The 60,198-nt window shown below is 40.9% G+C and overlaps 1 protein-coding gene across 3 annotated transcripts; it reads left to right on the top strand.

The window, feature by feature from the left end:
• The first annotated feature begins 4,099 nt into the window (after positions 1 to 4,099).
• COQ2 (coenzyme Q2, polyprenyltransferase) lies at positions 4,100 to 27,702 on the top strand. 3 transcript variants are annotated; one of them, XM_045473501.1, is made up of 7 exons: positions 4,100 to 4,389; positions 9,152 to 9,318; positions 18,748 to 18,869; positions 20,136 to 20,221; positions 22,012 to 22,145; positions 24,103 to 24,291; positions 26,425 to 27,098. In XM_045473501.1, exons 1-7 carry the CDS (start codon positions 4,143 to 4,145, stop codon positions 26,587 to 26,589), a joined length of 1,110 nt encoding a protein of 369 aa, XP_045329457.1. In that variant the 5' UTR covers positions 4,100 to 4,142; the 3' UTR covers positions 26,590 to 27,098. The 3 variants fall into 3 exon arrangements, with proteins under 3 accessions (XP_045329457.1, XP_045329459.1, XP_045329458.1); XM_045473503.1 differs by lacking the exon at positions 26,425 to 27,098 and adding an exon at positions 27,313 to 27,702 and having other exon boundaries at positions 4,107 to 4,389; XM_045473502.1 differs by having other exon boundaries at positions 4,107 to 4,389; positions 18,826 to 18,869.
• Positions 27,703 to 60,198: the final 32,496 nt, after the last annotated feature.

The following is a 60,198-nucleotide window of genomic DNA, read 5'->3' on the forward strand; positions in this document are numbered from 1 at the left end:
ACAGTGCCCTGGGCCTATATAACACAGCACTGCCACCTAGTATCAAATGCTGTCTGTTGTCCCCTCTAGTCTGTTCTCCTTGACAATAGCGCTTTCCCCCTTGACATACCCTGTGCTATGCACAGTGCTTTCATAAAACAAGAATTCAATAGACACCTTGCTAAATTTTGTTAAATACCTAACTTTAAGGGGTTTACAATCAAAATAAGAACATAAAATTAGTATAATACAAAGGAAAATTACTTAAATTCTGTAAAACAGAATAAGCAAAGTTCTCCCGGTGTTTAAGGAGGGAACAATTGCATATAACTGAAGGACTAGGTCTATAACTCTGAAAGCCAGAGTGATAGTAATGGAAAGTCACTGCTCTCTCACATGAGTTTCAGTGGTAGAGAGTGTGGTCAAACAAAATAGAAAACTCAGAAACTCAACTTTCCCCTTCATCTCTTCCCCCTGACCCCAATCCAGTTCTAGGGCTGTTTCTCCAACAAACACAAAACCTGCTCTGCTCACAAGTCTAATGATTGCTCTAGAGCAATGAGCCAACCAAGCGAGCTGGAAGCCTAGCTCCAGATGAGGACACTCACTGATGATGACAATTGTGGGACCACATCTGCAGTGAGCACTTTTTTGAATTGAGCTGCAGGAAAAAGGCTGTCTGGAGGCTTCAGTTTTCTTTGTATCTCCCCTGGGTTCTTTTCATCAAAGACAGGATAATGTGTATCATTTTCACTCCAAATTTAAATCTCCTAAAAATGATGAAAAGGAAAGGAAAAGGTGGGATTTTCTCCCCCAAATCTACATATATACTGAGAGGCTTCTAAGACGTATAACTAAGGATCACATTGTATTGGTATATTCCGCTTCAGGGACAATCTAAGTCCTCGATATGCCTACAGAAACCCATCTTTCCAAAGGCCAAAGCAATGTCTTTGTTGGGCTTGAGTTTAAGAATTCAGATGAAAAATGCACTGAAACTGTTAAAGGAGAAACTGTGACACATTAAAATATTTAAGAGTTTATTTGAGCCTTTACTGGTTTGAATCGGGCAGCTCCAAATGCAAGTGGTTAGGAAAGCTCCCTGGACAGGAGCCAGGGCAAAGTCTTACATGGGAAAAGTGTAGAAGCAAAGAAATTATTTGATTGGCTATAGCTTAAAGCCTAATTGGCTATCTGTGATTGGTTGTTCTTAGTATTTTGATTTCATAATCCTATGGCATTTTATAGGCTTAAATTTTGGCTGTCACAGCATTGGAGCTACATCCATTTAATGGCTTCCTTGCTTAATTAATCTAGCAAGACGTGTATAAGAATGGCTGAATGGCCAGGAGTTCCCCTCCAGTAATGCTGGCCCTGTCTTCCAACTACCCGAGACATCCCACAACGATGCAGATCCCCCAAAAGCACCCTTATCCCAGGACTAATGCAGCCTCAGAAGTTTTTCACTGTCCTCCAATAACCTCCAAGACCTTCTTTCCTTCTGTAGCAAATCTGATCCAGCAAAATATTGTTAACTTTCATAACTGGGTGAGAATAGGTAGGAAACGTCCATGCCACATGGCTGGATCAGCAAGGGCTGTCACTTTAGAGCTTTCCTCATCCCCAGAGGCAGGTTTACAAGTTATTAATTGAAGTGCTTTATCTGTTTTATCTAATTGAAGTGCTTAATCTATTTATTTTGGCTTCAAAAGACTGGCAGTCTCTGGGTTACTGTGCGTCAATATGCTCCGGTTACCTGTTCTTAAAAGTGAGCTTATCTGGGGCGCCTGGGTGGCGCAGTCGGTTAAGCGTCCGACTTCAGCCAGGTCACAATCTTGCGGTCCGTGAGTTCGAGCCCCGCGTCAGGCTCTGGGCTGATGGCTCAGAGCCTGGAGCCTGTTTCCGATTCTGTGTCTCCCTCTCTCTCTGCCCCTCCCCCGTTCATGCTCTGTCTCTCTCTGTCCCAAAAATAAATAAACGTTGGAAAAAAAAAAAAAAGTGAGCTTATCTGTTTCTAACTTCTGAGAGCAAGCTGCAAAGCAAGAGCAGGTACAAGTTAGGCTTCAAAATGCCACTGTGCTCTCTCTAAATAAGTATTTATAGATTATATTGAATAATATATATATATGTATATATGTATATATATGTATGTGTATATATATGTGTGTGTGTGTGTGTGTGTGTATATATATATATATATATATATATATATATATATATATATATATATATAAAACTATGGTATAATAAATATACTTGGTCTTTCTCTCTAGTTCCTGGCACAAAGTTCCTAAACTCTTAGAACTTCCTCAGTGATAGGAGTGTCTTTTGTCATTCATAAGGAGCCCCTTTTGAGCACACCTGAGGTTAACAAGGGGACTTTTGGAAAGTCCTGAAGGCTGGGGGCTGGTTGCCAGAGGAACCAACCCACGTGTTATTAAAGGATTGGGACTTTTAGCCCAACATCCAACATCCAGGGAAGGAAGAGGGACTAGAGACTGAGTTCAGTCACCAATGGCCAAGGATTTCATCAATCATGCCTGTGTAATGAAGTGTCCACAGTAAAACCCAAAACCACAAGGTTCAGAGAGCTTTAGGGTTGGCGAACACATGAAGAGAGTTTAGGGAGAGTAGGAAATGGAAGCTCTGGGCCCTTTCCCACATATGTTGCCCTAAGCATCTCTTCTATCTGGTTGTTCCTGAGTTACACACTTTTATAATAAACCAGTAATACAGCAAGTAATATATTTTCCTATGTTCTGTGAACCACTCTAGCAAATTAATCAAACAGAAGAAGGGGTCTTCAGAACCTCCAATCTACAGCCAATAGGTCAGAAGCACAGGTCATAACCTGGACTTGCATTTAGCATCCGAAGTGGGGCAAGGAACTGTCTTGTGGGGCCAAGCCCTTAACCTGTGGGATCTGATGGTATCTTTAGATAGCAGGTGCCAGAATTGAGTTAAATGATAGGATTCCACATTTTGTCACAGAAGTACTTGATATGTGGAAAACCCACACATCTGGTTTCAGAAGTGATGTAGTGTTGTAGCCGAGTACTGAGAGTAGAGGTAACACGTACAGGAGGAAGTGTGTTTTTTCCTTTACAATTATATAGTAAAACTTCCTGATGCCTTGATCCCTCTGTCGGCAATCAGTGAACAAGTTGTGAGCTAGTTTTGTAGAATTATCAAGGACTGTCCCCTCCCCACCACCACTGGAACCTCACGATATCACAGAATCACTGTTCTGGTTTTAAGGAAAGGGGTTTAAAGACTAAAGCAATTGAGGGTGCCTGGGTGGCTCAGTCGGTTGAGCCTCCGACTTCAGCTCTGGTCATGATTTCACGGTCTGTGAGTTAGAGCTCCGGATCGGGCTCCGTACTGACAGCTGAGCCTGGAGCCTGCTTCGGATTCTGTGTCTCCCTCTCTCTGCCCCTCCCCTGGTTGTGCTCTCTCTCTCTCTCTCTCAAAAACAAATAAACATTAAAAAAAAAAAAAAAAGACTAACGCAATTCTCTAGAATACTACAATGCAGATGAGTGACTTACCCATGGTCACTAAGTGGTTAAATGGGATAATACGTGCATAGTGCCGGTAACAGTGCCTGGCAGACAGCGCTATCCACGAATTGGCTGTAATTAAGAGCACGACCAGATGTTCTAGCTGCAGCCTCTTACCATCCCACAAGGCTCACTGCCTCTTGATTACAGAAAAGTCCTCTGAATTGACTGTCACATTTAAGATTTTCACTTGTGTAATGAATGCCCCTTAACTCTGAGTGCGGTTTTAATTTACATTCTTACATTTGGCGTTTGGAGCCCTTTTAGCTTTAAAAAGAAAACACCTGCCCAAAATCAATGTTTTGGTAAGTTTTCCGAGGCTTTCTTTTTTTCCTGGTACAACTGTTCCCAATAAATGAACACCATCCTTGTTCATTTATTGAGAAAGCGGATAATGGGAATTCCCCTTAACTAAGAAACCGCCCCGGGTTAAAGCGACCACGACAATCCCTACCTCACCATAACTAGAAAGGCTCAGACCGCAACGCCACCCAGTCCGGCAGGCGTGGACCGTCATCCACTGACGTCACTGCGCAAGCCTGCCGCGACCTGACGCCAGAGAACAACCTCAGGCCTGTATGGAGCCACGCCCTCCCGAGCGCCATGCTGGGTGTTCGCGGCGCGGGGTTCGCGCGGGGCCTGCGGGTAATGACGCAGGCGTGGCTGCGGGATTCCGGCGCGCTAGCCCTCGCGCGCGCGGCCGGCACACCCCGCGCCAGGCACTGGCAGCCTTCTGCCGGGCCGGGACCGCGCAGGCGTGGGCTCAGCCTGTCGGCCGCCGCGGTCGTGAACTCGGCGCCCCGCCCCCTGCAGCCCTACTTGCGCCTCATGCGTTTGGACAAGCCTATTGGTGAGTGCGAGCGGACGCACCGCGGGGATGCGGGAGTAACGGAGAAGCGGGAGTAGCGGAGAAGCTGCCAGGCGGTCGATAGTCTCGGAACGCCCTGAGGGGAGGTCCCTGAAGTGGCTCGCGGGCCTTCACATCCCCCTGAATCCTGAGTGCTCGGGACGGGCAAAAAGTTGGCCCTTGTGTAAACAGTGAATCGAGCGGAAGTTCCGTTCTTGTGTCCCTTTTTGTGCACAGATTTACAATATCGAAACACGTCCACATTCATTATGTTTGATCCTTCCTGTAATTCTTTAAGGCTCCCAAAGCAAAAACCTGGAACTGTCATTACAACTGAGGGAAGCAGAGCCAGACCAGGTGAACCTAGTTTTGATGCTGAGTTCTAGCTTTGCCCTCCACCACCCGTAACACAAAAGATTTAATTCAAGTGAGTGCAGCAGGTACAGTACTTATGGACCGCCTATCAGCTAACTGTCGCCTCCGAAGATTTCCGTGACCTTCCTATTTAAAATAACATCTGCCACCTCATTCTTTACACTTGTACCCTCCATTTTCCTTCACAATACTCACCACTAACTAACCTGATGCATTTATTGGTTGATTGAGTCTCCAATACAGTCTAAGCGCCACAAAAATGGGACATTTCTGTCTAGTGCCTCCTACATAGCTTGGCAATAGTATCAAACCAATTCCGACCGTATCACCTAGCCTCAGGGACGGAAAGAGCTATACACACTCACCGCTTTCAAGGAACTCCTAGTCTTGGTGGAAAAAGACAAATTATTGGGTGAGCTGGGAAAGAAGGAGATCAAACGTTAGTGGTACAGATGGCCAAGTGCTGTAGGAAAAGGAGTAATTAGTGTGGATCTCCATTGTTAGAAAGTGTCAAGAGCAAATTGTATCTCAGAGGACAGGTAGATTTTGCAGAGCAGATATCTTCATAGTTGGGGGAAATGTTTTTGCAAAGACTCAAGTGTGGAGAGTTGGAACATCAAGAATATGAGTTGATCTAGAATGGCAGGTGGGTGTAGAAAATACTGGGAGGCGAGGCTGGATAAGAGCTGAGCCAAAGAAGCATGGACAGTGGTGTGGGAGGGGCAGAGCTTAAACTCCAGGTCATCTAAGATGATAGCATTTGCCATTGCAATGCAGGGAAATACATTCAGATGCCTGGATGCATTCACTCCACCTAGGCCTAGCCAAGACCCAAATGTAGGTCTTGCTTGTGGTATTCTAGGTTGATGCACTACTTATTTGGGATCAGAGCACTAAGAGTTATAACGATTAGCTATTAAAGTATAAAAGCAAATTAAATAATAGGGACAGTCCTGCCATCATGACCCCTTGCATTTTGGGTCCAGATACAAGTTGATAGGCATACATTTCCAAGCCTAGGTCTAATCTAAAGCATAACTATAATTCTGTTTTGGTGTCTGACGGAGCTGCAGTGTAGGCTTACAGACATCCAGGACAGATCAACAGCTGCCATTATTCCCATAGCCATAAACCTCTGGCTTTTTGCATTAGTGGCTGACCATCCCACCACATAAGAGGCTAGCTACATAGTTGTTCCAACTCTGGAATCAGACCTCTTCTTTTCTCATCTATAAAATGAAGATACTGATAATACGGACTTTATAAGGTTGTCATGAAAATTATTTTATATATATGTGTGTTGAGTCCTTAGAACAATGACTTACATAATAAGTGCTCAAGAAAATGTTTGGCATTAATACCTGAGAAGAGGGAATTGGAGAAGACTGGGGTAATAGTTATGTATGTGAAGAAGATACCAGCTTGCACGCTCTAGTTCTAAATAAAGTGATAATTGTAGGGTTTTTTAAGACAATTTACTAATAGTACTGTGTTGCAATTCATTCAACAAACATTTTTTGAGCCCTACTGTATGCCAGGAACAATAAATTGACAGAATTTATAAGTTTGGTATTTCTTCATTTAAATTCTTCTTTTGTGGGGTAAGTTGTATGTTCATTGTTTTACTTTGCTATAGTTGATTTGTTTTTATAAACCAAAGTGGGTTTCATTGTTTTTCAGAATGGATTGCAGCTTCTTTCAAATGTGTCACAAACTATAGTATTCCAGAAAGTTTCAGCAGGTGGCACTCTTTACACTAAATTGATGGTGTAATTTTTGTTTTACTGCCTTTATGGGTAATTACGTTGTCTTGAAGATAATATGTAATTTAGTAAAGTTCTTGGAGTCCGTTTACACAGGCTTTTTGGTCTGCCCATTCTGCCCACACCTCTCAGAACTTGCTCATTTTATTTCATCTCCCAGAGAATTTTTCCTTTTCCTACAATAGGCCTTTCTTTCTGTTTGCGTCCTCGTCACCTCTGCATCCTTCTTCATGGAGGAGAGAATAAGGACAGTGTAATAGGGAAGAAAGGAAAGAGCTGTTGCTGAGAATCAGGAGCACAAAGGAGCAATAGGAACTTAAGTGTTTGTAGAGATTTAGGTATACTGAGTTATCACTCAGCATTGACCTTGGACAGACTAGAACCAGACCAAAGTCTACAAACCTAACTTTACATGTCAACTCTGCCACTTTTTGCCTTTGTGACCTCGGACAAATTACTTTTTCTGTGCTTCAGCTTTTGTATTTGTTAAGTGGGTATATTGAAAATAGTGCCTATCTCATAAGTTTGTCGTGAGAATCAAGTGTTCCATGACAGCACATAGTAACAGCTGTGTATTTGCTGTTACTATTTTTATATTCATCATCACTAGTATTGTTTCCTCCTAACAACTCTGAGTGGTAGATATTCTTTCCCCTCATTTGTACTCGAGGAAGACTGAACCTTAAAGTTTAGTATACTTTAGTGTCCAGCATCACTCCACTTATTAGTGGCAGACATCAAACCGAATGTCTGACCTTCCCCTTGATTATAGAAACCCCCCTCATCCATAGGGATGCCCTACCGGTTCCTATAGGTAAGTGCCTATAGTACCTATAATATAGACTGATGGCAAAGGAAGTCTTGTTCTTGACACGAAATGCTATAGGTGATTACACATCTTTTCTCTCCAGAATTCTTTTTTAAATAGACTCATTCTAATTGCACCAGGAAAATAATGCCTTTCAAGTGGTATTCTTTTGTTTCAGAGTAACCCTGCCCCTCTGAGCTGTCCTGGTAGGTCCAGGAAAAAGGAAGTAGTTCAACCCGTTGTTTCACTTGTTTCACGTAACCTCTCTGTGTATTCGTTTCCTCATCTGTAAAATAGAAACAGTAATAGAGTTTACTCTGTAAGGGTATGGTTGAGGATTAAATGAGTTTGCATGAATAAAGCATTTAAAACAGTGGCTAACATTTCCTGAACCTGCAGTAAATGTGAGCGATTGTTGCTGTTGTTTTATAAGGGACACACCCAATATGAGTCAGTCCCAGACACCCTGAACCCGAATTTGAGTCTGGACTCAAATTTCTTGTTTTCAGCCTCTCCTTATCTTTTCTTCTGTGTCCTCCCTGATCCCTCCCCCAGTGACTTGGGTGGCACTGTTTTATGCCTTTACAGGACCCTGTATTTGCCCTGTTGTTGGATTGATCTATTTTGTTGTTGTTATTTGTTTAGTTGTATTTCTTCCTTTTCATTTATAAGCTGTGTGAAGGCAGGAAGGCTCTCTCTTTTAGTCACTGTTGTATTCTTAGTTCCCATATGTGCTTTATAGATTCCTGTAAATGAATAAAGGTTAAACTTATGAAGCATAAATATGATTATAGGCACTTTGTCATTTGGCCATTTTTGTATAGGATCTCACCTTTATTTAGCCACATCCTCTTTTTCTCTTACGTGGCTGAATTGGGAAGGAAAGCTCAGGATTTATCTTAATAGGCACCATAGCCAAACATTTGTCGAAAGACTTTCTTTTGAAAGTAGAATATCAGAGTTCACATGTGAAGTCTCCCATCTGTATGGTCTATTTGGTTTTAGCTTAATTTCATCTAGCTTTTGGGCTGTGTGCCAAGAACGAATCCCATTTGTGCATGTAGCTGCAAAATATTTAAAAAACAGTAGGTTAGTGATCTCTCTCCCTCAAGCCTATTTTATTTTACTGTGCTAACAACAGTAAAGAAAGTTTTACTAACTTTTTTTAGAGGTAATGCATGCATATGACACAAAATTCAGAAAGTGCAAAGACGTAGAATCAAAACTAAGTCTTCCTCCCCTGTTTCCCAGCCACCCAGTTCCCATCCCCAGGGACCAATATTATTATCAGTTTCTAATGTATCCTCCCTGACACGGTCTATGAACATACTGACATTCAAATACATGTATTTGGTGAGTGGGGGTGAGCGCACACAGGGTAAAAATTTTTTGGTTGTCCTCCATATGGGTTGGACCACTTGGTGACCTCATGAGAAATGCGTATCAGACACTTCGAGGTGTGTTGTCAGACTTTGGGTTTTGCCCATCTGACAGGTGAAAAATGTTATCTCAATGTAATTTTGATGTGTATTTCTCAAAGGTGATCTTTCATATAAAGAAGAATCATTTGTAGTTCTTTGTCTGTGAACTTTATCTTTTTTGTCTGTTTTTCCATTGGACTAGTGATCTCTTTCCAGTTTCTAGGAACCCTACATATTGGGCCGAAGATTCCTTTGTGATATGAGTTGTAAATTTATTTTCACGGTTTTGTCATGTGTTTTTGACTTTGTGTTCTCTACTTCTCTGGGATGTAGTGTTTAAACTAAAGACAGATAACTAACTTGAATATGCATCTTTTTTGTCTTTTATCTTTGCTTAGGAACCTGGCTGTTGTACCTGCCATGTACTTGGAGCATTGGTTTAGCAGCTGAACCAGGCTGTTTTCCAGATTGGTACATGTTGTCCCTCTTTGGCACTGGAGCTGTTCTGATGCGTGGAGCAGGCTGTACTATTAATGACATGTGGGACCGGGACTATGATAAAAAGGTAGTTTCTTGGGGCGCCTGGGTGGCTCAGTCGGTTGAGCAGCCGACTTCGGCTCAGGTCATGATCTGACGGTCCGTGAGTTCGAGCCCTGCATCGGGCTTCGGGCTCTGTGCTGACAGCTCAGTGCCTGGAGCCTGTTTCGGATTCTGTGTCTCCCTCTCTCTGACCCTTCCCCGTTCATGCTCTGTCTCTCTCTGTCTCAAAAATAAATTAACGTTAAAAAAAAAAAAGGTAGTTTCTTCCTGGAAAGGAATAGGGAGGCTCCTCTCAATTCTGCAGAGTAACATGGTGGCATCACTTTCCACAAAAAGCAAAGGTTTTTTTAGTGTACTTTAGTGTACCAACATAATAAGTGCCATTTTTCAGTTGGATGGCGGGTGTCGCAAAGTGCAACGTACTTCCTTTCTCGACAGGAGCAGCCATGCAGGCAGGGTGTGTACTTCATTTTTACAAAATGAGTTAGAATTTAGAAGGCCAAGGTACGGATGTGAGGAGCGAAGGAAAAGTTCATCCTGAACCTTCGGAGATCCAAAACAACCATCATTCTTTCCTGTTAGATATATATTAGAGTCATGGGCACCTGGGTAGCTCAGTAGGTTAAGCTTCCGACTTCGGCTCAGGTCGTGAGCTCACAGTTCGTGAGTTCGAGCCCCACTTCGGGCTCTGCACTGACAGTTCAGAGCCTGGAGCCTGCTTGCGATTCTCTCTCTCCCTCTCTCTCTGCCCCTCCTTCACTCATTCTCTCTCTCTCTCTCTCTCTCTAAAAATAAATAAACATTAAAAAACAAAGTTACTTGGGGCACCTGGGTGGCTCAGTCGGTTAAGTGTCGGACTCTTTGATTTCGGCTCAGGTCATGATCTCACGATAGTGAGATCAAGCCCCACTTCAGGCTGTGTACTGACAGCATGGAGCCTGCTTGGGATTTTCTCTCTCCCTCTCTCTCTGCCCCTCCCCTGCATTTTCTCTCTCTCACTCAAAATAAATAAACTTAAAAAAAATTATTATTCAAGAATGGCAAAATTAAAAGTAAACCACAGAAGAAATATGTGGGATACAAGAGGCAGTGGTAATCAACTACACAGGTGCCTGAGTCACTCAGTTGGTTAAGCCACCGACTTCGGCTCAGGTCATGATCTTACCACTGTTATGCCCAGAATTCGTGATCCCCAAAGACCACCAGGGAGCCGAGTCCGATGCAAAAGCAAAAGAGCCTTTATTCGAGCTAGCTCGAGCTCAGTCCCCTACCTGCACCAACGCAGCGGTGAGATACCAGGGAGAGAGAGCGAGTTTCAAAAGCACAAAGGTTTTATAGGGGTCTAGGGGCAGCCGATTGGCTGGGGAAGGGGCATGGCCTTGGCCGATTGGCTGGGGAAGGGTCAGAGTCCTGTTACGCAGGTCGCTGGGTGTTTTTTGATCAGGAAGTTTGAATGGGTGAGTGGGAGGTTACTCAAGGGGAGGAGGCGTGGTCTAGGTGAAGGACACAGAACAAGATGGAGTCAGCTGGCGTAGGCCCGCCCTTTCACCACCTGAGTTTGAGCCTCATATTTGGCTCTGTGCTGACAGCTCCGAGCCTGGAGCCTGCTTCAAAGTCTGTGTCTCCCTCTCTCTGCCCCTTCCCCTGCTCACGCTCTCTCTCTCTGTCTCTGTCTCTCTCTCAAAAATAAATAAACATTTAAAAATGTTTTTTAGGATATATATTAGAGTTGTAACTATTCTTCTATAAATCAAATATTTATTTACTTAAAAAATTTTTAATGTGGGGCGCCTGGGTGGCGCAGTCGGTTAGGCGTCCGACTTCAGCCAGGTCGCGATCTCGCGGTCAGTGAGTTTGAGCCCCGCGTCAGGCTCTGGGCTGATGGCTCAGAGCCTGGAGCCTGTTTCCAATTCTGTGTCTCCCTCTCTCTCTGCCCCCTCCCCCGTTCATGCTCTGTCTCTCTCTGTCCCAAAAATAAATAAACGTTTAAAAAAAAAAAAAAAATTTTTTTAATGTAATTTATTGTCAAGTTAGCTAACATACAGTGTGTACAGTGTGCTCTTGGTTTTGTGAATAGATTCCTGTGATTTATTGCTTACCTACAACACCCAGTGCTCATCCCAATGAGTGCCCTCCTCAATGCCCATCACCCATTTTCTCCTTTCTTCACCCCCACCCCATCAACTCTCAGTTCTCTGTATTTAGAGCCCTTATGGTTTGCCCCCCTCTCTGTTTGAAACTATGTTTTCCCCTTCCTTTCCCCTGTGGTCTTCTGTTAAATTTCTCAAGTTCCACATATGAATGAAGTCATATGATTTTTGTCTTTCTCTGACTGACATATTTCACTTAGCATAATACCCTCCAGTTCTACCCATGTTGTTGCAAATGGCAGGATCAAATCTTAATTTAAACAAGCCAAGGAAGCCCCTGTTAGCATTTGCTATGATTATTTCTTTTAAAAAATGCAATTTTATTATTATTTTTTTCTCCTTAGAAAAATAGTAGTTGTTTGTTTAATCTGAAAAATTCAGACAGTACCAAAATAGAAAGTATAGAAAGTACAAGTGTTCCTTATTTCCTCTCCCAAACGCCCAGAGAAACTTCATGTAACCATTTGATGCACTGTATTTCTCTCAATTATTTTCTATGCATACTCTAATGCATGTGTATAATTATTTCTTTCTTCCTCAACAGACTGTTATTTTCTCAAGGGAAGCATCCATCTCGTTTGCCTTTTATCTTAGCAATTGTGCATAACAAGTTCAAGATCATTCATTAAATCTTTGAATAAATAATCAAGTAAACTTTCGATTTATTTTTTTTTTAAAGCACTTTATTTATTTATTTTTTTTTTGAAATTTATTGTCAAATTGGTTTCCATACAACACCCAGTGCTCATCCCAAAAGGTGCCCTCCTCAGTAAACTTTCGATTTAGAAGAAAGCCATGGTGGGGGCCCCTGGGTCATTCAATCAGTTCAGCATCCTAGTCTTGATTTCAGCTCAGGTCATGATCTCTCAATTCATGAGATCAAGCCCTGCCTCCGGCTCTGCGCTGACAACACAGAGCCTGCTTGGGATTCTCTCTCCCTCTCTCTCTCTGCCCTTTCCATGCACGTGCGTATACTCTCTTGAATAAATAAACATTAAAAAAAATAATAAAGCCATAGTGAATATATAAAGTGAATACTCTTCTATACATTTATGTAAAGTGAATAATCGTCCCTAGTTTGCCTTTCATACTGGTCTGAATTTTCCTTCAGCAGGGCACACCTGTAACGATTTTTGTTCATAAGAACGGTATCATAATGTATTTTTTAATTCAAAAAAATGTTTATTGAATACTTGCTGTGCGTGAGACGCAGTGACAGGTTTTAGGGTTGCATGGATGAGAGACAGTATTTCTGACCTCACAATTTCATGGTTACACTACAGCAGCACTATCGTGAGAGTGGTGTCCACAAGGGAACTTACAGAAGACCACCTACCTCAGCCTAAGAAGCAGAGACAACTTCTTTCCAGGGGCGTGAACTTTGAACTGTGTCAGAACAAGATGGCAAAAAAGGGTGGGCTGTAGGGCGAAGGTCACTCTGTGCAGAAGGAACAGTAGATACGGAGGCATGGCTGTGAGATGAAGTATAAAGCTTAACAACTGGAGCATTGTGGTTGGTGTGTGGCTGGAATATAGGATAGTGGCAAGTGGCAGGAACTGCCTGATAAACACATTTCTGTCCCGCTGGCCCCATTGGGATAGGTTAGTCCATGCCAGGAGAAGCATGCTTGGTTGATTTGGGGTTCCTACACCTGGTTAGTTTTTCCTTCTGCATAACCATAGGATTGCAGCTTCTGGGATGTATCGCTTCAAAATAGTTCTTGAACGTGTTTAGACCAGCTGATGTCAAAGTCCTGGCTGTAGTATTTTACTGTAATGTAAAGTTTTGCAAATGTGAGTTACTCTTGGGGGAAACTGGATAAAGGGCATATGCAATCTCTATATTTTTAAAAACTAGAGATTTGGGGGGGGGGTTCTTTTGTTTGTTTTTTAGATAGAGAGAAAGAGCAGGGGAGGGATAGAAAGAGAGGGAGTGAGAGACTCTCAAGCAGGCTCCATGCCCAGTGCAGAGCCCGATGTGGGGCTGGATCTCATGACCACGAGATCCTGACCTGAGCCGAAATCAAGAGTCAGATGCTTAACCAACTGAGTCACCTAGGCACCCCAAAATGCAGAAATGTTTTTAAAAACCGAATATAAATCTACAGTTATCTCAAAAGAAAAAGGTTAATTAAAAAAATATTCAAACCAACCAGCTTTTAATTAACAAAATAGAACGATTTTAGTTTCCCTTTAAGTGATTTTTTTCTCCTTAGGTAAAAGGTTATTGATTAGGTATATCTCCCCCTTGACATTTTTCTCTGATTAGAAGATTCCAGTTTCTATTTAGTTTTTTAAAAATTTTAATGTTTATTTTTGAGAGAGAGAGACAGAGACAGAGTGTGAGCAGGGGAGAGGCAGAGAGAGAGGGAGACATAGAATCCGAAACAGGCTCCAGGCTCCCTGCTGTCGGCACAGAACCTGACCTGGGGCTTGAACTCAGGAACCGTGACATCAGGACCTGAACCGAAATTGGATATTAAGCCGCCTAGGCGCCCTGAGTCCAGATTCTATATAGACATATAACAAAGTTCTTAAATGAGTATTTTATAACTATTAAAGAGATTTTGCTAGCATGACTTAAAATGTTATTGGGGGGTGCCTGGGTGGCTCAGTCGGCTCAGATCATGATCTCAGAGTTTGTGGGTTTGAGCCCTGCATCGGGCTGTGTGCTGACAGCTTAGAGCCTGGAGCCTGCTTCGGATTCTGTGTCTCCCTCTCTCTCTGCTCCTCCCCCGCTCATGCTCTCTCTCTCTCCTTCAAAAATAAATTAAAAAAAAAAGACATTAAAATGTTATCTGCATCTCTCTTTTGTAATCCAAGTTCTTTTCTAAAAAATTGTTGTTTAATTTATTTAAACTGGAGGGAAAAAAATCAGTTCACCCATTTCTCCCATTCCACTAGCCCTTCGGCCTCTGGCAACCACCAACATGTTCTCTTTTTCTATGAGCTTGAGTTTTTGTTTTGTTTGTTTTAGATTCCACATGTAAGGGAGATCATACGGTATTTGTCTTTCTGTAGGACTTATTTCACTGAGCATAAAGACCTTGAGATGCAAAATGGTAAGATTTTTTTAATGGCTGAATTGTATTCCATTTTGTGTATATGTGTGTGTGTACCACATTTCTTTTTATCCGTTCATCCATTAACAGACACTTAGGTTGTTTCCATATTTTGACCATTGTAAATAATGCTTCAGTGAACATGGGAGTGTATGTATCTTTTTGAATTAATGTATTTGTTTTCCCTGGATAAATACCCAGAGGTGGAATTCTGGATTAGAGGGTGGTTCTATTTTTAATCTTTTGAGGAGCCTCCATATTGTTTTCCACAGGGGCTGTGTCAATTTACACTCCTGCCAACAGTGCACAGGAGTTCTCTTTTCTCCACATCCTCGTCGATAGGTGTTATTTCTTGTCTCTTTGTCTCTTAGCCACTCTAACAGGTGTGAGGTTTTGTTTGCACTTCTCTGGTGATTAATGATGTTGAGCATCTTTTCGTGTGCCTGTTGGCCATCTATGTGTCTTCTTTAGAAAAATGTCTATCCAGATCTTCTGCCCATTTTTTATTTGGGTTTTTTTAGGCTTTTTTTTTTACTATTGAGTTATATATGAGTTCTCTATATATTTTGATATTAACCCCTTATCAGGTACATGATTTGCGAACATTTTCCCCCATTCAGTAGGTTGATTTTCATTTTGTTGTGGTTTCCTTTGCTGTGAAGAAGCTTTTTCGTTTGATGTAGTCCCACTTGTTTCTTTTTGCTTTTGTCGCTTTTGCTTTTGGTCTCAGATCCACAAAATCATTGCCAAGACCTATGTCGGGGGCTTATTGCTCTGTTTTCTTCTAGGAGTTTTATGGTTTCAGGTCTTACGTGCAAGTCGTTAAACCATTTTGAGTTAATTTTGTGTATGCTATAGGATAGGAGTCCAGATTTATTCTTTTTGTATGTAGCTGTCCAGTTTTCCCAGCACCATTTATTGAAGAGACTGTTCTTTCCCCATTTTATAGGGAATATACTACAGTCTTGGCTACTTGATCATAAATCAACTGGCCATATATGTGTGGATTTATTTCTGGGCTCTCTGTTGTATTTCATTGATCTGTTTTTATGCCAAAATCATACTGTTTTAATTATTGTAGCTTTGTAGTCTAGTTTGAAATCAGGAAGTGTGATGCCTCTAGCTTTGTTCTTCTTTCTCAAAATTTCTTTGGCTATTTGGGGTCTTTCATGGTTCCTTACAAATTTTAGGATTGTTCTATTTCTGTGGAAAATGCCATTAGAATTTTGATAGGGATTGCATTGAATCTGTAGATTGTTTTGGGTAGTATGGACATTTTAACAATATGAATTCCTCCAGGGCATGAGCATGGGACATCTTTCCATTTATTTGTGTTTTCTTTAATTTTTCTCATTAATGTTTAGTAGTTTTCAATATACAGGTCTTGCACCCCCTTGGTTAAATCTGTCTCTAGGTATTTTAGTCTTCACTGCAATTGTAAATGAGATTGTTTTCTTAATTTCTCTTTCAGATAGTTCATTATTAGCCTAAAGGAACACAACAGATTTTTGCATTTTTTTTTTTTTAATTTACATCCAAATTAGTTAGCATACAGTGCAACAATGATTTCAGGAGTAGATTCCTTAATGCCCCTTACCCATTTAGCCCATCCCTCCTCCCACAACCCCTCCTGTAACCTTCTGTTTGTTCTCCATATTTAGGAGTCTCTTATGCTTTGTCCCCCTCCCTGTGTTTATATTATTTTTGTTTCCCTTCCCTTAGTTCATCCGTTTTGTCTCTTAAAGTCCTCATATGAGTGAAGTCATATGATATTTGTCTTTCTCTTGACTAATTTCCCTCCAGTTCCATCCACGTAGTTGCAAGTGACAAGATTTCATTCTTTTTGATTGCCGAGTAATACTCCACTGTATATATATACCACATCTTCTTTATCCATTCATCCATCGATGGCCATTTGGGCTCTTTCCATACTTAGGCTGTTGTTGATAGTGCTGCTATAAACATTGAGATGCATGTGTCCCTTCGAAACAGAACACCTGTATCCCTTGGGTAAATACCTAGTAGTGCAATTGCTGGGTCATAGGGTAGTTCTATTTTTACTTTTTGAGGAACCTCCATACTGTTTATCAGAGTGGCTGCACCAGCTTGCATTCCCACAGATTTTTGCATGTTGATGAGTTAAAAAGCTTGGCCATGTTGTCATGCTTATCTCATAGTTTCTTAAAAACTCTATATCAATAAAGATATGTTTGTGGCTTGGGTTTTGTTTAGTACATTAGATAATAAGTAAATTGCTCATATATTAAATGATAAGTTGAATTACTATTCGGATATATGGGTTAATGTGTTTTTTTGACATATATAATCTGCCAACCATGCAATGAACGTTAGGTCCATAAACATTAAAATAATCTCAAGGCACAGGTATTAATGATTTAATTTTATAAGCTGTGAGCAATCTGGTTTCATAAAAACCACATGGAATATGTTTTGATCATCATATTACATCATTTTTAGTCTTTTGATGGAGTGCTTGTTTATTTTCAGCTTTCGAATTTAGCTAGGTTAATTATTTCGAATTTAGCTAGGTTAATTAATTATCACCACTGAAGCAACAGTATAATCTGTGGTTAGTAAGTAGTGTGGTCAGTGGGACTAGACAGACTGTTCTACTAACCATCTGTGACCTTGGAAAGTTACCAAGCTTCTTCTGCCTCAGTTTTCTAAAACAAATGGCAGGAACTTGTGAGTGGCTAGAAGTCAGGGTTGTTGTAAGGATTCAGTGGTGTGATGCATACATAGTTGTCAGAATAGTGTCACATTGTGAGCACTCACGTACTAGCCGGAATAATTGTAACATCCTACAACAAATATAAGACATAAATATATTTCCAACTAAGACTCTAGGGACAAAATCAGAGATAGAAGATCCGATTCTGGCACTCTAACCAAGGTGAGTCATTGTAGCCTTTGACAAACTGTTGTATTGCACAGTGAGGCATGCTTATAAATTGGGTCAGCAAATTTTTTCTGTGAAGGACCAGATAGTAAATATTTTAGGCTTTGTGGGCCATACCATCTTTGTTGCAACCGCTTGATTCTGTTGGAGCACAAAAGCAGCCATATGCAATATGTTAACAATATGTTCGTTTCAATAGAATTTTATTTACGGATGCTGAAATTTGAATTTCGTATTATTTTCACATATCATAATACATTACTCTTTTTTTTTTTAACTTACTTTCAACTGTCTAAAAAAGTAAATCCATTCTTTTTACTCATGGGCCAAACAAAAATAGGCAGTAGGCTGGATTTGGCCCACAGGCCGTAGTTTGCTAACCCTTGATATAAATCAGAATCAAAACAAAAATGTGTTATATTAATAGTAGCTAACATTTATTACATACTTACGTGCTTTAGACACTGCATTTACTGTATGAGGTAGGCGTTCTTAGTACCCCTTTCTCCTCTTCTTCTCCTTCTCTCTTTCTGTTTTTCTTTTAGCAGGAAAGTAAGCCCAAGAGAGGTTAAGTAATTTGCCAAAATTCATACAGCCAGTAGGTGATGGAACACTGGGCTCTTGGATCCCAGATCCTGAGTTCTTCTAACAATGATGACAATTTTGGTTATGTTCTTTTTTTTTTTTTTTTAATGGTTCAGTGTATAATAATCACATTTCATGATCTCTACACAGGAAAAGAATAATGTATATTATTTGTCCACATAATAGCTCTGTCTGTTCATATTCTTACATTGAGTCTGCTCTTTACATTTGGGTACAATTAATATTAGATTATAGACGCATTCTTAAATAGCCTGGCAAAAGCACTCCCAGTTTCAAACCCAGATAATCTGTCTTCTTTCTGTATTTACATTTGATTTCTAATTGCAGTGCTTCCTGTAATCAAAACATTCACTGCAATTTCCTTTTTCCTGAGAATTATCGTTATTATTGTCTCTCCTTGCTCTCTGAAAATTAGGCATATACTTGCTAATAAGCTGGGTAGCTAAATAGCCAGATAAGGAAGTTGCTTTGTTTTGTCTGTTTGGAGATGGAGATGGGAGAAGGAAAGGAAGTGGAATGAGTGGTGGGAATTTTTGGTACTTTTCAAAGCTGTTTTAAATATGAAGTTTTCATTTTTGGCAGTGTTTCCAATGTTGATTTCACTTTTTATTCATATTTTTGCTTTAGTGCTTGCCATGGCCATTCTCTTGATTGCATGTTTAAATGCATGATGGAACCATTACATGAGGCTAAGGTATCTGGTTTTATGTATTAAGGTTGTAAGAACAGCAAATCGTCCAATAGCTGCTGGAGACATCTCAATTTTTCAATCCTTTATTTTCCTCGGGGGACAGCTGACCTTGGCACTGGGTGTTCTTCTGTGTCTGAATTACTACAGGTATAGTGAATGTCTCTTTCAGAATCGTGTATAAAAATCTCTCTTTTGGAAGTGGAGAAAGTAGAAATAAATAAAATAGAAATATCTTTGTCACAGAATTGTTTATTGGTTACCTATTGAGCATCTGTAAGTTAGCAAGTATAAATAAGTCGCCACATGTTGTAAAATCAGGAATGTTTTCAGCCAAAGGAATTGGAAGAGCAGCATTTAATTTATCCTGAGCCACCATTATACTTTCATTGCATGTTCCCTGGGGAACACACGGCACCTTCATAGCTTTTCCAGATACATACATGGATGTGTGTATATACCCTTATGTGTAATTTTATTTATCCTGACAGTATCTCTAAAGTAGATAGAAGTAATTATACTCATTTTGCAAAAAGATTAACTGGGTCTTTCCGAGAGTCATGTTCATTATCAATGACAAAGGAAAAAAAAATGGAAGAATTCATTCCTATGTCTCTTAAATAGAGATAGAATTAAACTTTTGTGCATCAGATGGCTGCTTAGAAAGTACTTAAATGAGAAAAAAAAAAAAAGGACAAAAAATAAGTGTCACTTTATAGAAACTAGACTTAACCGCGTACTTTGCCCTGATAGCATCACGTGAAAATGCTTTTGGAAGGTCTGTCCTGGGAGGGCGGTGTTAGATGAGCTGGTGCCTAAGAACATCTTATGCTGTCATCCTTTTATAGGTGCTTTGTGACCTTGTCCTCTTCTGAGGAGTAGCACCCATCGTGCACATAGGGAGGAGTGTGTTGACTCTGATTCTGTTTGGACATCTCCAGTAGTCTAAAACAACATTTAGAGAGGCACTAGCATAGAGTGGGTGTTAAGTTGGACTGTGGAGCCATCCTGCCTTAGGTTTGAATCCTGGCCCTGCTACTGACTGGCTCTGTGACAGTCGAGAAAGTACTTAATCTCTTTGTGCTTTAGTTTCCTCATCTGCAAAAGCAAGTAGAATAAAACTGCCTCTTAGGTTTGTCGTGAAGATTATAATGAGTTAGCATATGTAAAGCAGTTAGAATAGCACCTAATGTATGAAAGCACTATATGCATTATTATTTTGTTTGGTTGTTTTATAATACTTAAAATACCTTCTAATCATCTTTTATCCTAATCAAGGTCCAGGAAAATAATTTTACGTAACAAAATATATAATTTAAGATCAATCATTTTCCAATTAGTATTATTACTGTTGTCTTATTTAGCAATTTCTAAGAGATGGTGACATTAATCTTTAATGTTTTTTCTTGATTTCAGTATAGCTCTGGGAGCAGCATCCCTACTTCTTGTCATCACCTACCCGCTAATGAAAAGAATTACATACTGGCCTCAGTTAGCCTTGGGTGAGCTTGAAATAACTACAAGTATTTCCTTGGATACCCTCAAACTTCTTTGTGTGTGTGTGTGTGTGTGTGTGTGTGTGTGTGTGTGTGTGATGTGGCAGTGATAAAATGTCCAGTCAGTCATAAAGTTTTCTAAACCAAGAATAGAATTTCATATTTTAAGGGAGGGTAATTAGCCATTTTTATTGGCTAAGAAACCTTATATATTTATTAAGATTATCATCATTATTATTTCCTGAAATGTTTTTTTAAAAATCTGGTATGTCATGAAGAAAAAAATTAACAGATTTGACTATACCCTTCTCTTTAGGTGACTGACCTGGATGCCCTGAGCACTTGGAGGGTTGGGGTGAAAAGCACACTCAGGCAGGAAGGGTTAGTATGTGACAGCTTAGACAGCCCCTGTCTGTGAAGTCTTCCTTAGCCCTCCCAGAGAAAGTTAGCCAGTCTCGCCTCTGGCTCCCACAACACTCCGGAGTGGCACTTCTTCATTTCACCAGCAGTAACTAAACAAGAAGATGCTGGGGGCTTCCTCTGTCTCCCCAGTTATAAATAATAAATGCCTAACAGATAAAGCTTTCTTTGCATGTGGATGGCCCACTACCTACCATAGCACCTGGCACATCACAGGTATTCAATAAATATTTGTTGGTAGAGCAAACAAAAGATGGGTAGGTAAATCAAAATCTATTGCAAAAATACCTTCTACTAGAATAAGCTAGAATATTCCTAAAGGTATTCTAGATGCTATTATGCCCAGAATTCGTGATCCCCAAAGACCACCAGGGAGCCGAGTCCGATGCAAAAGCAAAAGAGCCTTTATTCGAGCTAGCTCGAGCTCAGTCCCCTACCTGCACCGACACAGCGGTGAGATACCAGGGAGAGAGAGTGAGTTTCAAAAGCACAAAGGTTTTATAGGGGTCTAGGGGCAGCCGATTGGCTGGGGAAGGGACATGGCCTCAGCCGATTGGCTGGGGAAGGGTCAGAGTCCCGCCACGCAGGTCGCTGGGCGTGTTTTGATCAGGAAGCTTGAATGGGTGAGCGGGAGGTCACTCAAAGGGAGGAGGCATGGTCTAGGTGAAGGACACAGAACAAGATGCAGCCAGCCGGCGTAGGCCCGCCCTTTCAGATGCTTGAACCATTTTTTTCAGTGAATAACAGAAGAAAGGGGGTTTCTGAGAAAAGACCTGTGGGACCCACTGAGTATGAGGTACCTGAGGGACTTGCAGGTAGAGATGTCGAGCAGACAGTTCCAGGTCCAGTCTGAAGTGTAGAGCCGATCAGAGTGCACATAGAGATTTGAGAGTCGTCCGCATGTCGATGTTCGTTTACAGTCCTCAGAGAGGATGGGCTTACAGAACGAATAAGTGTTCCCGTCTGTACTGTTGTTTCTGTCACTTAATGGGGGAAGGAGAGTGATTAAAGGACAGACCACAAGGTTTTGGCTCAGCTAGGTCTAAGTTGAAACCCCAGCTTCTACCATTCATTGACTGCCAGGCACCGTGCTAGGTAGGGGGAATGTTCTCGTGAAACCTCCTATTAGGGTGATAGTATTTTTTCTATTACCCGTGTTATTTGAATTGTCAATTAACCTCTCTGAACCCGTTTCCTTTTTTGTGCAGAGTAGCTTGTCATCACCACAGAGAGCTGAGAGAATTTCAGGAATCGACCTAGTAGCAAACAGTGCACAGAGCCTGATGCGCAGAAGCACTTGGTACATGCCAATGCCCCCTCCCCCCTTTGGGAGTCTAAAGTGTCTTTGCCCTCTCCCTCTGTCTCACCAATTGTAGGGTTGACTTTTAATTGGGGAGCATTACTTGGATGGTCTGCTATCAAGGGCTCCTGCGACCCATCTGTTTGTCTGCCTCTTTATTTTTCTGGAATTATGTGGACGCTAATTTATGATACTATCTACGCTCACCAGGTAAAAAATATCTTTTTTCTCAACTCTGGGTTAGTTATTATCGCCGTTTAAGAACTTTATGAACCACATTAAAGGGATGTTTTCCGAAAAGAAAATCATTCACACTTCTTTGGCACCAACAAGATATTTTTGTTTCCTGTAAATGTATGTTTACCAAAGAGATCAACTCTTTAATTTACAAGCATTTAAATTGTATATACTGTATTGCCAGGCACAGTTTAAAAAAAAACCTTACAAATACTAATTTAATCCTCATAACAACCTGGGAGAGAAGGTGCTTTTATTATCCTCATTTTGTAGATGAGGAAACATGTGGAGAAGAGCCATATCTGTGTCACACAGTTAGTGGATGGCAGAGCTGAGATTCAGACCCAGACAATCTCTACAGTCTGCACTTTTAACGGCCACGTTCTCCTCCCTTCTGTGGAGGCCTCTACCAGGCAGATCTTTTTCCTAGTCGTGTGGGTAGTAATCACTTTCCCATATTTTTTGTCATTACCACTCTAAGACTGCAGAATAATAATCCATTGATTTAATATGCCATAAATCTTTTTTTTTTTTTTTGCCATAAATCTTTTTAATAATTTGTCCATTTGAGCCATTTAAGTTCTGAGAGTTTTTGCAATTATAAATAATGTTGTTCTAATCGCTAATATCTTTATGTGTTTGGGGATAAATTTTTAGGAGTGTATTACTTAGTTAAGGAATATAAACATATTTATAGCTTTTGATACTGCCTTTCTCATACGGGTAATAAAAAAAACACCACTTTTGCTTTTCTTGATTTATGTTCTTAATTTTCCTTTTACATTACGAACTTTGAAACAGTTTCTTCTCAGTATTTTTCTGAAATGTAACTGTCTTCTCAATTATTTACTTGAAGAATATATGTTGGTTCAATGGAATGTTTTCTGATATTCCAGTCTGGAATTCATCGTGCTTTCTTTCATTTACCCCTCTCCCCCACTGAGTTTGTATTGTCATGAAGAAGATTGCTAGGTCTCTAATCAGCCTGATTTCCTGAAGTGAAACTTGACTGACAGTTCAGAAGAGATGCCTATACTTTTCACAGTAATGTCTGGAACCAATGATGAGGATATCTGTACTCCAGTTAGATTCACTTCTTCAGTAAAACACCACGCACTCATTCACACTTTGGTACTGCGTGTAATGAAAGACAGTTTGCACCTGAAGGTGCTTACAGTATGAAGGGAAAAACATACGTTAATCCTGCATTTGTTGTTACTTGGATTTGGAAGCCCAAAAGATAGCCTATCAGATAGCTATCTGGGTGCAGTGTTGGGCATTACAGCCTCTGACATCATGTGGCTGTAATCACAACAGTATGTGAAAGTTCTTAGAAATAAAATTGCTGGAAGAGATCGGGCAGGTAGATGGGAGTGTATCACCAGAATTGACTTTTACTTAAAGGATTTGATGGGAGAGGTGAGGAATAAACCACACTAGTAGTGAAATGTGAATAGATGTGGTCAGGTGCCAGTGGAGCATTTTTCTGCATCTGCGGCTTCAGGATTGAAACTAAAATGTACAAGAAGTTGTTGAGACTTGAGAACTCAGAGGGAAGAAGGAGCTATGTGAACAGTTAGACTTGAGTTTGACTCTAATGTGGTCCGTGTAGAGTTAAAAGTCATTCATAGGGTGGTGAGCAATACAGTGACATGTAGCAATGTATAGAGCTGGAAGATAGTTTTAGCAGTGACATTTAACCTGGATTTGGCCTGCACATTCATTACTGATCAGCCTGTGTTTCTAAGTTACTGTCAGCTTTCACAGCATATGTCCTTTGAAAGACCGTTTCTTCTGGGGGGGTGGGGGGAGGAAGATAAAGACCCTTTCTTCTGGAATTAGATAATGGTGATAGTTATACAACCAGAATGGTGAATTTTGTGGTATGTCAATAAAAACCACACAGTTTATTATTACTTTCTGATGTTAGGACAAAAGTGATGATGCTCTGATTGGTCTTAAGTCCACGGCGCTGCGGTTCCATGAAAACACCAAGTGGTGGCTTAGTGGCTTCGGTGTGGCGATGCTAGGGGCGCTGAGCCTGGTGGGAGTGAACAGTGCTCAGACCGTGCCCTACTACACTGCTCTGGCTGCTGTAGGAGCCCATCTGGCACACCAGGTTTGACCGTTTTCTTACACTTTCCCTCATTTTTCCTTGGGTTATAAATTGTAAAAACTATTTAAACAGAAACAACCTCTTTGTTTACCAAGCAACGTACTTCTTTAAAACAAACAACTACTTGGCTTATACTATCTTGAACCACCCCCTCCCCTGCCTCAACATATCATCTAAAAAAGCTCACTGTATTAGTTTAGAGAAATAATCTAAAACTAAACCTAGATTTTTTTTTTTCCCCTCTGATTTTTCTGGAATTACTTCTGATTGATGTCTGGGAAAATTTCAGCAATGTCTGAAGGTTGTGGGTTGAGCTGAATTGCTCTGAAAGCAAACTGATCAACATAACTGTACTTTTAATATGTGGGCTGCTGTGATGGTTAGCAAACTAATCATTCATAGGGATGGGTTCCACTGGCATTAGCAGTCAAGGCCAGATAGGACACGAAGTGCTCACATGTCAGACAGAATTCTGCCTACATAGTGGAAAACTGTCATTTCAGCGTGTTCAGCCATCATCCACAAGCTTATATTGGGATCTACATTATTTACTTTTGTAAAATGAATGAACCAAATCTAATTTTAATGAAGTAGGTTGCTTGTAAATGGACTTTTTTTTTTTTTTTCTTAAAATTTTTAAGTTTATTTATTTATTTCGAGAGAGAGAGGGAGAAAGCAGGTTAGGGGCAGAGAGGGGGGAGGAGAGAGAGAATCCCAAGCAGGCTCTGCACTGTCAGCTCAGAGCCCAATGTGGGGCTCGAACTCACGAACTGTGAGATCGTGACCTTAGCTGAAATTAAGAATCAGACGCTTAACCAACTGAGCCACCCAGGCGCCTCTAAATGGACTCTATTTTTGTATCAGTGTTACTGTTACTTTCTTTGAATGGATTCAAAAAGGTGTTAGCCTCTCTGTAGATGATCTGTTTTATACACATCATTGCAAATTACTTATCAGTGTAAACAAGACTTGCATAACATAGTAAGAAGGAAACCAAAACCTAATGTCCACAAAGTAAACCTCATGCTGTATCACCTTCATGGTTTTCCTCACAATGAAATTTTAAACGGTAGGAATTGGTGATTCTCCAGAATTCTCTAGATTTCACCATTTTCCTCCTCAGAATTTCTTAGCATCCCCTTTTGCTCATAACGCAGCACTGTGGGGGTTGTCACCATCAACTGATTGGCCAGGAGAATGGATGTTTAGCCATATTTAAGCACCTGGGATGTTAGTGGACAAAGGCAAAAATTACGAGGGCAATTACAAATACTGTAAGCAATATTTAAACCCATCTTGAAATTCTAAATTGCATTTGTGGTCTTCTATCCAGTCCTTGCCACAATATTTTAAGATGGACATAGACTTCTAGTATTTGGAAAAAAGGAAATCGTGATGATTTGAAGTCTGGAGGCCACATGATAAAGAATATTTGGGGAAATGAGGGATGCTAACGGTTAAGCCTAGGAATGAATAAGACAGGGACATGACACTTTTTTTGATATATTTGCAGGACTGCCATGGAGAAAAAGGAATGTATTTGTTCTAGGTCACTAACAGCAGGTCTAGATTGTCAGATCCCCTTCTCTATGTGGGGATGGGAAGGAGATTTCCACATGCATGGGGGTATTTTCAGTTATAAATAAACTCGGCGGGGTATCCACAGTCATTTAGTGAGTGAGGGCCAGGTATGTTAAATACCTTTCAGTGCTCTAGACAGCCCTGCACAATAGACTTGTCCTTCCCAAATGGGATTTGTTCACCTGCTGGGAACCATTGCTCCAAAGAATAACGCTAGAACTGGAGGGTAGGAATTGTAGGAGGCAGATTTTAGATCTGTGTAAATATTTAGAGCTTTCTAATTAGTTAGAACTAAAAATAATGTGGGTTGCCTTTCAAAGCATTCATGCACCCCTCAAGTGGAAGTTTTTAGGACACAGCTTAGATAATACCTAGCCAGTGAGAGATAACGGTAGATTTTTCTACACTGGAAACAGGTTGGGGTACATTAAAGGCTTCCCGTTGCTTAAAATCCTGTAAGAGAGTGCAATTTTCTTCTCTGTACTGATGTGTTTATTTGTGATGCCAGAAAATTTATATTAAATACTAATGCAGCACTGTGATCTTCTCTTACAGATTTACACTCTAGATATCCACAGACCTGAGGATTGTTGGGATAAATTTACCTCCAACCGAACACTAGGACTAATAGTTTTGTTAGGGATTGTCCTTGGGAATTTGTGGAAAGAAAAGAAGACAGATGAAGCAAAGGAAAGTATGGATAGTAGAATAGAAAATTAGCAAATGAAGTGGATCTAGGAATGTTTAAAACAAATTTTACAAAACACTCTCAGGTCTTGTTACCACATAATTAGATTTGAATAAACAGTCTTGCAATATGTTAAAGAATTAAGAACCACGAGATGAAGACATAGACCATATTTGCCTGGATTTAGTTCAAGTATTCTCTAGGAAAATCCTTCCCCCGTCTCAGAAACCAGGAACTCTTTAGCATTTGAGTGACCTTGAGTACTTAAGTGGATGCATTCTAACTGCTCATAATTCCCATCTGCAGTTACGGTAACAGTAGGAGTTTGGGCACTTTAAAAGACACCTGATTTGTATCTCATCTAAATGAATGAATGTAGGAAAATGGACTTTACTTTTAGGGAAAAATAAAAGCTGGCAAGTTGGGGTTTATTGTGCTTTGTTATGACCTTTACTCACTGCCAAAAGCTGTAAGTTAGGAAACCATTCTGTTTTTTATATTTTAGGAGAATTGAAGTAAATAAAAGCTTTTATCTACAATATCCATACAGACTTCTGTTGTTACCAGTCCTGACATTTATTTACACATCCGGTCTCTGGGTACAGCCATGGTAACCAAAGTAGGCAGGCAGGCAGTCACCAGGGACTGTTTTAATTCCTGTTGATTTCTTTTTTTATCTTACTTGATTATGATTTATAGGATAATGGCATATTGGTTAAATGTCCTAACAGTTTCTTCCCTTGCTGTCTTCTCAGCACGGCATGTTCTCAGCACAGCAGCCAGAGTGATTTTCTTAAAACCTATACGAAGTTCTGTCATTCCTCTACTCAGAACCTTCCAGGATCTTCTGAGGTCCCTCAGGACAAACCAAAACTCCTGTCACCTGTTAGGCCCTTCATGATTTGGCCTCATCTGAGACTACTTTCCCACACCCCTCTCTAGCTCCACTGGCTTCTTCACTGTTCCTCATCAGGCTGGTGGACTTCTGCCCCAGGGCCTTTGCATGTATACTTCCCTTTGCCTGGAATGCTGTCCTTGAATCATGTCAGTCCTTCACAGCAGGTCTTTTCCTAAATGTTACCTTCTCAGGCTTTTCTCAGCCACTGCTTGTAAAATTTCATAACAAATGCCACCTACACTTTGTATTTCCGTGTTCTTTATTGTCTTTTTCTCTTCAGAACCTAGCAGTATTCACCTAAAATATATTTTACTGGATTTAAGTGGCTCTCGTGGACCGTGGGATGTAAGGCAGGCGGTTATTTGTGTGTGTGGATTGTGGGCAGCAGTGAACACTAAATTGCATATTGGTGATAATGGTCGTGGTGGTAAATGTAGCTGACACACCAGGCAGGCCCTGATAAATAAGCACAGGAAAATGTAGTGAACTGTTTATTCAGCAAATACTGAACCACAAGAGTGTTTAGACTTAATAGAAGTAGCATCCATGATTCTACTCTGCTATAGCAACAGTGAGTTGAAGGGGAGAATAGAAATGTACCCTACTTTTAGGGAAATATGATTAGCTCCTATGATTTGCATCTGAATAGATAAGCTTTAAATCTGTTGATTTCTGGGTTTTGTTCGTTTTTACACAATTTTTCTAAAAAATGCAATAATAGAAATATGGAATATAAACAGATGGAGGGATGTCTTCAATATTGAAAGAAATGAGAAATGGAAAAAATTGAGCTTAGAAAAGGGTTATGCCTCTTAAAAATATACCAGTTCTCATAGAAAAAAAATGTTGATTTCTGAATGCCTTTTCCCATGCATGGGCTCTAGAAGAATGTTGGCGAGGATAAATGGTGGAGGAGCCTGGCCAATGGGGATCGGTGCTTAGCACAAAGAGGCCTGGTGTGGCATCCCCTACATTGTACCCTAAAGGAAACCTTAAAGCAGAATGCCTTTTGCATGCAGGAAAAAGTTCCAATGTCTAAAAGGGGCAATAGTTCTGTTGAGAACTGGCTGTATGATTTGCCAAAGTCTATGTAATCTGTTCTGGACTAGCTACATAATTTGCAGATCAATCTATACTTTACAATGCTTAGAATCTTAACCCATTAGCGCTGATCCAATTAACAGAGGGTAAGTACAACGTGTTTTGATTTTATTTCCCTAAGTTGGTTGATGAAAGTGAACATGGGACAAATCCTAAAATCGGCAAAACTGCAGTCATTTATGATAAATAGGAACAGGAGAATATAGGTTAAAATTCATAGATTGCCTTGCTCTCAAAAAGCTGCTTAAACTTAACAGTTATTTTGGTTCCTTTTCATTTCATTTCTTCTTTCTTCTCCCAGGTATAAAGCTGAAAAAGTAGTATTAATAAGTAAGGAGCAGATTGGGGTGGGGGAGGGGGGAGAGGAAGTAGATTATTAGCCTCTAAAATCATGGACTTCAAGCAATTCAGCATTGGAAGGAAGTTCAGCTGTCCTCCATCTAGTGATCTAGTGCCAGGGTGTCTGTCTCCCGCTTGGCCATGGCGGGTACTGTAACTTCAGATAGTGAAATTACCAGTCTTATTTTGGGAGGTTCATTCAGTGGAGAAGGCGCTTGCCCTAATTTTCTGCTGCAAAATCGTTGTGAGGTTGTAAACAGAAAGACATGTGAAAGGACTTTGTAAACTGAACAGTTACCTAGTATGAGTTTATGGTGAGGGTAGACGTGGGATACGAGCTATAGAAAATTTCCATTCTATAGAAAATACAGAAGCAAGAAATAACACGTCACAAGTGCTAGCTCTCCTCTTCCTGGACTTTGTGAGATCGCTCTATGCCTCTTCCAGATTGTAAAGCCTTCCACAGGTCACACCCTACTATTTCCCCCAAATCGACACACTCTCACCCACTCTTCGCTATCCACAGGCCACGCTCATCTGCCCAGCTCTGCCATTGCCACTGTCCTGGAAGCTGGTCCATGACGAGGGCTTGGCCTCTGGAGCAGGCAGGCCCGTGCATGAATCCTCCCCGTAGTATTTGACCTCAGGCAAGTGATGACCTGCCCTCTGCCGCTACGTTCTCACCTGCCCAAACTGGGCAGTTGTAGAGCGTGAAACAGTTGGCATATATGTTAAAGCCTATTACGGACTGAATTGTATTGCCCCAGATTCATATATCGAAGTCCTATCCCCCAATAACTTGGAATGTAACTGTGTTTGGTGATGAGGTCAATAAAGAGGTTATTAGGTTAAAATGAGGCATTAGAGTAGGCCCTAATCCATTGTGACTGGTGTCCTTATAAGAGGAAGTCTGAAAACATTGACACTCGCACACAGAGATGACTGTGAAGGCACAGAGAGAAGATGGCCACTTAACCAGTCAAGGAGAGAGGCCTCAGAAAAAAACCAACCTTGCCCACACCTCGATCTCAGACTTCGGGCATCCAGAACTGAGAAAATAAACTTTTTTAAGCCATTCAGTCCATGGTATTTTGTTATGGCAGCCCTAGCAAAAAATACAAAGCCCTGGTACTAAGCCTAGCATGGAAAAGACAACTCTTCAAATGCAGTTCACCTGAAAGCTCTTCCTTTTCCACCCAATCCTACCTTCTTGTCCTAAAGCACATGTTTTAGCCCTTAGAGCAATCACAACAGTGGTAGGCTGAATAAAATCCTCCAGTGTCCATGTCCTAATCTCCAGAACCAGTTATATGTTACCTTCTATACTAACTGTATAGTATATATACTATATATGTGTATGTATAGTGTGTGTACTTATATGTATATATATGTACTATATACTAATGGGGCTTTGCAGATGTGATTAAGAAGAATCTTGAGAGAGGGCGGTTATCCTGGTTATCTAGGTGGGCGCACCGTAATCACAAGGCAAGAAGGTCAAACGACGGAAGTAGGAAGTTAGAGTGAAGTAAGGGTGAGTCATGAGCCAAGGAATGCAGGTGGCTCTTAGAAGCTGAAAGAGACAAGGATGCAGAGTCTCCCCTCAGGGGCTGTAGGGAACCAACCCAACTGACACCTTGACTTCTATCCAGTGAAACAGAGTTTGAACTTCTGACCCCTGGAATTGTAAGATTGTAAATTTGTGTTGTTTTAAGTCACTAAGTTCGTGGTAATTTGTTATAGAGGCAAAAGTAAACTAATGTAACAACTATTCCAGCTCTGACTGACCTGTCTTCTGACCTGCCAGAGCACTTGGTTGGTACCAGTGGGACAATTGCTAAGAATGCAAGTCCAGGAAATAGCTTGTATGGGTTAGAATCTCTGCCTGCCAGTTGGATGAACTTGAGTCAGTTAGTGATCTCTCTGTGGGTTCAGTCCCTCAAACGGGGCTACCCTTCTCATGGAAATCATTAGTCTCCATCTACTAGAATATAGATTCCATGGCAACTGGGACTTTGTCTTAGTCACTAAAGTAGCCCCAACACACCATACTGTAAGCACTCAATAAGTATTTGTAATTTATCATACATTAGTCTACTAACTTTTTTTCATTTTTATTATTGAAATAGAGTTGACATACAACATTGTATTAGTTTTAGGTGTATGACACAGTTGATTCAACGATTCTATACATTATGCAGTGCTACTGTGCTAATATTTGAGTACTTCCAAGACCTAGTGTTAGGTCCAACCATTAGAAATTATTCATGCCAGGGAGGCTGGGTGACTCAGTTAAGCAACTGACTCTTGATTTGGGTTCACGTCACGATCTCATGGTTCGTGAGATTGACTGACAGCACAGAGCCTGCTTAGGCTTCTCTCTCTTCTCTCTCTGCTCCTCTCCTGCTTGTGGACATGCACTCTTTCTCTCTCTCAAAATAAACTTAAAAAAAATTATTAATGCCATTCAACAACATATGAAAAAATCACCATGTGAGACACCATAATAAAAATACACATTTTCATGTACACATGATTAGAACTATGTAGAAATAAATATCTAATGAAAGCCTAAGAAGCAGATAGAAAGCTATGTCATAGGTTAATAAGTTATTATGCTTTGTAATATAATTAGGGGGGCACTTGTCCTAAATTTCATGTTTCAAGCTAATCTATGAATGTAACAGTTCTTCCAGTATTATTTTCACTTTTCAACATTTACTTTTCAAAAATAGATTTCAATACAACCTATTTGTAACCCCTATAAAAACAAAGGAAAGAAGATTATTATTATTTTAGTAACTTCTTTCCAAAATAAAGGATGAAATTGTGTACTAACGGAAGGTCTGGAACTGCAGTTTCAGACTTCCATGTCTTCCTTTAAGTGATAATCCTTGCCCGCATCTGCAGCAGAGTTATAATTCTAACAAAGAAAATAAACCCCAACAGAGTACCGAAGTTGAGACACGCTTTTAAAGGCTACCAGTAAGTCACACTGTAGAACAGTCACTTCCTCATCTCCCTGTGAAGCCAACATAGTTTCTTAACCAATGATGTCCAAAGTCTTCTTGTAATGTTGGGCAATGAATCGCCACACCTTCCTCATTATCAGAAACATATGACGGGAAATAGCAACACCATCTTCTTGTCCTCGGGAAAGATTGATAAAAGGCATGAAATAAAATGTTGCCCATAGCTTTCTTTCCTTCTTTTTAAAATACTTACTGCACTTTTTTCCTAATGCAAAGGTAACGTGTACGTTGTGGGAAGTCTAGCAATACAGAAAAGCACAAAAAAATAAAATTGGTGGCTTAACCTCATCGTCCAAAGGTATGCACTATTACCAGACTGATACTCCTCTAGATTTTTAATAGGCATATAGACGTATTTTTAATAAAATTGGAGTCACATTGCACTTCTTTTTCAAAATATATTTTTACTTAATATTTTCGCATGTCACTAAACCTTTCAAAATATGAGCGTTTATTGGTTGCATAGGTTATCATATGTATGTACTATTATTATTTAATTAATCCTTTTATTGATTACATTGGATTTTTACTTTTTTTCCTCCCTCACAAACACTAGTGCTGTGAATAGAGTCATATCTTTGGGCACATCTCTGGTTACTTCCGTAGGATAACTTCCTAGAAGCAGAATAGCTCTGTGTGCGTATTTCCAGGGAGTGTAGGGTGGGGGTAGAGGGTGAGGCATGGTGGTGTGCACATTTTTAAGAAAGGGTCTATATTTTTACCTGCGGTACATGGGGGCCTCTTTCCTCAGAGTCTGGCCAACACTAAGACACAATTTTTGGATCCCTGCCAATTACAAGGCAAGATAGTGCATTGTTCCACTTAGATATAGAGATATTCAGTTATTCCTCCTCATCTATTGACACTTTAATCAGAAAATAGGAAACGCTCCCCAGCTTTCCTTCACTCTCAACGTTGAACTAGAATCGTAAGAGCAGAGAGCACAGTGACTAGAACAGCATGAGCAGGCACTGACTGCTTCTCGGGTCAAGAAATGGAACTATTGCAGCAGGTAGGGGTCATAGAGACCACCGAGACCAGTGGGTTTCTCTAACTGCTGTGAAACAGGCAGCAGAAATACATTTTTCAAGCAAAATCTTACATATGGCCCCAATGTATGAACCCAGATGAAAGCAGAGGATGGAGATACCTGAATCCTCCCTTCTGAGCACCCCTTTCTTGTTGAAAAAAGCCCCCGCTGGACTTCTCAGGAGCCTCGAAATTAATTCTCACACAGTCCCATCTGAAAACTGTTTATCCCCTAATTTTGTTTGTGAGGAAGCTAAGGCCTGGAGAAATAATTTACTTATAATCACAAGCTATTGTGAGATAAGAATTGAGGTAAGAATGAGCTTTTTTTTTTTAAGGTTATTTATTTTGTGAGAGAGAGCGAGTGAGCAAGCAGGGGAGGGAGAGAGAGAGAGAGAGAGAGAGAGAGAGAGAGAATCACAAGCAGCTCCATGCCCAGCATAGAGAGCCCCTCAGGGGCTCAATCCCGGAAACCCTGAGATCACGACCTGAACCAAAATCAATACTCTATGGCTTACCTGACTGAGCCACCTGGGCACTCCAAGAATGGCCATTTAAGTTCATATGGTCACTAACTGTATGACTTGGAACAAAATATTTAAACTTTTCTGGCTTCAATTTCTTTAATATCTAAAATGAGGATTAAAATAATATCTACCTCACGGTGGCAGTGTGAGGGTTGCGCGAGAAAATAAACTCCAGTCTCGGGACTAAATGCAGTCTATATGTTTATTAATCCCAACTAAATCTGGCTTAAACTCCCCCCTTGAACTTGAACTGGGGAGAACTGGATACTAAACTGCCTACTTGATATTTCTCTTTGAATGCCAAAGAGGCACCTCTAGCCTAACCTGTTTGAACTCCCGACCTTCCCCCTCACACTTCCTCCCACCCTTCACTCCATCTCAGTAGTGGCATCCATGCTTCCCGTTGATCTGGCCAGAACCTTGGGTTAGTCCACGACTCCTCCCTTTCTCTCACATTCCATATCCAAGACGTTAGAAGAGCCTCTTGGCTCCGTCTTCAGAAGGTATGCAGAACCCCACCTTTCTTAGCACCTCCCCTTTACCAACCGTACCACCCTCTGTCCCCGGATTAGCACTTCCTAACTGGTCTTCTGTTGCCCCTTGCATTCTGTTCTCACCACAAAAGCCAGGGGGATCCTGTTAAAACATAAGCCAGCACCTGCCATGCCTCCACTCAGAACCTCCCAGTGGCTCCCAAGTTCTGCCAGTGTAAGGCCAAAGTCCTAGGCATGGCCCTCAGGGCCCGTCTGCCCCAGCCACCTGTTACCTCCTGACTCTGCCACCCCATCCCTCTCTGCCTTGTAGAGCGGCTCCAGCCTTCCCTCGCATCACTGTCCTTCCCACGAAGGGGCTTCTCCCCGTTTCCATCCAGGCTGCCCTCCCCCTCCTGCAGTCTGCAGTCTTTGCCCACATAGCATCATCTCAGTGAAACCTTGTCTCCCCTCTCTAAAACCTCACACTTTCCATAGACAGATGTCCCTTTCTCTTTTTCTGCTTTACTTTTCTCCATAGCGGGACATACAATATAATTTGTTTTTACTTCTTTCCTGTCTGACCTCATCATCTAGAATCTAATTTCCGTGAGGGCACAGATGTTTTCTGTCTTGATCGATACTTTATCTCCAAAGTCTGGAGTAGTGCCTAGCACAGAGTAAGTGCTCACTAAATATTTGTTGAATGAATCATATATGTGAAGCTTTTAATAGCGCAGGATGTGTTCATTAAATATTGTCTCCATTTGCAGGCATTTTCAGGTTTGCTTTCCTGTCCAAACTCTCTCTCTTTTTAAAAGACATGTAGGAAGAACTACTTAAGAGACAGCTGATTTCAAGGTGCTATTTTAGGAGAACAGTTTTACATTCAGTTCCTAAGCCTGAGCTTCTTAAATGGTTTTGGTTTATTGGCAATGGGGAATGTGGAACACAAAATGAAGAACTTGTTAAGATGATGGATGAATTTTCAAGGGGATAGTCTACTCACTAATAAAGTGTAAATTCAGTGTAAAGAAATCAAAAGTAACAATGCAAATGCTAATTGGATTTGTTTTCCTTGGTTTGAAACTCTAAGAATCTTCTTTTAAAAATTAAGGTTATTATTTAACTTTTTCCTTAGGCATCATTGAGCAATGTAACGAAAGTAAGTTATCATTACTGGTATCCAAGGTCAGGCCGTGTTTCGGGAATGCCTCATAAACACAGATTGCTTTTGGTTTATGTTACTTCCTCCAAGATAGATAAGGACAACATTAACACTTTAGTATCAGAGTGAGTTTCTACCTGCGATCAGTATTTTAGTACTAAAACTAAATACTCTATAAATATTTTAAATTCACTTTAAAACATGTTACCAATGAGAAAGTTTTTAGCACAAACTAATTATTCATTGAACATTGTTGTGGTCTCAGGATATGCAGAAGAATCTAGGAAAAAGATATCTGGCTTTATAATTTTTCCCCATTCATGTTTCTGGTTTTCTTCATTTTGTTGCTGGCTGGTCTTTATTATGTGTGTAGACAGGCCCTTGTCTAGAGTCAAAAGTCAATGAAAGTTACAAAAACACATGTAAATCTGTCCTAGAAAGAAGGAACCACAAGTGTAAAGCCTTGAAATAGGGACAAATCAAGCAGAACAAAAAGGTCACATTTCTGATCTTATTTCCATAGCCATGCTACATTATAAAAAGTGGTAGTGAAAATGCGGGTAGAAAGGCAAAATTGTGTGGTCACTTTGGAAAACAGTTCAATAAAAACAGGGACGGGGGACAAAACAAAAGAGACTTTAAATATGGAGAACAAACAGAGGGTTGCTGGAGGGGTTGTGGGGGGAGGGATGAGCTAAATGGGTAAGGGGCACTAAGGAATCTACTCCCGAAATCATTGTTGCACTATGTGCTAACTTGGATGTAAATTAAAAAAATAAATTAAAAAAAAAAAGAGTTTCTTATAGTTAACTATGCATTGACCATATGACCCTGCAATCCCACACCCACGTATTTACCCAAGAGGAAATAAAACTTAGGTTCACACAAAAACCAGTACATGAGTGTTAATAGTAACTTGATCCATAATCGCTCAAGTTGGAAAAAATCAAATGTCCTTCAATTAGTGAAAGGTTAGCAAACTGTGCTGTGCTGTGTGTATGTGTGTGTATCAGCAATAATACAGAACAAACTGATGATACATGCAGTCACATGCGTGGATTTCAAATGCTAAGTGAAAGAAGCCAGGCTCCAAAAGCAATGAACTGTAGAATTCCAGTTTTAGAACATTCTGGAAAAAGCAAAACTGTGGGGACAGAAGACAGAGCAGTGGCTGCCAGTAACTGGAGTTCAGGGAAAGGTTAAACACAAAAGAGCACAAGGAAATTTGGGAAATGATGAAGCTGTTTTATATCTTTTTTTAAATTTTTATTTATTTATTTATTTTATTTGAGAGAGAGTGGGTGAGTGGGGCAGAGGAAGAGGGAGAGAGAATCTTTAGCAGACTCCACACCCAGCATGGAACCTGACTTGGAAGTTGATCCCATGACCCTGGGATCATGACCTGAGCCAAAATCAAGAGTCGGATGCTCAATGAACTGAGCCACCTGGGCACCCCTGTTTTATACCCTGATTGCAATGATTTTACAAAATTGTATATATTTGTCAAAACTCAGAGAGCTGTACACACACACACACACACACACACACAAAAGTAAATTTTACTGTATATTATACCACACACAAAGCAAATGGAACTCATTTTCATCAAGTTGGGGTGAGAATAACCGAAGTGCAAACACTTCGTTGCTGTGCTAATTCAGTTAAGGGTTAAAATTCTATTGCTATAGGTCTGTCTGCATACGGCCTTATATTGCAGAAGAACTACCCCTTTTCTGACACCTGCAGTCATTCACATAATCAATGTCTATCGGATACCTATTCCATACCATGAACTGTTCTAGGTTTTGAAGATGCCTCAACAAACAAGATGTGTCCCTTCCTTCCTAGAGCTGGTGAATGAGTGAATCATTAAATAAATGTGCATAGGTAAATCAATAAATAACTATGCTATTTAAAATAATATATTTTGGCATAGTGGTAAGTTTTCATGAAGAAAAACACAAGGCTTGATAAAGGGAAAGAGTTACAGGGAACAAAGGCTGTTTGATAGAGTGCCAGGGAACAAATTCTGAGTGGTAGCTGGACAGAGGCTTGAATGATGTGATGGGGAAAGCCGGAGCAACAAGGTTCCAGGAAGAAAGAACAGCAAGAGCATCAGTCTTGAACCAGAGTGCACATTAAAGCAAGCTGTCAGCCCCATCGCAGCGACCACCCCAGAGGATGTTTCCTGCTTGCCAGTCCAGCTCTCCTACCCTCCAGAAGGGTTTTCCCTGCTTGTCCAGTATCTATAGACCAGCTTTGGCCAAGGGCCACCCAGCAACTTGGCCACCATCTAGTGGGCTGAAACCACTCCCCAACCAGGTTTGAGTCCCAGCTACAGGAGAGGGACTCCTTCCAGTTGGTGTCTTCTTTGGGTACTTTCCTCCCTAGGGCATTCTTTAGCGTTCTCCTTATTCCTGATAGTTATCATCCTGTTATAATGAATAATTCTTTATAGTAAACTTTTCCCTAGTCGAATATTGCTTGGACTCTCCCGGTACAGTCTGACTGACACAGAATTGGCACTGGGCACAGCCCTAGGAGGTAGATCTGTAAAGGTGGGATGTGGGGGTTGGCTTGGTCATGCCTTTTGGTTATAGCACAGTGCTGAGCTTGTTGCCAATGGGAGATGGGAAGCTAGTGATCCCTGGCATGCTGGGACCTCACAGGCCTACTATCACCTGTGTTTAATTGTGATGAAATGCAAACTGAAGCGTGTCTTAGGATCCCAACGGTCATCGCATTTGACTGTTGTAGCAATTGACGGCTCTAAGGAGTGTGGTGTGAGATCGAGTTTTGGGAGTGCACTTGAATACTCAGAAAATGACAAACTCGACTCTTTGAGCTCTCAGCTCAAGTCACAGTTGGAGAACCAGAAAACTTCCCTGACGGCCCTAAAATAATCTTTTCTTTTTACTCAGAGGGCTGATATTGCTGAAAACTAACATAAAATTTAATTGCGTGGGTTGCTGAATTAAAACAATGGTTGAATTTACAGTTTCTGAGCCTCTGTCCTATGGAAGCAGCTTGCAAACTAAGTCCAAGCAAACTAATCTTCCTTTGCCTAAATACCTGTGAAAACCTCATCTGGGGCAGACTTCTTGAAAGTGATCTTCAACTCCATTCTCCTCAAGGCCCAGCCCAACCACCTCCTATTATGACTAGATGCATAACTAGAGTTAAATCTCAGCGTATTCAACAAGCCCGGTACACACTCTGACCCAGGAAGAAATAGTTTACATGCCCAAAGAACGGCCATGTTTTTCTAATATATAGCTTCAGAAACCCGAGGAACGTACGTGGGAGTTCATTTTAAAAATATGAGAACAGGAAGTGTGGATATAATGCCGAGTCAGGCCAAATTCACTGGCAGGAGTGCACTTACTAAGAGTTTCCTGGCATGATGTGGAGGAGGCCAGGCAAAGCCCTCAAGAGTTAGGAATGTTGGACTGGATTTATGGTATGCAACCTGCACATCCACCTCCCATCTGTGTTCTGGGAAAATGCCTGGAAGACAACTCCCTTCACTGAGGCACCTGCATCCCTGAAAAGCTCTGCCGTGGCTCTCTTTCTATAGGCGAGCCGGCACTGTAGGAGGTGTCATCATGAGGAAGGGTTGGGGATTTCACCGGGGATGATGGGATCCCAGAGTATCAAAGGCCAACTGGCAGCATTTGTTAGCCAAAGGCAAGGTGTGTGGCCATATTTATCACAAAGAGTGCAGGGACACATCAGTAATCAGAATGCTTTGGCTCGTAAACATCTTGGCAGCAGCTAAGTGATCAAAATAGATGGGCAGCTGCCATACGGCTTGAGCTGCACTACAGGGAGTACTCTAAGTGTGGAAGCCAAAACCGGGCTTGAGTTATTTCAGTGGCAAGTCACTGCCTTTTTTTTTACTCAGTTTCTTGAGCCAAGTGAATTTGCAGACTCAGAGGTCCTCAAATGCAGGGTGAATCTCACTAGAGCCTCATAGGAAGAGGAATTCTGAGCTAGTAAGGGGCAGAGGGGGGGCTTGAGTTCCCCTACTCTTAACCTTTATTATCTTTTGTCTCCGTGTGGGGCACAGGTGATAAAAACCTCAGCCCTGGTCTGAAAGACATGTAAGTCCAGCTGAAGGTTGCCATGATGTGAGTGCTGAGGAAGGTACATGGCACTCAAGATCCTTGGGGGCAAATTTGCAATTTGGAGGGAAATAAATATGGCTACTTCTCCTCTTTCCTCCTTCGGGAGAAGAGGCTTCTAGGAACCTGTGTTTGGAGTACAGTACCTGATGCCTATTTGTTCACAGTGCTGCTGTACCAATAAACTCAGACCTTTTGAGGCTGGCATGCAAGGCCTCCTTACCCTTTAGCTAGGTGACCAAAGGTCCTGATTTACCTGGGACTGAGGGATTTCCTGCAATAGGAGACTTTCTGTGCTACCACTAGGGAAATCCCAGGCAAACCAGAATCCTTCTAATCCATTGTCCTGCCACGATTCCAACAGCGGCATTGCCTAGGAATACAAGAAAACAGAAAAATGAGTTGCTGAGATCTTACCTGATTTGGGCTCTAATTCAGAATTGAATTAAGTATGTTAATCTATGTGTAATTCTTTGATACAGTACACTGTAAATTTTATATATCTTTTAGGCATTAGTACTGGTTCCAATCAGATAGTAAAATATTTACCATAAACTCAATGGATGAATAGTTAATGTGAAGCAGCCTCATGGCCCAAATTACATAAAGTCCGTCATATACAAACTTGACTTCAAAATAATGTCCTCAGAATTTTCAGCATATCTTAACACCAGTAAAAGTCTACGACTATTAAGGGGAACAAATAGTATATAGGAAAACTTAATGCACAGGCAACATGGAAACTTTCAGACTTTCTTTCAACAACTGCCCATTGAGGCTTTTTTCTTTCAAAAATTATTTCAGTTCTTTTTTTTTTTTTTTACCCCTTTATTTCTTCGTATAGAAAGACTAATTATCAGGTAAATATTTAGAAGACAAACAACAGATAAAGGGCAATAAAAAAGCAATTTTCTTTCATGCTAGAATTACATGTTCAAGCCTGTTAAACTTCAAAAAACCCCAGCAGCCATCACCTACACCCTGCAGCTACTTAATGGAGAGGTAGGTCATGTGACATATTAAGACTGATAAAGTATAAAGTATTTGTTACTGGTTTACTTCTTAAAATAAAAGTAAAATGTGGAGAAGATTTAAGGTCTCACAACCTATAGGTCTATCAGGAGAAAGTAAGTAGCCAACACCCTTATAGTGCTAAGCACTATGCACTTATTAATTGATTTCACAGGTAGGAAACAGTGGAAGAGGGAGTCGAGTAATGGCACCAGGTCATGCAAGGCGTAAATGACAACACTGGGATTTTGCCACCCATGATCAGGGTCCAGAGTCCTTGCTTTGACCGTCAGTCAGATTTTCCCTTCAGAGGCAATAATACAATTACACACAAAGGAATCAAGAAGGACTCAGTGGCTGCAGAGTATTTTGAGCAAGGGTTGAAGGAAAAAAGCAAGAACCACTTTTTACTTATAATAAAGATCCAGAAATAGGAAGTGGACATCCCCAAACTGCAATGAGAACTGTGTAAAACAATGAAAAGAGGATCCAGGCCATCCCGGAAATATTCCTCTGGCCACAGAGGTTAACAGTTACGGCCAGTTCCTTAGAGGAGAGGAACTGGAAATTGACAAAAAGACCTTTAGAATTGTGTAAAGCGAGGAGTGGATTCATTCTCCTCCTCCTCCTCCTCCTTCTTCTTCCAGTTTTTTTTAATTGAAGTATAATTAAGAGTGTTATATTCATTTCAAGTGGACAATATAATGATTCAACAACTCTCTACATTTCTCAGTGCTTATCATGACAAGTGTACTCTTGATCCCCTTCACCTGTTTCACCCATCCCCCACCCCCTTCCCCTCTGGTAACCACTAGTTGGTTCTATGTTCTTTGGAGTCTTGGTTTTTTGGTTTATCTCTTTCTCTTTGTTCATTTGTTTTGTTCTTTAAATTCTACATATGAGTGAAATCATACAGTATTTGTCTTTCTCTGACTTATTTCACCTAGCATTATACCCTCTAGGTCCATCCCTGTTGTTGCAAGTGAAAAGATCTCATTCTTTTTTATGGTTGAGTAATATTCCATTGTATTTATATACCACATCTTTTTTATCCATTCATCTATTGATAGACACTTGGGTTGCTTCCATATTTTGGCTATTGTAAATAATGCTGCAATAAACAGAAGGGTGCATATATTTTTTCAAGTTAGTGTTTTCATTTTCTTTGGATAAATACCCCACAGTGGAATTATTGGATCATATGGTAATTCTATTTTTAACTTTTTGAGGAGCCTCCATACTGTTTTCCACGGTAGCTGTACCAATTTGTATTTTCATCAATAGTGTATGAGGGTTCCTTTTTCTCCACATCCTTGCCAACACTTGTTATCTCTTATCTTTTTGACTCTAGCCATTCTGACTGACGTAAGGTGATAATTGCATAGTGGTTTTGATTTGCATTTCCCTGATGATAAGTGATGTTGAGCATTTTCATGTGTCTGTTGGCCATTTGTATGTCCTTTTTGGAAAAGTGACTATTCAGGTCCATTTAAAAAAATTTTTTTAATGTTTATTTATTTTTGAGAGAGAGAACATGAGCAGAGGAGGGGCAAAGAGAGAAGGGGACAGAGGATCTGAAGTGGGCTCTGTGCTAACAGCCCTATACGGAGATTGAACTCATGAACTGTGAAATCATGACCTGAGTGAGCCAAAGTCAGACGCTTAAAAGACTGAGCCACCCAGGAGCCCCTATAAATTCTTTATATACTTTGACATTAACCTTTTATTGGATATATCATTTGCAAATATCTTCTCCAGTTCAGTAGGTTGCCTTGGGTTTTTTCATCAGTGGTTTCTTTTGTTATGCAAAACCTTTTTACTTTGGTGTAGTCCCAATAGTTTAATTTTGCTTTTGTTTCCCTTGCCTGAGAAGATGGACCCAGAAAAATGTTTCTACGGCCAATGCCAAAGAAATTACTGCCTATGTTTTCTTCTAGAAGTTTTATGGTTTCAGGTCTCACTTTCAGGTCTTTAATCCATTTTGAGTTTATTTTTGTGTGTGGTGTAAGAAAGGTCCAGTTTCATTCTTTTGCATGTAGCTCTCCAGTTTTCTCAGAATCATTTGTTGAAGATAAGTCTTTTCCCTTTGGATATTCTTTCCTTCTTTTTCATAAATTAATTAACCATATAAGCATAGGTTTATTTCTGGGCTCTCTGTTCTCTTGATCTATGTGTCTACTTTTATGCCATACTGTTTTGATTACAGCTTTATAGCGTATCTTGAAATCTGGGATTGTGATGCCTCCAGCTTTGTTCCTTCTCGAGATTGCTTCGGCTATTAGGGGTCTTTTGTGGTTCCATACAGATTTTATTATTATTTGTTCCATTCTGTGGAAAATGCTGTTGGCATTTTGATAGGGATTGTATTACATCTGTAGATAGGTTTGGGTAGTATGGACATTTCAACAATATTTGTTCTTCCTATCCAGGAGCATGGAATATCTTTTCATTTTTTTGTATCACCTTCAGTTTCTTTCATCAATGTTTTATAGTTTTTAGAGTACAGGTTTTTTGCCTTTTTTTTTTTACATTTTTTTTTTTAACATTTATTTATTTTTGAGACAGAGAGAGACAGAGCATGAACGGGGGAGGATCAGAGAGAGAGGGAGACACAGAATCTGAAACAGGCTCCAAGCTCTGAGCAGTCAGCACAGAGCCCGACGCGGGGCTCGAACTCACGGACCGTGAGATCGTGACCTGAGCCAAAGTCAGCCGCTTAACTGACTGAGCCACCCAGGTGCCCCGGTTTTTTGCCTTTTTTAGTTACGCTTATTCCTACGTATTTTATTATTTTTTGGTGCAGTTGTAAATGGGATTGTTTTTAAATTTCTACTTCTGCTACTTTATTATTAGTGTATAGAAACACAACATATTTCCATATAGATCTTTGTCTTCATAAGACCCTGAATTATACAATCTCTCTAGAAATATTTTTATGTTGATAACTGGACAGAATGGACCCTACCTGCTAATTACTATCTCTATTTTGATACCTTATCTTCTATATTTCCCATGTGTGTGTGTGTGTAAATGTTTTCGATATACATTAAGAGCATGGACAATGTTGTCATATATATATGTGTGTGTGTGTGTGTGTGTGCGTGTGTTAGTTTTAATCTAGAGAAAGTAATTCAGCATTTAAAGTCCCTTAATCAGGAATTTACTCTCCAGGCTATACTTGAAATGCCTTTATCGGGTCTTCATGTTCCAGAGGACCTATTAGAAGTGTTTCAACACTTTCCATTTCAATAGACTAATTGTTAATAAGCTTAAGAAATGATAGGATAATTTTTAATTGGCAAAACAAGTGATACTTAAGATATGTATATCAACTAGCAATACTGTAAAGGTACCTCTGCCCTTGTATGTACAGGAAGATATGAATTTATAAGCCCAGAAGACCAATTCTTTTATAATGGTATTCTTGGCTCTGCTTCTGATCTAGACCCGAAGGAAGATTCTGCTACCTATTCTGACTCGTAAGTGAGCTAAACTTGCCTGTACAATGTTATTGCATCTGCTTTGATTAACCTTTTCATACAAGATAATTTGGCAGTGTGCCAGTGGTGGAAACAGCCGGTTGCCCATCAAAAAATCCATTCTGCCCTTCTTCCTAGGTGTGTGGCTACACAAGCATTACAGCCTGCCTAACAGGTGTGGTCACATGGCTACATGTTGTCTGATGGAATGTGAGTAAAAGAATGTGTGCCTAGACTTCTGGGCCTAAACCCTAAGACCTAAGACTTCCCTTCTTCCCATTTGGATGGCTAGGACCTTGGCCCTGCGGAGAACAAAAGTCTCTCAAGATGGTAGGGCATCATTTTCGAAGGAACCTGAGTCCCTGAGTGACTGCATGGCGTAGAGCCACCTGCCAACTTGAAATGTTCACCTTAAACTGTTGCTTTAAACTACTATAATATTGTTGGGTCTCTGTTACATCAGCTTCGCCTTATCTCAACTAGTACAATACCTAATGGATTGAGCTGAGCTTATGGAAACAGGGTGCCTGCTTGCTAAAATGACAGGTGGAGCGGAATTTAGTCTGAGGCTTGATACTAGAGTAACATGCCAACTTTTAAGTAAATTTCAGGCACAACAACATGCAATCCTCACCAGCCTCTTAACTATTGAAGACCTTCAACATCTGCCACTGAGAATCTAACAGTTGTTAAAAGCCAATTAGATTTAGGTCAGTTTGCAACATGCTCAGTCTGAGCTCAGTGAGAGAGAGGGGGACACCAGGAATAGGTTTCTGGCTTGAGCAACTGGGAGACAGGATGGCATTTGCTAAGTGAAGGGGAAAGAAGATGAGTTCAGTTTTGGATATGTTGAGTTTCAGGTGACTGCAAGATTTCCAGGTGGACCCAGAGTGGAATATTCAGGCTTAGAAATCAAAAGAAAGAGATCTGGTCTAAAGATAAAAGCTGGGGACTCATCCACATATAGAGATTACCCTAGAGACAGAATGGAGTGAAAAGAGCAGAGAGGCTGGGGCAGAGCCCTGAAGACAGCAGGCATTTAAGGCACGGGGGAGGAAGAGAGGCTGCCATGGAGATGGAGAGGTGGTAGGGTATTAGAAAGTAATCAGAAAAATGAGTTCCTGGAAGCTAAAGAGGGGGCATATCAGGAAATGAGAGAACAGTTAATCGTTCCAGATTCCAGAGAGAAGTCAAACAAAGGAAGGGCTGGAAAACGTCTTCTGAATTTTGATGGCATAATGACAGTAAGAGCCAGATTTAAGGTAAGAGTTAAAGAAAGAAATAGAGGCAACTTTTCAAGAATTTTGGCTCTCAGTATTCAGAAAGAAATAGGACAAGACTTGACAGTAGAGAACTAGTCTAAGGAAGTTTTGCTGTTGTTGAGTTCAAATGAGAAAAGTTTAAACATATGTAAATACTGACGGGAAGGGACCATTGAAGAATTAGGGTGGAAGATATAGGGAAGAAGATGGTTGGTGGACTGAGGTCCCCAAAAAAGCAAGAACAGGTGGAAAAAAATAAATTTTTTCAATTCAGGTTAGCTGGAACTTCTAGCTCCTGATGCTCTATGTGTATATATATATGGCTTCTATTTCATTCTGTCTCAACCAAGGACCCAGAATTCATTTGTTCTCCAGTTTCTAGTGTGTGTGTGTGTGGGGGGGTGACCTAGCAACCCAGGCATTTCATAATTGTGTACAGTTTGCTTAGAATTTGGAGGATCCATAGAGAGGAGTCCATTGAGCAATGCCCAGCACAATACCTCCTGAGACGTAGCAGGAAGAGAGCCTACACTATATACCCTGTGCTTTAAAGAGACTTACTCTGGCCCTCTTCTGACTATACCCTCCCTACAGGCCAAGGAGTCTGTGAAGCTGAGGAGACATGCCCACGTGGGTCCTGCACCACTCCCTTCTATATCATGTTCCGGGTGCCCTAGAACCCAGGATTATCTGCCCAAACAGTTCTGAGCCTACCTCAGGACTTGTACAGTCTCTTTCTTGGTTCGGTCCTCACAAGGGCAGGCTGCCCAGGGACAGTACACACTCATAGCCCCCAGTGGTGCCAAAGACACATGTTTTATGAAGGGGGTGTAGATAGAGCTTAGATATGCAGCTCAGGCTGTCCCTATATGTGCACACAAGGCCCTTCACAGTGTGGGATGGGGCCATGGGTAGAAATAGAAGAGGCACTGCCTACACCCTAGGGAGGCTCATACAGGGATCCACCTGGGTCTGTATATTCTGTTATGGAGCCCAAGTAGTCTGAGGATGCTAAATTGGAACCTACACTTCCAGATCATTCTAAAAGTATACTTGTGAAAGTAGGAGGGTAACATATATTTTATTTAACAGTTTTGTTAAATAAACCCTGACTTATAACTCTTTTTTTTAATTTTTTTAACGTTTATTTATTTTTGAGACAGAGAGAAACAGAGCATGAACAAGGGAGGGGCAGAGAGAGAGGGAGACACAGAATCTGAACAGGCTCCAGGCTCTGAGCTGTCAGCACAGAGCCCGACGCGGGGCTCGAACTCACGGACCGTGAGATCATGACCTGAGCCGAAGTCGGACGCTTAACCAACCAAGCCACCCAGGCGCCCCTGACTTACAACTCTTAAATACTTAGGCATATGTTATGTTGGCTTCTATTTATACTCCTACCCCAGACCCAGAAGTGTTCTAACAAACACTTGGAGGATGGGTGAAGTTGGTGAGCCTTGATTTGTAGCATTTACTGATTTCTGTGGTATGAATACTTCAACCTTGGGTTATTTTGAGCTTTCTACATGATGTCACTGATGGAAGTGCACAGCCATCTCTCCAGGGCCAGTCAGAGCCCGTCACGCCCCTACCCTAACCCACAGATAGAGACCCGACTGTCCTGTATTGCAGCATTTTCTTGCCTCTCTGCTTTACATCCTCTGTCTCTTCCCCTTTTTCCCATCTTTTTCCTCTTAGGAACAACGTAACCTCTCACTGATGTATAATAATTGTACAACCATCTTCTGGTGCTTGAAGTCTGATTCTTCACCCTAGCTGGTGTGAGCAGGGGAGGGGCAGAAAGAAGGGGACAGAGGATCCAAAGTGGTTCTGCGCTGACAGCAGGGAGCCCAATGTGGAGCTTGAACTCACAAACCGAACCCCAAGACCATGACCTGAGCCAAAGTCGGAGGCTAAACTGACTGAGCCACCCAGGCGCCCCTCAACGTATTTCTTTTAAACAAATTTGTTGAATCAATAAAACCACATTTGGTACAGCAACAACAACAACAACAGCAACAACCAAATTTGCCATTCTTCTCTAGAGAACGTAGTGAATTTAAACCATCTCCCGCCTGTTCCACTGCAGACTGGCCTGTATAATAACTTGGTCTAGAGATAATTAACCTTAATGATGATGATAAACTCAAAACAGAGAGGATATTCAGAGGCTTTTGAAACTGCAAAGCTGACTTGCTGCTGTCATCCCTGTTTACCAACTCCTCAAATGACGTACAAAGCTCATCACGGTTGCTTACCTGGCTTCCACGTTGTGAGAAACATCTAAAGAAAGGAGTCCAATGTGAGGAGAAATCCAATATTCATTTTATTATGAGACGACAGTTGTCATTTGCAACAAGCGCCCCCCACTTGGGTATCTGCCTCTGAGCCCAGGTTCTGAAAGCTGGTTTTAAATACCTTCCTAGAGTCTGTCTGCTGGGTGTCTTGGTGACACTGGTGGACATCCTGGACACAGGATTCTGTGTCTCCCTCTCTCTCTCTCTGTCCCTCCCCCACTCATGCTCTGTCACTCTCTCTCTCAAAAATAAACATTAACACTTGAGAAAATAAAAACATATATTAAAATCTAAAAAATTACTAAAGATCATATTTAAAACTAAGTCAATAATAAAGTTTCTGTGGGGCGCCTGGGTAGCTCAGTCGGTTAAGTGTCCAACTCTTGATTTCAGCTCAGGTCATGATCTCACAGTTATGAGATCAAGCCCTGTGACTGGCTCCATGCTGGGTGTGAAACCTGCTTAAGATTCTCTCTCTCTCTCTCTCTCTCTCTCTGCCCCTCACCCACACTCATACATACACACTCTCTCAATAAATAAATAAATAAATAAATAAATAAATAAATAAAGTTTCTATGAATTTATCTCTTTGGAAACAGTTCTTATAAATTTAAACATTTAAGTATACATATCAAAAATAGCCTATAAAAATAAGATAGTTTGTTTCTGCTATTTCAAGCTACCTAAAACAAAAGCCTACATTTTCTAAGGTTTAATAGTTTGCATGGGATTTATCACATACTTTAGATTTGGTTCTTCTAAGCCTTATAGTAAAAGAATGACCTCAGTTACTGTTACATTGCCAAGAAAATTTGTCTGCAAATAGCTGAATTTTAGATGATGGCCCCTTTCCAAGATGGGTTTGGAGGGAGGATAAGGTTGGCAGACAGGTTACATATATTAATCTCAGTTTGTGTCAGGTGTACATAAATTTAAAAAATAGTCCCTTCATCTTGTTGAATCTTTACATTCATATCATTTCCAATGGTGTAGATGCCAACTTAAATGTTTGCATCTCAATCTCTTCTCTTTACCAGATAAACTTATCCAATGTGCAGAAATAGGTGCTACTTACATAAATGGGTTAAGGAAAAGCTTAGGGCAGAAAGCCTCCACCACGAGGCAAAAACACCCAAGGTTAGCTAGCAAGATATTGTAGTGGGATCATGAGTACTTTCCATCTGACACCAATATACTACTGTACTTTGATCACAAACTCCACTTGCCCCCCCACCCCGGACCCTTCGCTTCTTACACACAACTTAATGATTACTGTCTGACTTTTTCTCCATGTTCATGTGTGTAAGATCTTGTTTTCTTCACGTTCACCACATGGGTAATAGCTTGTGAACTCAATAAATACGGAGAAAAAAACCCCTGCTCCAGGTTCTTGTCTCCTCCCGGACATTAGCCTCTCTTGTATTCAATTCTGCATCTGCTCTCTTGCTGGGCAAGAGAGAACTCTAGACTCATAGTCTGTGACAATCCAACACTTAACATTGCTATTAGAATAAATTAATTGTGGTATTGCCAATGCTTTCTTAGAAGTGGTAACTAAAATCTGGCAATTGGTTAACATTAATAGGACTTATAATTTTGAAAGAAAGTGAATAATATTCTGTTTCTGCTTATTAGTACACTCTTAAGCTTGATAACTCTCAATATGCATTACAATTCTAATTATAAACTCCTTGGGAGCAGCAGCCATGTTTATATTTTCTCTGTCACTGCACCTACTGACAATCAAAGCTCCTATTTCCTAGTCTAGCTTTTCTTTTGTTGTTGTTGTTGTTGTTTCCCGAGAAAGCTTTCTTTTTTAGAGATTTGTGCGCTGGGAAGATAGTTAATGATACAGAAATCCCATCTTTATTGTGGGAACAAGGAAAGGAAATAAGACATAGAGGTCTTAATGGCAAAATCGACCAAGTAGGGGACAATCTTTCAAAGCATCACAAAATAAGATAGTCCTCAAATCATAATCTAGTAAAATCCCCACCTTGTTTCTAGGAAACTCTTTACAAGAAACTAATACTAAAAATGGGGTTACAGAAAAAAAAGTATTTTCCATGCCAAACATACATATACACATGTAAGTTCTTATTGAAGAAATTCTTTCTACCCAAAGATGATGCCTTAGAGATTCTTTTTTCCCATTATCCTCTCTCACAATTCCCTCCCAATAATTAGTCCAGAGGTAGCTGTGGGTTTCCATGATGGCAAAATATTCAGGTATCTCAAGATGGTTCACCATGTCCTGATTGACACCTTAATTAATCACACTCTTCAAATTAGGGGACACAGTGAGATAAGGACTCCAAGTCTCCTGATCTCAAAACAAACTTGAAAAGTTAAGAAAATAGGAATGACACTTTGGCGACTTCCTATTTGTTAACTGTTCATTTTTCTCGTCTGAGGAAAGTCCTCTCTTGCGAAATTCTAATGCCTTAGAATATTCAGAATTTCTTGGACCTTGTCCTAGGATATTTCCTTGGCTTTCTTAGCGGCAAATCCTATGTGAGGCTTGCAGTCCTGGGATCAGAGCCAGGTGTCCCATGGGAACACTGCTCCACCATACAAGACATTAGCTTTTGTTCTTGCCTTGAAATCCATTAAGTGAGGTCCTAGAACCTTTGTTACCTGAGCCATCATTCCCAGTTGAGATACTTTGGATTTCTTAACTCTAAGTGTCTTTGTACTCAGGGCAGGGGACAAGATGGGAAGCTTCTTTCCAATTTCTTAGGGGACACTCACAGCAAAATGTATCTGCATTCAATTGCAATTGGTTTGGTCAAATAGCATGAACATTCACCTCCTCTTGATGGGGTGCCTGGGTAGCTCACTTGATTAAGCGTCTGACTCTCTATCTCAGCTCAGGTCTTGAGCTGAGGGCCGTGACTTCAAGGCCAGACTTCCATGCTGGGCATGGAGCGCACTTTAAAAATAACAAACAAAAAAACCAAGTCAGCTCCTCTTGAAAATCTACTAGATTAGAGGCTGTCTCTTCCTTATGTGATATCTATGGCCAAAACTCTGAAACCAGCTATCAACAGCCGGCCTTGGTGGTACCATACTGTTTTTAAATAATCTCTTACCAACTCCTCCTTCCCTCTTATCAATGGGGAAATGGTGGAAGTTTGTTGGGCAGCAGCCAGAGGCTGATGAAGTTTTATGAGGCTTCAATTTTAAGGTCCATGGGCTTTACACACATGGCCTCAAAAGTCCTCCTTCATCTCAGAGCATCCTAACCCAATATAAAGGAAGTCCACATTTCTTCATTTTTGATGAACTCCAAATCCTCAGCCCCAAGGGCAAAACCTTTCTTTGTTCTTAGTTCTTTCCACAATTATGCTAAGAAAACAAAGGGGGGCATGCAGACAGTATAATTCTATGTACAGGAAATTCTGGAATAAGCAAAACTAATCTATAGTGATAGAAACCAGATCAGTGGTCTCCCAGGAAGCCTGGGGGAGGACTGAGTGCAATAGGGCACAGGGAACTTTCAGGTCATTGCACATGTTCTGTATTTTGACGGCTGTATACACTGGTCAAAGCTCATCAGACTGCCCACTTAAATGTATGTGTTTTAGCGTATATAAATTATATCCCAATAAGTTTGATTTGTAAGTCCTTTTTATTGCCTTTGAAATTTTTCACAAGTATCACATCATTCTAAGGATCGAGTTTCCTGACAATTGCCTTTCAGTTCAGGGCCAGTTGAAATTAATCCTCTTCCATCTTTTGCAAATGTTCTTTGATATCTGAGTTTTCTAGAGAGCTAGGCTGCCAAGCATGCCTCTTTAGATAACTCTCCCTTTTCTTCCTACCCAACATCATCCTTGTTTACAAGATTTAGAATTTAATTTTGAAGCACTTCTTCCGGACACTTGTCATCTTCCCTTTCCGGGTCTCTGTTCAGGGACTCCTCATATTTATCAAAAAATTTCAAATCTGTCTCACCGAAGTCTAGGACATGTATCTGATCATGCCCAATTCTTGCTGACTACCATGAACCCTAGAAGAACCGGATCACTTTTTTCCTGTGAGTTCATATCACTTCTACTTCTCCAATCAGTTCCTTCTTGTGGCTAGCGTTTGGTACTTACTTCCTCTGCTTTCTGAGAAGATTTCCACTTAAAAAAAATTGCTGATGCTTAGAACATGGTATTTTTTAGATAAAAAGGGCCTTTGAGGTCAGTAATGAGTGCTCCACTTTGTTATATGAAACAGAAAAGTCTTAAGGGCTGAGGTGTTTGCCCAAAGGCAGACAGTTAATAAAACTCTGCTCTGAGACATCATTTTCATCAGGCCACAGTGTACTGTTGGGCAGGATGTTTTGCCTAGGGGCAACCAGCTGAAGGCTGAGTGGGAACTGAATTTAGCGTGGACTCCACCTCCTTTGCCAACGTGGGAGCCCTGCTTAAGGCTGCAATCCTCCTCAGAGGCAACAGCTCCTCTCTAATTTTCATAGAGGCATGATTTGGCTAATAGTGGCTCTGATCTATAGGTAAACGTCTCTTCCAAATTATTTCACATTTAAGTGTTTGTTTTTGTTTTAATTTTATCAGGAAGAAAGTTAGCATCTTTATTTTAAAAGAATTAATATCCTATAACTTTCACAGATCCTAACAATTTTTATTACATCTTTGTCAAATGCTGTTTTGTGAATTCTTAAGCAATGCAGGACATTCATAGATTTGATAGATTTTATTTCTGCAGAGCCAGGCCAGGGACTCTGCTTGGAATAAGAAGGGTTGGGGGCGCCTGGGTGGCGCAGTCGGTTAAGCGTCCGACTTCAGCCAGGTCACGATCTCGCGGTCTGTGAGTTCGAGCCCCGCGTCGGGCTCTGGGCTGATGGCTCAGAGCCTGGAGCCTGTTTCCGATTCTGTGTCTCCCTCTCTCTCTGCCCCTCCCCCGTTCCCCCGTTCATGCTCTGTCTCTCTCTGTCCCAAAAATAAATAAACGTTGAAAAAAAAAAGAAGGGTTGGCCCCGGACTCTGGGGCAGGAGCAAAGGAAGACTTAAGACCTACTGACCAATAAGGCACCTCTCAGTCTGATACACAGGACATGGTTCAAGGGCAGGAGAACTTAATCCCGAGGGAAATGTCTGGAGTAGGAGATAAGCAGAACAAAGAGAGTAGCTCAGAAGCAGAGTCTGGAAGGGCTCCCTGAGATAATGGGAGGTGTCCTTTTGTAGGGTGCCTCCTGTGTGCCATCAAAAGTAGAAAGGCCTAGTGAACCTGCAGAGACCCAAGTCAATGCCAGATTGCCACTGGATGCCAAGAGGATTCAGCAAGAGCAGGGACCAATATCCTGGTCTAAATGGGATACAGCAGTGCAACCAGAGCCTAGTAAGGGTCCACTGGGCAAAACAAAATCCTGATTTGGACCAGTCATCACTTCACCAAATGCCATGTGGATGCCCAAACGTTTCCTCTCCCAGACGCCATCTTGGCTAAGGGATAGGGGAGAGAGGAAAATACCTGAAAGACCCAGCACCTAACCCAGAAAATATTGGGTAACTCAAAAGTTGTCTTTGGTTATCACGAATTGGAAAGTTTATGTTCGGTGATCTGCCCTCATTCCACCATCCCACTTCCCCATCAGAGAGGAAATGGGACTTTCAGAACAAGAGAATAATTACAAAAAGGAAGGCTGCGTTTTTCTACCTTTGAGCGCAGTTTAACCCGTTATACCCGGCCCCTCCTGTTCCAGCATGCAATGCTGTGCACATTATCCAGGAGCCACAGACCTCAAGTATAAATTGTCAGTGTGAGTCTTTTGATGCCCTTGAGGTTAGCTTTTGTGCATAGAAAAAGATTATTCACGCTTATGTGGATCCTGAGAAACTTAATAGAAGACCATGGGGGAGAGGAAGGGGAAAAAAAAAAAAAAAGGTTAGAGAGGGAGGGAGCCAAAACATAAGAGACTCTTAAAAACTGAGAACAAACTGAGGCTTGATGGGGGGTGGGAGGGAGGGGAGGGTGGGGGATGGGTATTGAGGAGGGCACCTTTTGGGATGAGCACTGGGTGTTGTATGGAAACCAATTTGACAATAAATTTCATATTAAAATAAAATAAAATAAAAATTTTTTTAAAAAGAAAAATATTATTCAGGGGTTACTTTAGTTTTTTGTTTTTATATGTTTGTTTGTTTTTAAGACCGGAGTTTGTGGTGGCTACAGTTTAGAGACGCTTTATTTATTTATTTATTTATTTATTTATATTTATGGGGGGGATGGGCAGAGAGAGAGAGAGAGGGAAAGAGAGAGAGTCCCAAGCAAGCTCCACGCTGTCAGCACAGAGTCTGACTAGGGCTCCATCTCACAAACCGTGAGATCATGACCTGAGCTGAAATCAAGAGTTGGACGCTCAACCGACTGAGCCATCCAGATGCCCCAGAAGTTACTTCAGTTTTAAAAATTTATATTTAATGTATTGGTGTTGCAATTTAAAAACTTAGCTTACTTTAAGGTTTTAAGTTCAACTTAGAATTCTTATTGTTCTTTTATAAATATGACAAATTTTAAAAATGACTTTGAAGGTCTTTAAATATTATTTGGTGCCATTTATAAATGTTATTACATAAACTCCCTAACACCTTTTTTTTTTTTAACGTTTATTTATTTTTGGGACAGAGAGAGACAGAGCATGAACGGGGGAGGGGCAGAGAGAGAGGGAGACACAGAATCGGAAACAGGCTCCAGGCTCTGAGCCATCAGCCCAGAGCCTGACGCGGGGCTCGAACTCACGGACCGCGAGATCGTGACCCGGCTGAAGTCGGACGCTTAACCGACTGCGCCACCCAGGCGCCCCCCTAACACCTTTTAAGGTACATTTATAAATCTGATATTTTATTTTCCTCATACGTATATAACAATTTGATTAATATTAAAGCTTTCCTGGGAATCTAAATAATGAATACAAATCTAATAAATCAAACTTATTAATACAGTGAGTTTTAAATTAAGAGATTTAATAAGAATCCGACTAAAAACCAAAAGTGTAAATAATTACTCTCTTTGACATTTAAAAAAAATTTTTTTTAATGTTTATTTTCTTTTGAGAGAGAGAGAGGCAGAGACGTGAGTGGTGGAGGGGCAGAGAGAGAAGGAGACACAGAATCTGAAGCAGGTTCCAGGCTCTGAGCTGTCTGCACAGAGCCTGACATGGGGCTCAGACACCAGAGATCATGACCCAAGGTGCAGTCAGATGCTTAACCCCAGGTGCCCCAGCCTTTGATTCTTTAAAATGGAATCACAAGACTGTAAACTTCAAACTAGAAGTGAGGTCAGAAGGCTTAATTTAACTTGATTTAAATTAATTTGGGGGGGGAGGGGAATACAATATTCCCTACTTTCTGAAAGTTCACGTTATGCCACTTCACGAAAGACCTAGGGTAGTACCTGTTTAGCTAACCAAAAGAAATTCGAAGAGGAATTTTTCTTTTATGTAAAGAATTATTACTGTACTAATGGCACGGTCTTTTAAAAAGGTGAAGAGGCATAAGGCAAACTTTCAGAAAGCGGGAGATACTTCCCACTTTAAGCCATCTGGGTTTACAAAAGGTTTCATAAGGAACAGTCTACTTTCAGACAGAGGGGGAAGCCTGCTCTCCATCAGTGATGCCCTGAGCTTCATGCTGCACTTCATCGGGAAGCATAAGATCAAAATGCCCCATTGTTAATGATACTAAGTTCAGTCACTTGTCTAAGATGATGAGTGCCAGGTCTGTCTATGGTAACAGTACTTTTCCCCTTTGCAATTAGTAAACAATCTGTGGGGTGATCCATTGGCACCATGGGGATATGCCATTCCCTAAGAAAATTCACCTAATCCACTGATGGTCACTGTCTAAATCTATTTTGGAGCACAAAATGATGTGTTAAATTCTATTGTTCTTTCTATATTATTAATTGGTGGTGTTCTCCCTCTTCTTGTCCCTTTTATTTTTCTCTTTTCTTATCCCTCTTTTCTCCCCCCACTTCCCTTTTTTTTTTTTTAATATTTATTTATTTTTGAGAGAGAGAGCAACAGAGCACAAGCAGAGGAGGGGCAGAGAGAGAAGGAGACACAGAATCTGAAGCCGTTCCAGGCTCCGAGCTGTCAGCACAGAGCCTGATGTGGGGTTCAGGCTTATGAACCATGAGATCATGACCCGAGCAGAAGTCAGATGCTTAACTGCCTGAGCCACCCACGCACCTCTCCCACTTCCTTTTTTAAGTAACGTTATAGATTCATGGGTTGTTACTGGTTCAATGAGTTATAATTCATTCATTTTTTTTAATGCTTAAATTGTTCCAAATTTGGTCGATAAGACCCCTTCAAGTTGGATTTTGTGTCCTTTGAAGTTTTCATCATTTTGTTTTTAACCCTTCCTTACTTTCTGGCACAAGAAAATGTCCTAGGTTCACATTGTACCTTCCTTGCCCCAGACATGGAATCAGCCATTTCTCCAAGTAAATCTGGCTTCTTTTTACTGAGAGGAATCTTTCTTAAAGACCAAGACCTGGATAGTAGTCATACTTCTTGCTACTGGAGCATCATTATTTCTAGACTCTTTCAGTGGACAGATCTATGGAACAAGTGAGCCACGGCAGGGAGTGGGAAGAGAAAGAGAGAGAGAGAGAGAATCCCAGGAGGGTCAGAGAGACAGAGAGAGAGAGAGAGGCGGGGTTCATGCTCACTGGAAGCAGGGCTCAAACCCAGGAACCACAAGATCATGACCTGAACCAAAGTCAGATGCTTGACCAACTGAGCCACCTAAGGCACCTGAGAAGTGCTGGCTTTAGAGTACATATCTGTATTTTCCTACTAGGAACTGGTGGGAACCTTTCTTCTAGTCTCCTGGGGGTCTAAAGGAATCACCCTTGTTTCCAGGTGAACTACTCCGATCCTGCTGACCGCCCTCTCTCAGTTTTGATAAGGTGTTTGTCAAGCTACCCAAGGTTTATGTCAAATACACTGGGATGGGCCTCCTTGGTTCATAGTTCTTACCACTACTTGCAGATTTTCTTGGGCTTTTTCAATGTGATTATTCAATGTTTAACTTAAGTGCCATTTATCTGTTGATTTCTGTAAAGCTTATGCTCTTCCATCACCTTTGGAGAACACAGGTCCCGGTGCCTTGGTTATGACAGGAACAACACCTCACACCAAAGTGTTTTCTTTCTGGATCAGCCCTCCTTGTCCAGGCCACCCAGCAGATGCCTGATCCAGGAAGAGAAACCATCACAGCCAGGTACCATCACTGGAACTCTGCTCCTTCGGGCAGTGAGCTTGACTGAGCTCCAAAATGAAACTGGATTTCTCTCATTTGCAATACCCTAACCAGAGCTGAATTACCCAATAGGCTACTTAAAGCAGAGGTATCCAAACAATGTTTTTGGTAATATAATTAGATATTTTCCCCAAAGTATCAAATTTGTCACCACAGGAAAAATAAAAACCTTGGCTGCCTAATAATTATTTTATGATTTGCTATAGTTTTAAATTTTAATTACATAGAAGGGGAAGAAGGGAGAAATCATTTTTTCAGTCTCAAGGTCTCTGCTGGTCTTAATAGGACTCTGGCCATGAATGCCCCTGTAATGTCCCAAGCCTCCTTCCCTTGCTGGCCCAGCTCAGGTTAACCCTGTATGACCACTCTCCTGCATACTCTGGAACTATTAGAAAAGTCACACGTTTGGGAGCATACCTACATTTCCCTTCTCTGTAATCCTATGTTAGAAATATACTTGTGATCTATTACCCTTGACATCACCATGGTTAGGTACTTATAACTGTGACAACTAAGCTCATGGGTCATTCGCTGTCACCTTAGTGCCTAACCATGGAAAAGGAGGTATGAGTGGCACAGCTCTACGACAGAGTCCTAAACTAGGTCCCAAGAACATGAATGAGGGGAAAATACACCTTTATGGTCACTAGTCTGAGAATGAAATTGAGCATTTCTTTCAATAATGAATGTAGGCAACAAACTCCAGGAGTTTTCACAGAACCCATGACATTTTCACTAGTAGAAATCACAGATATTTTCATATCCAACTCACTTGTTAGAAATATCTTGAAGCATAACTTCACTCATCACTACTTCAAATCTACTGAGGTGTTCAGATCCCTAGTAGATCATCCGTGGAGCAGTTCTTGTGTATTGTTGCTATTGAGCTACGAGCCCAGATGTCCTATATTCTACATTGGCTGTCCAGAGGTGTACATTGCTTCTTGTCCATTTCATACCTACAAAATTCCCTATTTCTTTAAAAAGAGAGAGCATCTGAACTGAGCTGAGAACATTTAGAAACACTTAGTAAAACTCTCAAGACTTATTTCTATTGTCATGGCATCGAAGTTGACCATGAATTTAGAATCATTTTCTTTTTAATAGAAGTTGATCGATTGAGGAACTGTTGATGTTACTCTATTGATCTTTGATAAAATGCTTATTTCAAATAGAGTTGTACTTAAGTCTTGGATGATTCTGGCACTCCTTGCAAGAAGCCTCCTACATTTGGTTTGAAAAATGGAAGCTTTCACTTCCTTTGCAATAATACAGTTTTGTGGAACAGCATTCTTAACCCTCGTAATATCAAAACCAAAAATGAAAATGCACTGAATGTCTATTATGACATGCACATCGCCTTATTCTTTTAAAATAGGGTTTTAAAATTACTATTTTTATTAATAATTTAAATTAATATTTAAAATAATTATTCAGAGCATGGCAAGGCCAGGATATCAGGAGATGATTGCCATTGACAAGATAGTTGATTATTGATCTGCTCAGGCTGCTATAACAAAACAAGATCGGCTTAAGCAACAGAAATTTTATTTCTTACAGTTCTGGAGGGTAAAAGTCCACAGTTAAGGTGCCAGCAGAGTTAGTATCTTGTGAAAGATCTCCCCTTGCATTGTAGACAATCAGTCACCTTCTCCCTGTGTGCTCACAGGGCCTTTCCTCAGTGCAAGTACACCAGAAGAAAAAAGAAAAGGAGAGACAGACAGAGAGAGAGGATATTCTGTGTCTTCTTGTAAGGACTATCAGATGCTAATCCTTTCAGATCAGGGCCCCACCCTTATAACCTCATTAAATGTTACTTCCTTAGAGGCCCCATTTCCAAATGCAGACACACTGGGGATTAAGACTTCAACACATGAGTTTGGGGAGACACACACATTCAGTCCATAACAGTTATACTTATGGGTCCCAAGAGAAAAGGAACATCATACCATGGGCTTGGGGGGTAGGGAGGGTCGCAAGGAAAGCCCTGGAGTCTGTCAGGAGGCAGAGCTCGTAAGGAGAAAACATGAATAAGAGCCTTTTGTAGTTTCGCCGGGAAGGAACAGGTGAGGCAGGGTAAGCAGGTTTAGGATTGGTTAGTTTGAGTAACTTCAGTGATTTCTGGGGTGTAAGCGCTGTCCCTAGTTGTCCGGTACCTGGTCTGGGTGATAAGGGCCAGTGGGCACAGCCTGGAGTATGAGAGGGTATGGGCTCTGGATCAACCGATTTGCATATGAGAGGCACGTCACTTACCGTCTCTGGGAAGTGGCTAGCCCTGGGAAAGGTCATAACATCAAATACAGAAATGTGGCTACTACCCATGTCAAAGTTTGGCCCACTTTTTAATGTTCTTATTCAGGCTAAAGAACAACAGCCTTTATATTGTTGTGTCTTATAAACTATGCAATCTTAACTTTAATTTGCATATATTTGAAACACACTTTCTCATCACCAAATACCACACGTATATCCCGAATTTGCTTTATTTTAACGTGTTGATGTGTTAGCTAGATATTGCTGTATACCAAGTTACCCCAAAACTAGTGCTTGAAAACGACAAACACTTGTCACGGTATCTGTGGTCAGGACTTCAGGTACAGGTTAGCTAGGTGGTTCTGGATCAGGTTCTCTCACAAAGCTATAATCGAGGTGTCAGCCAGGGTCTCAGTCTTCTTGAGGCTGGACAGGAAAGAATCTGCCTCAAAGCTCACGCATGTGATTGCCTGCAAGCCTCAGTTCCTTGCCACATGGCCTCTTCACAGAGCTGCCACAGGACAGGGAAGCTGGCTTCCTGAAGTACAAGTAATCCGTGGGAGAACAAGGAGAAACAGCCAAGAAGCCACAGTCTTTTTACAACCTAATCTCAGAAGTGATATCCCATAATTTCTGCCATATTTTGTCATTAGGAGTGAGTCATTATCCTAGGTCGAGCTCAAACCCAGGAGGAGGGAACTATTCAAGGGCACGAGTACCAAAAGCAGGATCACTGAGGGTCACCCCCAAGGCTGCATATCACACTTGAGAACTATGCTCCAATAGAATTGCTTTTCTTTGTAAATCTTTGTATTTTATTTTTGGAGTTTAAAAACATTTTTTTCTAAGAAGGGGTCCAAAGGCTTCTCTAGCTGTAGGTAGCACCAATGGGTTAGGAGTCCCTGCTTTAGCACCAGATAGATCTGGATTCAAACATTACTTCACCCACCAGCCATGTGGACCCTGAGCGATCACTTGGCCTTCCTGAACACTGGTAGCTCCAACAATAAAATGGAGACAGTAACAGCATGTGTCCCAGACCTATTGCAGGGATTAAATGAGACTGAGGGATGCCTGGGTGGCGCAGTTGGTTAAAACTTCGAACTCATGATTTCACAGTTCATAGGTTCGAGCCATCAGTAGGACTCTGTGCTGACAGCTCAGATCTGCTTTGGATTCTGTGTCTCCCTCTCTCTCTCTGTCCCTTCCCTGCTCATGCTCTGTCTCTGTGTCTCTCTCTCACTCTCTCTCAAAAATAAATAAACATTAAAAAAAGATTTATTTTAAACATTCTGCCAGATTATATCAAACATCCAATAAATAGTAGCTTTTAATCAATATAGAAAAGAATGTGCCTGAATTTCACATATCTG

Source organism: Leopardus geoffroyi, chromosome B1, assembly GCF_018350155.1.
Source record: "Leopardus geoffroyi isolate Oge1 chromosome B1, O.geoffroyi_Oge1_pat1.0, whole genome shotgun sequence".
NCBI classification, from domain to species: Eukaryota; Metazoa; Chordata; class Mammalia; order Carnivora; family Felidae; genus Leopardus; species Leopardus geoffroyi.

Coding starts and splice junctions, on each gene's coding strand:
- COQ2 (XM_045473501.1), top strand. CDS start 4,143: ATGCTGGGTGTTCGCGGCGCGGGGTTCGCGCGGGGCCTGCGGGTAATG. Junction 4,390..9,151: donor GCGTTTGGACAAGCCTATTG/GTGAGTGCGAGC, acceptor ATCTTTGCTTAG/GAACCTGGCTGTTGTACCTG. Junction 20,222..22,011: donor CTGGCCTCAGTTAGCCTTGG/GTGAGCTTGAAA, acceptor CACCAATTGTAG/GGTTGACTTTTAATTGGGGA.